The sequence below is a fragment of the Nelumbo lutea genome, chromosome 3 (genome assembly GCF_056320005.1).
Source record: "Nelumbo lutea isolate HS-2025 chromosome 3, American lotus-T2T, whole genome shotgun sequence".
Taxonomy (NCBI): Eukaryota; Viridiplantae; Streptophyta; class Magnoliopsida; order Proteales; family Nelumbonaceae; genus Nelumbo; species Nelumbo lutea.
The window spans coordinates 79358649-79430737 of NC_142686.1; the positions used below are offsets into that span (position 1 = coordinate 79358649).

Sequence of the window (72089 nt, forward strand, 5' to 3'; positions counted from 1 at the left end):
TCTAGAGGGAGAGAGAACAAAGGGGAAGAAGATGGGGGGAGAGAGAGAGAGGGGGGGGGGACCGGTGTTGTGTTGCCTTTGAAACTAGTACAGGCATAGGGTAGCCCTCCATTGAGTCTTGAACACCACTGCTGATGCTGCACAATCTGGGCACTCCTAGCTGGCTGAGAGTTGGCTCCTAGCTGTGATGGACGGCACCTGAGAGGAAGAAGAAGGTGAAGGGTTCCTAGGAAGCTCTCCTGGAGGGAACACTTCGATGGCTAAGTTAGAACTCTGAGGAAAATTCAAAGAAGATACAGAGAGTTAAGAGTGCTGAAAGTGCTAACTTCAATACCTTTTGCTTCGTGAGGGTTAGGGTTCTTTTATATCGAAGCTCGGTCACATCTGGCATAACCGCCACTGCCCTAGCCGTTACTGCCAAGGCAGGTGTGGTAGGCGCAGGTTGCTGCTATGGGCTGCCATTGCAAGGTACGGACTCAACAGGCATGCCATGCTTTTCAGAGACGGCAAACGGAATGACGCCTGTCAAGCAGAACGCCGCCTGGCAAGGGATCTGAGCCCTGCCTCCGGATCCGGTAGGTACGGATGTCAGGCAGACACGGATGTCAGGCAGATTTCCCTTCTGCCTACTGAGCCATTTTACACCGAATCACCTGGGGTAGGTTTGCCTTACACCAAGGTGCCGAGGTACGCCGAAGTGCCCGTACTGTAGGCGGGCCTTATTCGAATTCGAATAGGAGTCTCGACGGTGCTGCCCTGTGGTGTTCCTCCCTCGGGACACTTAACAAAAAATTGGGGTGCTCTCTCCTTAGGAAGGGAGAGCTCGGGGCCCCTTAGGAGGAGTTCGGAATCTCCCACACTTGGTGGGAGTCAAGGTTGGTCGGGCGTTAGTCCCCGGTGAGTTGCTTAACCCGCCGAGTGGCCAATGTTGGACTCGGCGGGTCCCTCCCGTTGAGTTACGATTGTGCTGTTAGGTTGAGCTATTCATCAAGCCAGGTCACGCACACGCGTCCCTGTGCCACGAGGTCGGGCCAAATCACCCTCCATCAATTGCCCCCACTCCCCGTGCTGGGGGTGTTGACCCAGTGCGGGGAGTTCACGGTAAGCTGGGTGGATTTGGCTCAGCACTTATGCCATCCCGTCAGGCAACCAGTTGACTAGACCGGTTTGGCGCTCGGTTCACTCGGAAGGAAAAAACCCGGGCCACGTACAATTCACGCGCGGACGTCACGCGATCTAGATGTCATGAACGTCCAAAAACGCGCTAAACCGATTTCACCTTGAGAGCCTCACAACCGATTTTCTTGAGAACAGTTAAATTGCTTCAATCTTGGCCGTTAGCGCCTAGGCCTAAAGGCTATAAATAGTGGGGGACCTTGGTTGTTTTCTTCCGTCACTGAGTATCCTTCATCTAGCTTGAGCTCGCGTCTGGGGTCTTCAGCTCGGGTCTTCTAACTCATCCAGTTCTAGCTCGGTTGCATTTTTCCTTGGTGAGTCCCCGGGACTCCCTTTCTCTTTTTTTAGCTCATTTTATTCAATGTTTAGCGAGGGTAGTCTCTTAGACGAGCCCGAGGTGGGTACCTCAGGTTAGGGTGACCCTACTACTGCCCAACCTCCCCATAAGGCACGGGTGACCTCGGGCAGACTGGCGTCCACCTCCCACCAAGGTCGGGTGCCAGATCAATTCGGTCCATCCATTATGACGCTGGAGAGACTTCAGCACCTCATCCAGCACTTCAACCTACCTCAGGAATATACATACAGTATCCCTACTGGCAACTTCCCTTGGGAGCACAATCTGGATGAGATCGTGATCTTTAGGGAGCAACTCGTCGGCGGGCTTCATCTCCCTCTCCACCCCCTTATCCCGAGGTGTTGAGATGCTTTAACGTCACGCTGGACCAGCTCCACCCAAACTCTATTCAAAACTTGGTCGGGACTATCTCCCTCTGTTTCGAATACAACTTTCCCTTGGATATAGATGTCCTTTGTTCTCTCTTGTCAATAAAGAAGAGCGCCTCGTGCGTTCTCCCCGAGCACAGGCAGACCTACTATCTGTCCCCTCGTCCAGGCTTCAAACTATTGCACAAATTCCCCATCAAGGTCCCAGCCTGGAAGCGGAACTACTTTGTATTCTGGAGCAGCACGGGGTGGCCCTTTCTTACTAGCTGGAGGGTGGCTATTCAAGACCCCAACATCATTCTCGACCGGAAGACGAGGAAAGCATTCCACTCATGGGCTCAGGTCGGGCTCGATCACAAAGATTATATTGCCAAAGAGAAGCTCATTCAGGCCGGTTTGAGCCCGGGTAGGCCTATTTTTACCTTAGCATCTTGCTTAATCAGCTGTGTTTTTAAGCTTACTGACACCGAGCTCTATTGCAAGTCCCATGGAGGAAGAGAGGATTACTAGTTAGAGGCTCCTTCTTCAAATGAAGAAGAGGAAGAAGTGAGCTGCCAAGAAGGCGCGTGTAGAGCCCCGAAATACCCCCACCCCCATGCCCGACCTTCCACAGGCTGCTTCTTCGGGGCCTGGGCTCCCATGGGTTCCTATCTCAGAGTCCGAGCTCCCCAATGCCCCTCCAGTGATAGATTTGGAGGGGGACTTACAACCTTAGGAGCCTAAGGTGGCGGCAAAGCCGGTTGCCGAGCCAACTGAGGCTGCTGTCGAAGTTCCTCATCCCGCTAAGGCTTCCGAAGAATCGGCCCACCATGCTGCTGAGGCGGCGGTGTCCAGCTCGGGGAGCTAGGAGGAGGAGGAGAGCATACTGACCCCCTAGTATAGCCTTGAAAAAAGTAAATGGGCTGTCTACCCCGTGGAGGTTACAGACTGGGCCGATCTCACCCCTGGTTAGCTCGGGGCCCACGCTACAACCCACACTATGGTGGTGAGTTCACACTTCCAAGAATCATCATTTTCCCATTCTTTCATTCTTCTCTTTGGTACTAACCGACCTCTTTTTGCCAGGTGAACACCGTCGTGCACTCGTTGACTCTTCAGTTTGACAAACATCTGAAGCGGGCTTTGGCTGCTGAGGAGTCATCTCGCGCAACTCATACTGATCTGAGGGCAGCTCGGTGTAGGATCCACCAGTTGGAAGGTGACGCTACAGCTCGGAAGAGCTTTATTGAAGTCCTGCTATCAGAGAAGGAGGAGCTAGCCCATGAGAGGGACACGTTGAAGGCTGAGGTGAACGGGCTCAAAGTAGGCCAGGAGGCCTTAATGCTCGATGTTGAGAACCTCAAGGCGGGACAGGAGGCTTCGTAGCTCAAGGTGTGGGAATTTAAGGAAGCCAAGGGGGCCCTGGAGCACGAGGTGGAGTACCTCAAAGCCGATATTAAGGAGAATATCGAGATCTTCGATCAAGCTCTCAAGGAGACGGAGGTCCAGGCCGTCATCGACTACGTCAAATCATCTAGGTTTGACGACGTGATGTCGTAGGCCTACCGTAGGGCGTTCAAGCCCAACAAGTGGTTGATAAGGCATGCATACCCCAACCTCGACACAAGCGCCATCACCACCTGGAGGATTACAGACAACATGGCCCGCCAGGCCATAGATGATCCAAACTCCGAAGAGGAGGGCAACGATGAGGAGGCTAGTGCTACCGACCTGGCTAACACCCCCGAAGAGGCTCTGAGTGAAGTTGACAAGCCTCCAAAGTAGTTGTGTGCTCCTTGTATTCTAGGCCTGCAAAGTGTTTGTTAAGTGTAATAAAAGCGCATATTATGCTAAGTGTTTGTGTAATTCTCTTCTGCCAAAGTGTTCATCTTATCCTGAGCTATCGAGCTAGCGACTTTAGTTATGAAGTGGGCGTCCCATTACCACTGCCACCCCGAATTGTTTCCCTATACTTAGTAGGGGTGACCATAAGATCTTACAATGTACGCCGAGGTGGACATAGTAGGGCGCATGCCCGACCTATCTACTTGGCTACTTGGGATGGTGTTTACCCTTACCAACGTATACCAAGGTAGGCTAAGCATCAGAGAGTCCGTACCTGGCATACCAAGCCTATGCTGGTGAGATGGTTAAGTCATGCATAGCACTGAGGTTTTTAGTTAGCTCGGTGCATTGGCCCTTAGGCTAGGGGGAGCGACTCGTGGTCTGTTTTCCTAAAGTCTGCCCCTACCGAGGGGGTGATTGGGTCTCGTGTTTTCGAGGTCATCGCTAGCTCGGCGAATTGGCCCTTAGGCTCTAGGAGCGATTCGTGGTCTACACAATTCAGTGATTTATGGGTAGTATAGGTGGCTAGGTTGTTATGCCGGAGTCTGTTAGTTCGTCATCTTGACCCTTGAGTCCTGATAGACTCGTGGTCTGCTCTCGGAGTTTTGTTGCACTGAGGTTTTTGTTAGCTTGACACTTTGGCCCTTAAGCCTTGAGAGTGACTCGTGGTCTACTCAGTTACTTATAGGTAATACTACCTTAGGTTGACAATATTCCATGCCTGAGGTACTTGTTCCATTTCTAGGGTTTCAAGCTCGTATATTCCTTCCCTGAGTACTCGCTTTACTCAGTAGGGTCCTTCCCAGTTTGGACCGAGCTTGCCAACACCGGGCTCAGGCACCATAACCTTATGGAGAACCAAGTCGCCAACGCGGAGAGTCCGCTTTTTGACCCTGGCGTTATAGTACCGAGCTACCCTTTGTTGGTAGGTCGCGGTCCTGATGTATGCGAGGTCCCGTATTTCTTCAAGCAAGTCGAGGTTGGTGCGTAGCTCATCTTTGTTCACCTTGTCATCATGCACTTTTACTCTCAGTGAGGAAACTTTGATCTCGGTTGGAATGACTGCTTCGGTGTCGTAGGTGAGGTTGAAGGGGGTTTCTCCTATGGCGGTCTTTTTTGTGGTATGATAGGTCCCTAATACATTGGGCAGCTCGTCTGCTCATAGCCCATTAGCTCGGTCTAGTCGCGCCTTTAGTCCATAGAGAATGGCTCTGTTCGTGACTTCTCTCTGGCCATTTGCCTAAGGGTGCGTCACTGAGGTGAAGTTTTGCTGAATTCCCATGTCTCGGCACCAGTTTTGGAATTTGATGTCTTTGAACTACTTACCATTGTCTGAGATCAGCGCCCGAGGTAATCCGAAATGACACTATGTTCTTCCAAAAGAAGTTTTGCACATTCTAAGCTGTGATTGTTGCGAGAGGTTCAGCTTCGACCCACTTTGTGAAATAGTCAACTGCCACCACTAGGAACCTCCTTTGTCCTGTAGCCGGTGGGAATGATCCGAGTAAGTCAATCCCCCATTGTACAAATGGCCACGGGCTAGTGAGGTACTTTAGGTCGGCGGCTGGTCGGTGGTGGATGTTGGCGTGCTTCTGACACTTGTCGCATTTTTTAACAAGCTCAGTCGCATCTGTCTTCATCGTTGGCCAGTAATACCCTTATCATAGTGCTTTCTGAGTGAGGGCTCTACCCCCAGGTGTCCACCGCATAGGCCCTCATGAGTATCGCGGAGGATGAGTTCGGCTTCAGAGGGCCGCAGGCAGGGCAGGTAGGGGAGTGTGTAAGATCTTTGGTACAACCGTCCGTCTATCATGACATATTTGACTGCCTGGCGCTCTACCCTCCTAGCGGCATTACAATCTATAGGGAGGGCCCCGTGTAGTAGAATGCTCGTAAGCGAGTCAATCCAGCTCGGCTCAACTTGAACAACGGGAACGACCTCCTCTGCCCCCCTGAGAATGCTAGGCCGAGGTAAATTTTTATGTACACCGTCCTCGTGGTGTTGTCTCCCGTGTTGGATAACCGTGATAGGGAATTGGCCTCAACGTTCTTTGACCTCGGGATTTGCTGGATGAAGTGTGACTGGAAGTTGAGCAGAGCCCCTCTTACTTTGGCTAAGTATGCTACAATGGTTGGCTCGCGAGCTTCGTACTCACCTAGGACCTGATTGACCACGAGTTGGGAGTCATTACAGACAACGATGTACTTGGCTTTCACTTCCTTTGCCAGATCCTACCCAGCTAGCAGCGCCTCGTACTCTGCTTTGTTGTTGGATGTCGTGAACTCAAAGCGTAGTGCATACTCCAGTTTCACACCGCTTGGCCCGTACAGAACAACCCCAACTCTACTTCCCTGCCGATTTGATGAGCCATCTACATGAAGGATCTAGGGCTCTTCATCCCAGTTCGGGCTTGGCCTAACTAGGAGAGATGCTGCTCTGGTTGCTACTTCACGGCGCTCGAGTTCAACCAGCCTAGGAACTCCGGGCTCTCCCGTATTGGGGGCCTCGTGTTCCTCCGGCCTAGGGACTTTAGAGCCAAAGGTGCATTCTGCAATGAAATCTGCCAAGGCTTGGGCCTTGATAGCAGTTTGCGGTTTATATTGGAGTTCATACTCGCTGAGGTTGATGGCCCACTTTGTCAACATTCTCGAGACCTTGAGCTTGAGAAAAACTTGCCTCAGAGGTTGGTTGGTAAGGACAACAATGGTGTGAGCTTGGAAGTATGGGCGGAGCTTTCAGGCTGCTATAACCAGTGCATAGGATAACTTTTCTATCTCTGGGTACCTTGTCTCTGCTCCCTGCAACACTTTACTAACATAATAGATGGTTGTTGGACCCGATCTACTTCTCTTATTAGTACCGAGCTAAGCACCTTGTCACTTGCCGATTGGTATAGCTCTTAAACATCACCCACTTCTGGTCGGGTTAAGACTGGAATGCTGGCAAGGTGTCTTTTGAGCTCGTCGAACGCGACTTGGACAAAAAGCGACTCCAGGTGGGTAACCGACCATTCAGCTTCTGAACCTCCTTTAATTTCCGGGGTGGTTTCATTTCTAGGATGGCTTTGATTTTGTCCAGGTTGGCCTCAATGCCTCACCGATTGACGATGTATCCTAAGAATTTACCCGAGGTGACACCGAAGACACACTTGTTTGCATTTAACTTCATATTAAATTTACATAGAATTTCAAAAACTGAATGTAAATCTTGCACTAATTCATGTAAAAATTGGATCTTGATGACCATATCGTCTACATAACACTCTACTTTCTTGCCAACTAGTGGTTCAAACAGCTTATTTACAAGTCTTTGAAAAGTGGCCCCAGCGTTTTTCAACCCGAAGGGCATGACCTTGTAACAGTACAGGCCGAACTCAGTTCTGAAGGCAGTTTTCTCCTCATCAGCTAGGTTCATCATGATCTGATTATAGCCCAAATAGGCATCCAAGAAGCTCAGCAACTCGTATCCCGAGGTCGCATCCACTAGACGTTCGATCTTGGGAAGTGGGAAGCAGTCCTTTGGGCAAGCTCGATGTAGTCGACGCACATGCACCATTTACCGTTGGCCTTTTTCACCAGAACTGGGTTGGCCACCCAACTCGGGTAATGAACCTCCCTGAGAAAATTGGCTGCAAGGAGTTTCCTGACCTCCTCGTCGACTGCCCTCCACCACTCTAGGGCTAAGTTGCATTTCTTCTCTCTAACGGGCCTAACTACAGGATCAGTGTTGAGCCTATGAGTTATAATGTTGGGATCTATGCCGAGCATTTCTGCCGCTGACCATGCAAAAACATCTAAATTTTTTAGTAAGAAACTTACTAGTTGAGACTGCAGGGGCTCCTCAATAGAAGCACCAATCTGAAGTACCCAAGCTAGATCCTCTGTCGAAGCCGGGATGGGAACGGTCTCTTCGGTGGCGTGGCTCGCTCCGCGAACTGCTCCACAGGCCGTTCTAGCTCGAGGTCGTCTGCTACCTTGGCCTTTCCTTTGAGGGCGACTATGTAGCACTTGTGGGACTCGAGTTGATCGCCTCGCGTGACCTCGACTCCAAAGTCTGTAGGGAACTTCATCACCATGTAGTAGGTGGAGACTACTGCTCGTAGGGCATGTGTAATGGGCTGACCTACTTTTGCGTTGTACGGGGAGGGGGTCGCAACCATTAGGAACTCGTGGTTGAGTCTTACCATATTGGGCCAGGTGCCGACCTCCATAGGTACATTGACTCTTCCTAAAGGCCTGACTTCCTCACCGTTGAATCCCACGAGTGGAGTGTTTGTAGACTTCAGGTCGCTTTCTTGGAGCTGAAGTTGATCAAAGGCTGCCTTGAAGAGGATATCCGCCGAGCAACCCGAGTCGACTAGGATGCACCTGACTTCGAAGTCGTTGATCTTAATCTTTATGATGAGCGCGTCATCATGGGGATAATGGACCCCTCATGCATCGTCCTCAGTGAAGATTGGTTCCTCCATCCTTGGCCGCTTTGGGGGGTTAAGCTCTTCCCTGGTAGCCTCGCAGGCTGATGATCGAGTTGCTGCCGAAGTGTAGCCCGCGATGATTGACCCTCCGACAATGACATGTATGGTCCCCCGAACTGGTCTCTCGTCGAGAGGTTGCCTCTGCAGTTGTTCTGCTTGTCTTCTGGACTCGGGAGCTTCTTTACCTTGCTCCCCATGCTTACCTGCTTTATTATTATTATTATGTTGTATAAAATTTCTCAGATATCTGCGATCTCTATGGAAATTACAATACAAGTTTTTATTCCTAACATTGGGATCAACCTTAACCCGAGGTGGCCACTTCACATATGGGGCGTCCTTGATTGCCATGAGGATCTCGGACCATTTTGTATTGAGGGGCGTGTAATCCCTTTCTGCTGCTAGAACTCGGAAAGGCTGAATTGGCTTTGCCCCATGAGCTAGGTCCTTCTTCTTCTTGCTATCACTTGGAGCTGGGGGCTCCAGTTCTCTCTTTCCTTTTTCAAGGGCCTGCTCGCCCTTCTGGTTGGTCTCCTCTTCTGTCCCTATGAACCGATCTGCCAGTTCGAGGAACTCAGTCACGGTCTTGGGTTAGTTGACCACCACGTGCCATCTTAACTCCTTGTGGGTAATGACCCACTTGGCCGCAGTGAGCCAAACTGCAGGGTCTATGTCGGGTATCTGCAAGCAAGCGTCATTAAACCGCTTGATGTAGTTCCGAATGGACTCTCCTTCCCTCTGGACTATGCTGAGGAGGCTTTCTTGGGTCCTTGGGCACCTCTTACTAGTGACGAAGTGGGAGGTGAAGATCGTCATGAACTGCGCCCAACTCCTTATTGAGCACAATGCGAGGTTTCGATACCAGTTGCGGGCTACTCCTTTGAAAGTAGTAGAGAATGCCATGCACATGCAAGACTCACTCGCCCTGGCCATATGCATTTGGGACTAGAAGGCGTCGACGTGATCGTTGGGATCAAAGGATCCATCGTACTTGTCCAGTGGGGGGAGCTTGAAGTCCCTTGGCATGGGGACAACGAGGAGCTCTAGGGATAGAGGGGAAGGGATTGAAAGAAGCGGCATAGTGCTTCTTGGTTGGCTCGGTGTTAGTGTTGCTGGCCTCGGTGCTACTGAGCTCGATGGGCCTAGGGAGAGGCAAGGATGGCTGTCGGTAGCTGCAAACAGAGGGACCTTGTTCCAGGTCATCGGCTAGCACTTCGAACCAGTTCTCTGCAAGTAGAGGCTTGAGCTGCGAATGCTAAGGTGGCACCCGCCTAATCGGCTGGGAAGCCCCCGACCTAACTGCAAGCTGTGAGGTGGGGGTAGGGAGCCTTTCCTTCCTTCCATGAGATGATGCTAAGGTCTCTCCTCGGCGGGAAGGGAGTTCACTGCGACGGTGAGGCTTGGTTGGCTGCGCAGCTGGGTGTCAGGGAGGGAGTGAAGGAAATTGTTGCTGATACTGATACTAGGACACTTGGTGCAACACTTGCTACTGGTGGAACTGAAGTTGCTGGAACTGTTGCATTTGGGCCTGCATGGCTTGCATACATTGCATCAGGTCTTCGAACTGACCTTGGCTGGCCACCGGAGGGAGGATAGTAGGTTCAGTGAAGGTTGTTCCAATGGTAGAGGGTAATGGAACGGTTATGGGTGCCACCATGAGGGACACATTCAGGCTAGGTACTCCATTCACGGAGAGGGGAACGGTGAACTGCCCGATGCAGATGGTGGGTAGCTGGAGTTGTTCCTCTGGGGTGTTCTAGCGTCCGGAATTGCTGGAGGAAGCCATGGTGATAACGAGTTCTTTTAGGGGAGTTTCACAGAAGTTAAAGGAAGGCCTTTTGAAGTGTTTCCCACAGACGGCGCCAAATGATGTTGCACAATCTAGGCACTCCTAACTGGCTGAGAGTTGGCTCCTAGCTATGATGGATGACACATGAGAGGAAGAAGAAGGTGAAGGGTTCCCGGAAGCTCTCCCAGAGGGAACACTTCGATGGCTAAGTTAGAACTCTGAGGAAAACTCAAAGAAGATACAGAGAGTTAAGAGTGCTGAAAGTGCTAACTTCAATACCTTTTGCTTTGTGAGGGTTAAGGTTCTTTTATATCGGAGCTCGTTCACATATGGCATAACCGCCATTGCCCTAGCCATTACTGCCAGGGCAAGTGTGACAGGCGTAGGTTGTTGCTATGGGCTGCCATTGCAAGGTATGGACTCGACAGGCGTGCCATGCTTTTCAGAGACGGCAAACTGAATGCCGCCTGAAAAGCAGAACGCTGCCTGGCAAGGGATCTGAGCCCTGCCTCCGGATTCGGTAGGTACGGATGTCAGGCAGATTTCCCTACAGCCTACCGAGCCATTGTACACCGAACCGCCTGGGGCAGGTTTGCTTTACACGAAGGTGCCGAGGTACGCCGAGGTGCCCGTATTGTAGGCGGGCCTTAATCAAGTTCGAATAGGAGTCTCGACGGTGCTGCCCCGAGGTGTTCCTCTCTCGGGACACTTAACCAAAAATAGGGGTGCTCTCTCCTTCGGAAGGGAGAGCTCGGGCCCTGAAAGGAGTTCGGCACCTCCCACACTTGGTGGGAGTCAAGGTTGGCCGGGCGTTAGTCCCCGGCGAGTCGCTTAACCCGCCGAGTGGCCAATGTTGTGCTCGGCAGCTCCCTCCCGTAGAGTTACGATTGTGCTGTTAGGTTGAGCTATTCGTCGAGTCAGGTCAGCCACACGAGTCCCTGTGCTACGAGGATGGGCCAAATCACCCTCCATTAACTGCCAAGGAAGAATCATCTTCCTATGCAAACCCTACTATCAACGAAGGTCTTGAGCAGCTGAAGCAAAACCAACGTTAGATTAGGAATCCTACCTTCATCTCATATCTAGAAAAATGAATTTGCCTTCCAAAAGCAAATTGCTTTGTGAAATTGCAAAATCATTGCCAACACACCTTCTATAACCATTGAGAAGGTCCTAGAAGAGACAAGAGTTAGGATTATGACGAAAGACAACGAAGAGGTTCTAAAACTCTCGTATGGCTACCCATCTACTATTGTAGCCCAATGACAAGCATGGCCTGTATGTAGGGAAAAATGTTTTTTGATGTGATGAAGCGATGAAGTTTTTTAATATAATTGTTGGAGTGGTAACGGAAGACCACATTGTAGAAGATGACTCCTATTAATTAATAAAGAACTGAAGCAGAATGTAATGTGTTTAGAGACTTCTAAGCCATTTATGGGAGGACTTCTGAATGCCTAAAAACAAATCTGGTCTAAACTCACCAGAAAATGTTTTGGGACCGATTCAATGTGCTTTAGACCGGTTCTTGACTGGTTCAATGGGAATTTAGTTTATCAACACCTATTTAATATTTTTTGACCTTTTATTCTAAATTAATTTGCTTTTCTACACTTTTTTTGGCAATGAAATACCCGGTTCAGCTTTAAATAATTTAATTGGATGAAAAATTATTATAAGGGTGAATATCATTTACCTTTTTAAATGATCATGCATAGACATTATTACTATCAACCATATTATGTTCTCTAATTATATAGAAACTAAGGAATATGCAATATATAATGATCGACTATTCATTTGTTCTTAAGATCAATTTGAGGACCAGAATCCAAAGCATTTGGGGCTCAAATTGGTATCAAATACTTTGTGATTTTGCCATTAGTTGACCATTCCATTGAACTCGTGAATGATTAACCCAAAGGTAACGTTATTTATCGTAGTTTAATTGGAGTGATCAAGGGAATTTCATGTGTGTACATTTATTATTAATTACTTGAACCCAAAGGCTTAAATGATTAATGGTCAATATATACATATGTGATTTGCCTTGTAGTGTGATTAAACTCACTTGGTTATTATGAAATCATTCTTGAACCCAAAGGAGAGAGGGTAATTTCATATATAACTTTGTCATTTGTAGTTTAGTTATTTCACTCTCAATGTGTAAATTTGGTATTTATATTTGCATGGAAGCCTTGAACACTCAAAACCTATTTGCTCAATTTTAATCATTCTTTGTTGAACTCTTGACTAGAACCAACTACAAGAGATGGAGAAGTCAGATGGACACAGTCTTAGGAGCTTGTGGATATGATATATTGACATTTGCCTTACACAACCCGAACCTTTACAGCGTCCAACAAATGCAAGTAGCCAAGCTCACACTAGATATAACAGTTGGCAATAAGCCAATAAAATGGCTCTTCTCATTATTCAAAGTTGAATTTTTGAACCATTGAAGGCTGGAATTCCCATTTCTGATACTGCTAGGGAACCCTTGATACTATCAAGAGTTAGTTTATAGGCTCCACAAAGGCCATGATCATGAGATTGCTTTCCCAGCTCTTTGTTGCAAAATTTGAACAACCTGGGAATATTAGAGAATTCATCAATAAAGTATCTGGGATTGTTTATCAACTACGCGATTTGAAGATGAACTTGGGAATATTAGAGAATTTATCAGTGTTATCTACTTTGCCTAAGTCGTTTGAAACCTTTTGGTTAATTACAAAACTAGTACTCACAAATGGAGTGTGAATGAGTTGATAAACCAATGTGTTCTAGAGGAGGAGAGACAGAAGAAAGGCAGAATTAAATCTACACATGTTGCTACTCTAGAACCAAAGAAGAAACAATTTAAGGAGAACGAAAAAAGGAAAAACCATAAGTATAACCCTAAGCCTTAGTGTGCTCATAATTGTTGGAATTATCTGCAATTATTGCAAAAAAAACCAGGACACTACAAGTCTGATTGTTGGAAGTTAAAGAAGAAGGAGAGCAAGCAAGGTAACTCCTTAGTCTTAGTGTGCTCATAATTGAATTTTGTGGATATACCCTTAAATACACGATGGATTGATTTTGGGTGCACTTTTCACATTTCAAATACCTTACAGGGGTTCTTGAACGTAAGGAAGGTTGATTTGGAGAGCATCTACATCTACATGGGGAATGCAGAGCATGTCAGAGTCTTAGGAGTTGGCACACATAGACTTATCTTAGAATCTGGATTCACACTAGATCTTCTTGACACTTATGATGTGCCTTATATTAGAAGAAACATAATTTCAGTTTCAAAGTTAGATACTTGTGGGTATTCATTTTATTTTTCTAGAGGAAGTCTTACTATCAGTTATGGTTTGAATAATATTGGCTTTGCAAGTTGTTTAGATGGGCTTTATAAGTTAAATCTTGATCAATCATATGCAAAATCATTGTTTCTTTTGAATGTTGAATCTTGTCATGTTGACAGCTTGCCAGTTAAAAGAAAAGAGATGGAACCTTCATCTATGCTTTGGCATCGAAGGTTAGGCACATATTCAAAGATTGTCTTAATAGAATAGTAAGAGAAAGAATATTACCAAGGGTAAATTTTGACGACCTTAGTGATTGTGTAGATTGCTTTAAGGGTAAATTGACTAGAAAACCGTTCCCCAAGAGTACTAGGTGTATTGAGCTCCTCCAGATCATTCACGCTGATGTTTGTGGTCCTTTTAAAGTTCCTGCTCAATGCGGACATAGATACTTTATTACATTTGTTGATGATTGTTATAGATTTGGTTATCTATATTTAATTGAGAAAAAAATCAAATGCCTTACAAACATTCAAGGTTTACAAAGCTGGGGTGGAAAATCAACTAGATAAAAGAATCAAAACTGTAAGGTCTGATAGAGGTGGTAAGTTTGAGATTTTTTATGACTTTCTACAAGAGCATGGGATTATTCATCAAACCTCAATAGCTCGTACGCCTTAACAAAATGGCATTGCTAAAAGAAGAAATAGGACATTAATGGATATGGTGCGTAGTATGATGAGCAATACCATCCATCTTTCAGGGGAGAACCTATTAAAATGGCAGTTTACATCTTGAATAGAGTGCCTTCTAAATCAGTGCCCAAAAAACACCATTTGTGATATGGACTTGAAAGAAGCTAAGTGTGAATCACCTACACGTATGGGGTTGTGTTGCTGAAGCTAAGATTCTATCTCCAGGATTACCTAAAACTTCATCTAGATTCATTAGTTGCTACTTTGTGGGGTATCCAAAAAGATCAAAGGGATATAGGTATGACCCGTCAAACCCTAACTCTAACATCATCGAATCTAGGGATGTGAAGTTTTTTGAAACTAGTAATAATAGTTTTGAAGGGGTAAAACTCAAATGGAAGACTTGATTGATTCCATGCATTAATGGCATTGTTAGCTCACTATGACTATGATTTTTTTCAAATGGATGTAAAAACTACTTTTCTCAATGGAGAATTGGAAAATGTTATTTATATGCTTCAACTTGAAGGTTTTGTCATGGAAGAAAAAGAACAAAAAGTTTGTAGATTAAAAAAATCCATTTGTGGACTTAAACAAGCTTCGAGATAGTGGTACATCAAATTCCATACTATCATAACAATGTTTGGATTCAAAGAGAACGTTTCAGACAATTGTATCTATGTGAAGTTTAGTGGAAGTAGAGTTGTTTTTTTTAATATTATATGTTGATGATATTCTCTTAGTAGGAAATGATTGGTCAATGTTGTTAGAAACTAAACAATTCTTATCTACCTCATTTGACATGAAAGATCTTGGTGAAGCATCCTATGTTTTGGGAATTAAAATATGCCAAAATAGGAAGTTGAGACTTTTTGTTCTTTCACAAGAAACTTACATAAAGAGAATGTTGAAAAAATTTGGCATGGACTCTTGTTCTTTTGCAGAGTCTGCATTTGTTAAAGGGGACACTTTAAGTTTTGATTCAATGTCTTAAGAATGATTTGGAGCAGCAAAAAATAAAGAACATCCCTTATGTGTCTGTAGTTGGAAGCCTAATGTATGCCATGATTTGTACTAGACTTGACTTGAGTTTTGCGGTAGGAATGCTGGGGAGATATCAAAGCAATCCAGGATGGAAACATTGGTAAATAGCTAAAGTGGTAATGAGATACCTTCAACGAACTAAGCATTATATGCTCGTATATGGCCAAGATGAAAATCTGGAGGTGACTGGATATGCTAACTCTGATTATAAGGGATGTCCAAATTTTAGAAAATCTACATTTGGGTATGTTTTTATGATGGATGGAAGAGCCATTTCTAGGAGGAGTCCAAAACAATACATGGCTCTATCTACCATGGAGGTAGAATACATCTCTTATTGTGAGGCTACAAGGCATGTCATATGGTTGAGAACCTTTCTAAGAGGATTGCTTGTCGTTGACTCTGTATCCAGACCCTTACAACTTTATTTGATAATTTCGCTGCAATTGCACGTTTGAAGGATGCGCAATATCACTCAAGAGCTAAACATATCAGTGTCTAGTATCATTTTGTTCATGAAAAGATGCATGATGGGTCAATAAATATATATTATGTTGTCTCATAAAGCAATTTAGTAGATCCTATAACTAAAGGACTTCTAATTAACATATTCAAACAACATGTTAGTGATATGGGAGTCCATGATGTAAATGAATTTATTTAATTAGTGGGAGCTTGTTTTGTATTTCAGGTATTTGTTATTATGTGCACATTTGAATCGGGTAGTTGATCAATACCAGTTATACTTTGTCATCTTGATATCTAGGTGACATACACCATTATGGTTTGTTGATCATTACTAAGGTTGTGAGCTTATTCTATTATGCCCAATTTGGTAACTTTCTAACTTGGGGGTGGTGATTATGTAAGTACTTTGACATGAAAATGGATTTTGCTTGCATTAAATTGACAGAAATCATCAAAATCAAAGTTGTTAACATCCTTGCCTCAATTCTTTAAAAATTCCAATCTTAAATAAATAAATTAATTAAAAACCAACAATAGACCAAGTGGGGGATTGTTGGAGTGGTCACGTTGATTGTTGGAGTGGTAACAGAAGACCACATTGTAGGAGATCAATAGACTCCTATTAATTAATAAAGAATTGAAGTAGAATGTAACATGTTCAGAGACTTCAAAGTCCTTGATGGGAGGACTTTCTGAATGCCTCAAGAACACCTATAAATAGAGGCGGTCACCACTCGGCAAGGCATCCTCTTGGTCACTTTTATCCCATCGTTGGAAGCCTAGAGTCGAGGGGAGAGTGTCTCAGGCCAGCAAGCTGAGTTAAAGTTTTCTTCAAGTCCCGAGTAGACAAATGGAAGGTATGCGCCTATTTGATTCTCTCATTAATTTAAAAATGCTCAGAGGTGAATGCTATGCAGATTTCCAACATTTTTTTTCAATAATGAGATTCTTCAAGGCTGCATTGGAAGAAATGGTTGTAGACTTGATACAGTAAGGAAGGAGTGAAGAAGATAGCCAGCAAATGGCTGCTCCAGGCTCCAACCATAGAGGGTACAATAGTGATAGCTCTATATTTGGTTATGTGTTGAGAGGTTTGGCCGTAAGTCCGATCAATTTTGCATGATGATAGGGGAGCTAAAATGTCCAGTAATGTATAATAATCAACGACATAAAATTAGTAACTTGAAACTCCTAACCAATTGATACGGTACAACCCATCTCTTGATTTTTTTGCCGATGAGCAATTGAATAAGGAGTATACATTAAAACCTTGATATTGTTGAAAGGGAGAAGATGATAGATTGTGGTTTAGAAGTTGTCTAATTCTACCACTTCTAGTTGCAGCAAAGAACTTTGCTCCTACTGAAAGGAAGAAGAGGGTGAAGAATACTAGAATAGGAATGGCAACAGGGTGGGCATGGGGCGGGGCACCCCCTCTCCATCCTCGCTTCATGGATAAAATCCCCTAACCAATCCCTGGTATCAGGGTATGGATTCAACTCCAATCCCTGGCCCTATTGGGTATGGGGAATCCTCAACACATCCCTACCCTACAACCAGCCAAGTTTTGTTAAAACTTAAAGTCCCATGTTATATGGATATTGAAATAGTTGAAATGCCAGGTTATCATCTGTTCATTTATTCAGTGGCCTAAATGAGCTAATGTACAAAGTATTTTTAGAGTAACAAAATGGATACTCAAAAATAAAAAGTTTAGATGAAAGAAAAGAATCAGAAAATTAATTGCATTTTCAAATGAGCATGAAAGATCATGTTAACTGATTACAACCCATAAACATAATAAACACTTCCAAGCATAGCTAACTTTAGAAAACTTAGGAGGCAAAGGTGAACAACTACTCACAAAAACATAGATGACTAATTGACTGCACATACACAATGCTGCTACTTGTAAAGGATTCATGAATGGAAGGGATTAAAGGGAAGAAGACCAAGCCACAAGTACATGCATTATAATAAATTAAAACTATAGGTACATGTTGACCACCACAATCATTATAACATAGAAGGTGCTAAACCAATGCCACAAAGGTACCCATGACGAGTTCAAGATTCGACACAAACTTGCAATAAGCTCTGAGTCTGCACAAGCTTACAATAAACTCAGAGCCTAAAATGAGCTTGCGAGAGCTCAAGGCAACCATAGGCCGGCAATAAATCCAAATCCATAATACCAAAGACAATTATAGAGTCATCACAAACCTGTGATGAGCATAAAGCCATTGTGAGGCTGCGATGAGCTTAGATTCGTTGCATATGCATGATGAGCATGAGCCACCGCAAGTTTGCAATGAACTTAGATCCATCAAAAGCATGCAATGAGCTCAAGTCCATTGCAGACCAAAGGCAAACAAAGAAATGCATGCTTCACCGGCATCGCACGTGACAAAATGCCCAATAGGATTAGAAAATTCATGTGAGATTAGTATCGATGTCATCTGTGCCACGTCAATCTATTAGATTTGCAAAAGGAAGTAGCATATTTGTATTATGAGAATCCTCAAATGAAAGGAAACCTCGTCCTTGTGATATCTCATATGTCATGTGGCAAAACCCTAGCGGTGCTCTCTGACAATTGACACCGAATCAAAGATTCCCTTCCCAAATGGGAATCAAACACTTTTACCTCCCTCCTTTCAGGACCTCAGGATCTCTCCCTATAAATAGACATCTGACCCATACCAAGAACATCATTCTACCACCCTGTCACTCAGAGCCTTTAAGCCTACCCTTTACCCCTTATTCGTCTTTCGTCTTTCAAGGAGACCCCCGTGCATAACCTTACTACCACACTCACAAAAACATCATTATATTACCTAATTGCACTGACCTAATTCTTCTTGCATACCAAGAATACCAAAAAGAAGATTGGAAGAAGAAAAGAGCTTTTAGATTTTAGGATAAGACTAATACAAATGCATGAAAGTAAAAACATAAGAATGCAAATGTTCTTTGTTGCTACGACAAATTGAGAAAGGGAGGAGAATGGACACATTAGTCTATACTCCACTGCCAGTGTTCTTCTTGTTGGTTGATTTATGGGATTGTAATCTAGTTTTTGGCAAGAGTTAGATTAGGGGGAAGTTGTATTGCCGATTGCACTCTACAAAGAGGAGGAGGAGAACTGGAGAAGAGTAAACAATGAAGTGAAGAGAAGTCTAGAAGTGAGAAACCCAAAATACAAAACCTAACTCACATATATAAGGGGTATTATTGTAATTTACAACTAAGGTTAGGTCAGGTTCGGGGATTTATATGCAGACCCCATCCCCACCCCATCCTTGATTCGGGGTAAAAGAAAAATCTCCAAACCTGATTCGTCCTCGTTTAAGGTCGGGTAAAATTCTCCTAGTTCGGGGTGGGGTGGATTAGGGACCCAATTTTGTGGGGAAAATTGCCATCCCTAGTGAAGAAGAAGAAGAGGGAAAGGGATGAAGGGTAAAATGGGTTTAAAAAAAATTATATGCCAAGTATGACCTATGACGAAATATTAATGGATGCTAACTGTAAGGGTAGAGCTAGTCAATTGTCAAAAACAATAAAGGTAGCATTAGACAATAGTCAGACAATAGGGGCATGTTTAGTTAAGGCCATAAGAGTAGTTTAAGATTCTACTTAGATGGTTTACATTGTTAAGTTCACTTTTGAATGGTGTGGATGAATGATTCAAGGGTCTAGTGTGGTCTCGAAAGCAGGGGTGGCCACGAGCCAAGCTCTCGGTTCGTGAAAAGCTCGATTTGGCTTGGTTTAAACTATACTTTGAGCCTAGCTTGAGCTCGGGCCCAATAAATCTTGTCTCATGAGGCTCATGAGCCTAATCAAGCTTTTACATATATACATGTTTCTATGTATACATGTATATATACATATACATACATATATACATATATATGTATATATGTATATGTATACATTATAGAGATAACAAATAATAAATATAAAAAATATTATACATATAAAAATATATATTAAATTTCAATTTCAATGAAAATAAAAAATTAATTTTTTCTAAACTACATTTATGGTTTAGCTAATTGACTAACTCTTTACCTTTAATGTTTATATAGTCTTAAAGTATCCCTACTGTTTTTAACAATTGACATCATCATTAAACACTGACGGAAAAAAAAAACAATGTCGAATTTACCCTCCATTATTCCTCAAATTTACAAAATAAAACTCAATTAATGAAAAAAATCAGAAACCTTCCTGAGTTCTCCAGGTTGTGCATTTATCATATCTCGCTACCACCATCATCATCCCCACCGATTTGCCCTTTGTTATTTTAAGAAGCAGGAGATTCCTGGGGTGGGTCCGGAATAGCTATTCCCTCAAATGAGGGATTGCCATTCTGCCCAAAAGGGGAATCAGATTCCAATTCTGCCCAACCAGATGTCTGAAATCATTCTGATTTCGATTCCGGACGCCTATTCCTGCAAACCAAACAGGGCCTTACTCTATTACACTTCGTACGAATTTCCATTTTGCGTTTTATTCCGAGTAAAAATATATATATGTTTCGAAAAAAAAAGTCAAAACAACAATATCATTTTGGATTCTGATTGCATCCATGGCTTCAAATTTCTTTTTTCCCCGTCAAGAAAGTGGAGATTGAAGGAGTTCCAAGGTCTCAGATGGATTCTAAAGTCGGCCGATTCTCATGGGATGGAATTTGAATATCTTCATCTTCACACGTGGAGTAGTTTGAAGCTTTTTATTTATTTATTTATTTATTTATTTTGAGTTGATTTTGGTGAATGCATTTGTACGGCAGTGCACAACTGTATAGAATTAATACCGTTTATTAAGAAGGCAAAAAGCGATTGTACATTTGTACTGATATGAATGCAAATTTGTTCAAATAAGAGTACACGAATATCAAGGCAGGAACCTACTTAATTTCACATTGACCAACTTTGAAGATAAGTTGCTTTTTATTTTAAATGTAAAAACGGTCGAACAGGGAAATTTACTTGCATTTTCAATAGAAAAACATATTCTTACCAAATGCATGTAAAACTAAACAAGAATGCAAACACAGTACAACTTAAAATTCATTGGAGCTTAAATACATAGAATTCAGTACGGCAAAAGGAAAGGAAAGGTAGAGAAACCAGGTAAATGATTGTTAAAAGGCATGTCATAATGATCATAATGTGAGCGCCATCTTATTGGCAATTGTGAATGATGATCTTCTTAAGCTGTGTTTGGTTTGAAGGAAAAAAAGTAGGAAAAGGAAAGGTAGGAAAACCCACACAAAGTTTGTAAAGGTTTCCTTACTTTTCCCTTCCTTTTCCTACTTTTTCCTTTAAACCAAACATAACCTTAGGGATACATTTCAATAAATCCCCTCCCCTAGGGGAGGGAGAGGGTTAAACAGATTTTGGTCTACCAAGTCGGCATTGAAAAATATGTCTACATTTCTTGACTCAACATTACAGTCGGCACTAAAAATTATATTCAATTGGCGAGCCTTGTCCCAACCATATGGGATCGGCTAAAAAATAATCTTGCCATCTAATGCACTAAATAAGGCAATGATAAATAAAAATGTGAACCTTAATGGACTGAAATTATATAACTTGTAAGTAGAAACTGGACTTTTATGTAAGCGTAGATATACAGATGCAATTACAGTTACAAAAAAGTTTATCATAATAATCAGTGCATTTCAACTTCTAAGTTTGTTATCTCCAAAATCAAGTAAAAAATAAGGCAATAAAGCCTTCAGTCTACGGTGAAATGGCAACAGGATGTGTGATGGCAATGAAGCCTTTAGTCTACAGTGAAGAAATTGACCGTCAAAAATTCATTTACCCCGGAATAGGAAGCATCATGGGTAGGGTAAAATGGCAACCTTTGGTAATGGAATGAACCATACTTGGGTTCATGTCTGCCAACGTACCACCAAAACTCTCCTGCTTGAAATGCACTGCAATACAGGAGTTCAGGGCTAGACATTGGATATTTTAAGCACCATAGAGTTATTATCAGTGTCACTATCAAGAGGTTGTGATGGGCCTAGTCTGGTTTGAACACATGCAAGAGCAGTCTAGCTCAGACAAGGCTCTATGCACAAGGCGTTTGTCACGATTGATCATCAATCTGATCATAGGAAGCTTCAAAGAGACTTGGCGCCAGATCTCGTTCACTGTTCCATTTGGATCCTCATATTCAAAATACCGTTTCACCTGAATCATGTAATGCAACCTCAGTACAATGACTTTAGCCAACTGTTCAGGGAATAACATCCTAAATCAAGAAATAAAATGTAGACTTTAATTTTAAGAAACTTCACTCATCTGAAATCAATTTTCTTCATTGTCTAATTTACAACCGAACCCTATTCAGCACCCAATTGCTGAATATTATAGGAGCTTCTCCTTTCCCTCTTACAGAAGCTTGGTATCAGAACGTGGGGAAAGATGCCTAATGGCAACATTTCTTAGGTAAACAATAAACTTAAGAACCTAACTTAACCAATGAATACCGAGAGATCAACTTGAGGCCCAAGTTCATTCAGTATAACCAAGGGTATTTTTCTTTAGGGATAAAAATTGACAATTTTTAAACCTTTTATAAGTAATATACAAGCTACTCAACAATATAATAGTAAAAAATCCCCATTAAAGCCTGCAATTTTGGGGTCAAAATTCATTATTAAAGCCCTTGAAAACCAGTGAAAGTTGGACTATCTCAACGCTATATTGATAACAATGAACATGCAATGCAGTCACTTCCTCTTTATAGTAGATCTAATAAAATTCAAATAAGCCGCAACACCATCCTGCTAAAATTTAAAATCCTAATGCATCAGTTTAAGGAATTAAAAAATCCAAGGGCTTTAACAAAGCTCCATTCCAGTTCAAGCATATTCCCCATTGGAGTTGCCACTGGCAGGGTTTAGATTCCCATCCATCCTTTTTTGGGAATTTGAGGCGATGGGGCCACCAGGAATCATAATCCTGAACTCATTTTAATTTTGGTGTTTCCTAATATGTCCAATGGAGGTCTGAACCAGTACTGGGTAAGCTTTGAATTGAGAATGGGGAAGGGATTAGGCATCATCCCTTTTCTCAAACCTAATTAGGGCCTGAAATGGGCATGTTTATAGAAGGCACTGGAGTTGGTTGATTGTCTCATCCTTTTAAGTTATTTATTCTAATTGTTTGTGGTCCATATCTGAGGGAGAGCCTTGGCGCTATGGTTGGGTTGCTCCATTGCGACCTGAAACAACCTCTCTGTCTGTGCAGGGCTAAGACAGCATACATGTCCCTCCCCAGACCTCCCATTGGCGGGAGCCTCATGCACTGGGCTGCCCTTTGTGGTCCATATCTAGTTGTGTCTTTATTTAGTATTTAGATACTTTGTTGATGATTATTCTGGAATGACTTGATTATATTTAATGCAAAAAATACTGAATTATTTTCTTTCTTTAGATCCTTTTTGTTGTGGAAATCAAAACTTAGTTTGCTTTAATATATTTGGATTTCAATCTGCTAATGCAAAAGATCTTTATTTTCATTTATTGCGTTCTTTGATGAGCATGGTTTAAGACATCAAACTTCTTTAGAAAAACCATCACCTTTTTCAAGTGGCTAGGGCCCTTCGTATTTAGATGCAGTCCCTATTGGAATGATGCTGCCCTTACTGCATGCTAGCTATCTCAGACAAAATTTTGCCTCGTATTCTGGGTGGTGAGACTCTTCATTATATTGTTTTTCCTTATATCTCATTATTCCCTCTTCTACCACATGTTTTGGATGTAACTGCTTTGCTCACATATTTAATCAAATCTGGATAAACTTAATCTGAGGGTTGTAAAGTGTTTCTTTCTGGGATACTCAAAGAATCTAAAAAGGTCACAGAGTGTTATAATCCTACTCTCATCATTTTACTAGTCCAGATGTCACCTTTACTACTCCACCCCTACTTTTCTAGTACAACTCCATCTTTTCTACTTGATCTACGCCCACCGGCTCTCCCAATCCTTTTTTTTATCAGAAACGATAACTTTCATTAGAGATAAATTAACCTGAAATACAGAATTCAACCCTTATTAGAAAAGGTTGACCCAATAAACATCAAACATTACAGCACTGCCCAAAAAAGACTCTCCTTTGCAGTCCCTTGTTTTGCTAGGGCGTCAGCAAAACCATTTGCTGATCTCCTTACCCACTTGAACCAAACACCCACCTCCCTTGTTATGCTAAGAATTTCCCTTATCAGCCGTCTATATTGCCAAATTCCCAGCTGCCCTGATTGCATCCACCTAATTACCAACTTGGAGTCTCCCTCTATCTCAATCTGCTGTAGCCCCAACTGTTTGGCCAGTTTTACACCTTGATGTAGTGCCAAGATTTCCGCTCTTAAGGAATCTCCAACTCCTATTGGACCTGAAAACAAAGCCATTATCTTGCCTTCATTATCTCTGAAAACACCTCCTATACCAGATGGGCCTGGATTACCTATAGAGCTTCCATCAAAGTTCAGTTTCACCCTTTGTTGTGCCGGTGGGGACCAAACTTCCTGTATCATAGCTTTGGAAGTAGTAGTAGATGCCACAATACCCCAACTTTTATAAATATCTTCAACTGAGAAATCCTTGAAAAGATCACAGGATTTCAACCAATGGATAACCTTAGTAGTTATTCCTTCCACAACCTCTTCCTTAGATCTACATCTGCCTTTAAAGATCCTATTGTTTCTTTCCTCCCACACTGACCACAATACAGCAGCTCTAGTGGCTCTCCACATAATCCTTCCACGAAACATTGGTTGCCTATAAAAAGTTGGATCAAAGAGGTTCACCACGCTTGAGGAGGGAGTCCACCTGTAGCCAAAGAGAGAAGAGAGCCAAGACCAAATAAAGAACACAAAGGGACATGAGATTAGTAAATGTGAATTGTCTCACCAGAAACCAAACAGAGGCAACAAACATGGGGGGAGAGGCACATACTTGGCCTCTTTTTCTGCAATAAATCCAAGGTGTTGATTTTTTGGAGTACCACTTCCCAACAAAAGGCCTGAACATTAGGGGGTACAGGGCTACCCCACACCTCCTTTGAAGGAAAGCTCCCTACAAGGTTAGAGGTCTGAAGAAAAATGTTATAGAAAGAAGAGCAATTGAAAAAACCAGATGGGGAAGGTTTCCAAATTCTGCCATCTCTACAGGACTGATCAAGAATGACTTCCCCTAACTGAGTGATCAAATCATCAACCATCCCCATTTCAGAATCCCTTAGACCTCTTCTCAAGCCCAAATTCCAAGAGTTATCAACAAACACTGAAGAGATCACTTTTCTTTTGTTTTCAGACAAGGATAAATAGAAGGAAATCTATCTCTAAGAGAGTTTTCACCAACCCAAACATCTTCCCAAAACAAGACTTTATTTCTAGCGCAGACATCATATTTGAAATAAGGAAGCATAAGAGGCAAAATTCCTTGAATAGCTTTCCAAGGAGAACACTAAGAAGCCCCGGGGTTGAGTCCTGCATCCCAGCCGTTATCTGCTAATCCATGAATACTAACAATCACTCTAGACCAAAGTCTGTCTTGTTCCATCGGAGTCTCTAAATCCATTTCCCTAGCAAAGCCATGTTTCTTAATCTTATATTTTCTAACCCAAGGCCTCCATCTTCCCTACTCCTAGAAACCGCCTCCCACTTCACTAAGTGATCCTTCTTAGTATCCCCTGATTCCCATAAGAAATCCCTCATTATCTTCTCTAACTGGTTAGCTACTTTCATTGGTACTCTAAAGGTAGACAGGAAATAAACTGGCAGGTTGGCTAAGGATGACTTGATTAAGGTTATCCTACCCCCTAAAGAGATGTAATTCATCTTCCAATTTGCTAACCTCTTGGAGAATCTTTCAATTACAAGGTACCAAAAACTCTCAACCATTGGGTTCCCTCCCAGTGGTAGCCCTAAATATTGTAAAGGCCAGCCCCCCACTTCACACCCGAAAATCCTAGCTAGGGAATCCACCTCCTCTCCGCCTAGATTGAGCCCTGCCACAACTTTTTCCCCAATTCACTTTAAGATTGGATTTCCTTTCAAATTGAAGCACTAGACTCTTTAAGTTCCGTAATTCCCCTTCCTCCCTGTCACAAAACAAGATGATGTCATCTACAAATTGTAAGTGTGTGACCACCACCTCCTCCCTACCAATCCTCCAACCTCTTATCAAATTGTTAGCATCGGCCCTCGAAATCATGGCACTCAACACATCAGCTACTAGGGTAAAGAGGAATGGGGACAATGGATCTCCTTGCCTAATACCCCTCTTTGCAGGAAAGAAACCCTTAGCTACACCATTCACCAATATTGAGAAATGACATGAAGAAATGCATCCCTTTACCCAACTGCACCATCTCTCCCCAAACCCTCTCCGCTTGAGAACCTCTAGTAAAAAATCCCAATCCACCATGTCATATGCCTTTTCAAGATCCAATTTGCAAACCAACCCCTTTTCCTCTCTCCTCCTCTTCACCTCAACACATTCGTTGGCAATAAGTATTTGATCTACAATTTGTCTTCCTTCTACAAAGGCCCCTTGATACGGTGAAATTAGAGATGGAAGGATCTTTTTTAATCTTAGCGCTAGGACCTTAGAGATGATCTTATACATGCTTCCTACTAGGCTTATAAGTCTGAAATCCTATGGTTGGAGAGCGTCCTTCTTCTTAGGAACCAAGGCAATAAAAGTCGCATTTGCTCCCGAGTTAAATTTGCCTCTCTCATAGAACTCTTCAAAAACCTCCAACAAATCTTCTAATTATCTCCCAACAATCTTGATAGAAGGCCATCGAAAAACTATCAGGCCTAGGAGCTTTAGCTCGATCCATGGAGAAGATTGCATTTCTCACTTCTTGGGCCTCAAATCTTCTTTCCAAAGATTCCAATAAGACACTATCTTCCACCCTCCCAATCCTTGATGATCCATTTTTGACTTATGCTCTCCAAATCGTTTGAAGACTCCCTATGCCCAAGTTGCTGACAATTGCAATTACAAATGACATTCCAGAGGATGTTTTAGATGAGAAGATAATATCTACTACTATAGGAGGATATCAAAAATTCCTTGTCAAGTGGAACGGCAAGCCTATAACAGAAATAAGGGTTCAGCCCTATGTTTTTTAAAATTTCTTTTCTTTCTTCTTTTTTTTCTCATGAATATGTTGGAATATGTTGATTTTCTATACTTTAACATGAAGTTTATACTTTTTTCATGAAAATTATGGATAATTGTTAAAGAAATATGATTATAGAACCTAGGGAACCACCCTAGGATACATATTTTTACTTGAAAAAATTCATCGCCTAGGCGACGCCTAGGTGCCCGCCTAGTCGACTAGGCAACAGGGCACCCCTTGTCGCCTAGCCTCGCCTTGGCACCTTGAAAACTGTGTGCCAAACTGGCAGTTCGATTTGAGTGCTATTAGGATTCTTATGAGTCTAGAGTCTATAAATATGTATGAACGTTTTACACAAAGATCAATGAAATTTATTGACTTTTCTTGATCTTATGCTAATTATGGTGAGTAATTTCCATACCCTAGAGTGATTTTAGGTACCCTATGAGTGATTCTAGGTATTCTATTTCTTTTTTCTCTCTCTATTTTTTTCCCATTCCTTCAAGAAGCCTTTACAGTCATTGACAACCACAAACTTTTAATCAAGGGAAGATCATTCAACGTTCTCAAAGGACTGGTGAGTTGAGCTCACCCTACATCACAAGATCAAGCACTAAAGCTGAGTTCTGAGTTATGGCTTGTGAAGGTTAGGGATTGGGAATGTGGACAAGAAGAATATGGTGTTTGGAAAATGGCTGTGGAGGCTGCCATTGGAAAAGGATAAATGGTGGCATAAGGTGGTGGTGATCATTCATAGGTCCATTGGCTGAATGAAAAATGGATAGAACTTTGGCCTTTCAACTAGAGCTACTCTTGCCTCTTCGTGGAAATCTATTCTTGGCATACCCCTCCCTGTGTTCTCTAACTTTTTAAGTTATGATGATTATTCTGATAATAAAGTTAAATTCTGCAAAGATTTGTGGGTAGGGGAGTCATCTTTGAAGGATCTTTTCCCTTCTTTGTTCTCTTTGTCATCTCTAAAAGGTAAGCTTATTGTTGATTTTAATTGTGCCTTCAAATTCACCAAATGTTGGATTGGAATCTGGGCTTGAGAAGGAACTTTTTTTTTTTAACTGTAATCTATTTCATTAATAGAGGCTCACCATCCTCGGCATTAACCTTGTGATTTTGCTCAATGGGAGTATCAAAAGGCTTAGCTCCTAGTTTTCCTATCTCTTCCAAGAGATCAAGAACATACTTCATCTGGGAAATAAAAATGCCATGCTTGGACCTTGCCACTTCTAACGCAAGGAAATACCTCAACTCGCCCAGGTCCTTTACTTCAAATTCTTGATTCAGTAGCTGCTTAAGAGAGTTAATCTCATCAATATCACTTCCTGTCACCACAATGCCATCCACATACACAGTTAGGAGAGCCAAAGAAGATTCTTTCTCCTTAAAGAATAGAGTGTGGTCAGATTTGGATCGAACATAGCCAGATCTTCCCAAAGCAAGTCTGAATCTATCAAACCATGCCCTTGAAGATTGTTTTAGACCATACAAAGCTTTCTTCAACTTGCAAACTTTCTTACCAGCCTCTGCACCATAGAAACCAGGAGGTAACTCCATATACACCTCCTCCTGCAAGTCACCATTTAGAAATGCATTCTTAACATCCATCTGAAACAGAGGCCAAGAGAAGTTAGCAACAAGAGATAGTAAAACCCTGATGGTATTCATTTTTGCAACTGGTGCAAAGGTCTCCAAGTAGTCAATACCATAAGTTTGAGTGTATCCCTTAGCTACCAATCTAGCTTTATACCTTTCAACTGTACCATCAACATTATACTTCACTATGAATATCCACCTACACACAACAAGCTTCTTCTCTCTTGGTTGATCAACCAGTTCCCAAGTATCATTCTTTATAAGGGCATCCATCTTAGCCTTCATTGCATCTTTCCACTCAGGGACAATAAGGGCCTCTTTGAACTGTTCTAGGAATGGGAATGGCATCAATGGAGGCTAAAAATGACTTGTATGCTAATGAAATGTGATCATAAGAAAAGAAATGAGAGATACAATGGACGGAAGATGAGGTGCATTGACGTTTCCCCTTACGTACTGCAATCAGAAGATCAAGGTCATCTGATGATGGCAGAGGTACAGTGGTGGAAGAGGGGATGTCATCAATAGTAGGAATGGTTATGGCATCAATAGGAGGAGGTAAGGAGAAAGCAATACCTGAATCTGGTGCTGTAGAAGAGATAGGAACTAGCCTGGACTGATCATTACTAGAATCAACTTGCCGCCACCATCTTCTGTGAAACACCCTTAATTCTTTACACTTTTGACAACTCCCTTCAAAACATTCCTCACCACTTGCAGGAATGGGCAAAGGAACATCTCGAGAAAACACACCCTTCTCACCACTCTCTCCCCGAGGTGAAACCCTAAGGTAATAAGGAACATTTTCAGAGAAGGTGAAATCCATGGATACAAATCTGGTTCTTGAAACCAAGTCATAGCAACAATAGCCCTTTTGATTTTGAGCATACCCCTAGGAAAATACATTTGGCAGCCTTAGGATCAAATTTTGAACAAGTAAGCCCAAGGATTTGGACAAAACAAGTGCAACCAAAGGTTTTTGGAAGACCCGTGAAGGAATCCTAAAGGAATCCTGTTAATTAGATAAGCATCAGTAAAAATGGCATCCCCCCAAAAACGAATAGGAACATTAGTATTCATCATGATACTTCTTGCAATTTCAAGGATGTGTCTGTTTTTTCTCTTAGCTACACCATTCTACTGTGGTGTATGAGGACAAGTGCTCTGATGAATCACTCTATGTTCAAGGAGATAAGAGAATAGGGGTTTTGCAAAATATTCTTCGGCATTATCAGATCTGAGATTTTTTATTTTAACCCCAAAATGAGTTAGGATCATTTGATGAAAAATGCGGGTCAAAGTAGGAACCTCATCCCGAGAGCGCATGAGGTACACCCATGAAAACCGAGAGTGGTCATCAACAAACAATAGAAAGTATTTGTACCCACCCATAGCAGGAATATGATAAGGCCCCCAAACATCGGTATGCACAATTTCAAAAAGAGCAGAACTTCTTTTATTACTTTGTGAATAAGTTGATCTACAATGCTTTGTCAACTCACAACACTCACACTTCAGACTAGACACTTGGATGACTCAAACAAATTAGGAAAAAGACTCCTTAAAGACCCAAAAGAAAGATGACCCAATCGATTATGCCAAAGCATAATCTAACTCATAGATTGTCACACAAAAAACTTCCCACCTTCTTTCCTCTTCCCAGGTGGATGTTCAAGCAAGTAGATCCCATTCGTCTCACGACCAGTCCCAATCACCTTCCTTGTAGCCAGATCCAGAGAAAAAGGTTACCAAACAATTCTGGTGTTTAGTGATACTACTGACAGAAAGCATATTAGTGCTTAGTTTAGGAACATGCAGAACTGAGGATAAGGAAATAACATTAAAGACATTGATGTCTCCCTTGCTTGAAATAGGGATAAGAGAGCTATCAGCAATAGACACTTTGTCCCTGCTAGAGGACAAGCAATAGGTGTGAAATAATGAAGATAAATCAGTCATATGATCAGATGCACCTTAATCAATAATCCAAAAATGGCTAGTGTTACCTGGGGTTAGACCTGTTCATGGGTCGGGCTCGAATTGGGCTTTCACTCTACTGATAGATTTTTCTAAAGCCCGAGCCCGAGCCCGAGCCCGGCCCTTATAAAAAGTTCGAAGCCCAAGCCTGGGCCCGAGCCCGAAATTTAGCCCATGCTGTTAGCCTATTACTACTGCTGAAGCGGTTGAATAGAGAGAGAGAGTGAGAGAGAAATTATAAAGAAAAAAATAAAAAATGTATATATTAAATTATAAATATATATATATATCAATAAATATTATATCATTTATATATTTTATATAATATATAAAATATATAATGTTGAGTCAAGTCGGGCCGAGATCGGGCCGAGCTTTTTTGACAAATCCCGAGCCCGGCCCGAAGCACAATCGGGCTTACTGTGTTAGGCCCGAGGTCAGGCCCGCGGGCCTAATTACATGACCAAGCCCGACCGAGGTGCGGGTCGGGCCAGGTCGGGCCATCATGCTACCCGGCCCATGAATTTTATAAAATATATAATGTTGAGTCAAGTCGGGCCGAGCTCGGGCCGAGCTTTTTTGACAAATCCCGAGCCCGGCCCGAAGCACAGTCGGGCTTACTGTGTTAGGCCCGAGGTCAGGCCCGCGGGCCTAATTACATGACCAAGCCCGACCGAGGTGCGGGTCGGGCCAGGTCGGGCCATCATGCTACCCGGCCCATGAACAGGTCTACCTGGGGTAGAGGGATGATAGATAGAGGCCCTAGTACCTGATTGGGCAAAAGCAGAGGTGGAAGTAGTATAAGACTATCCAGAGCCACCAACTTCACTCTCCGGCTAAGATAATGCAGCCCTAACAACAACCAATACATCAAGAGAACTGGATCTAGTGTTGGGAGTGGAAGGAGCTCCTGTGGTCACAACTGTGGATGAAGCTCCAATGGTTATAGCTACATTAGCATTTCCCTTCTTGTTCCTAAGTCTTTCTGGGATTAGCTGAGGATGAAGCTTCCAACAAGTGTCCTTAGTATGTTTTGGCTTCTTACAGCAATCACAAAACACATCTCTCTTTCCATCATTCTTTACCTCCCTCTCCTTATCACCTCCAGTCTTTGGTTTTGTAGCTGCTAAAGCTGATTCCACAGATGGGATCTGCAACATAACTTTCCTTCAACTCTCCTCATTGTGTACCAGAGAGTAGGCTTGAGATAAAGAGCCACAGTCTCTAGTGAGAAGATGTTGTCTTACAATGTCATAGTTAGAGTTCAGCCCTGCCAGGAATTCAAACACACTATTTTTCTCATCCAATTTTCTGTATGTAGCAACATCCTTTTGGCTCTCCCATTCAATAGTCTCAAGATGATCAATCTCATACCACAATGATTTCCAGGTGGAGAAATAGACTGACACAGGTTTCTCCCCCTGTTTAAGGTTCTTCACCTCCATTTTCAGTTCATAGGTTCTAGCACTATTAAGGTGTTGAGAATAGGTTTCCTTCATATTGACCCAAATCTCCTTAGTTGTCTTTTCCCAAAAATAGTTTCTACTGATATGAGATTGCATGGAATTGCATAACCAAGTCATAACCATATAGTTTTCTTGAACCCATTTAGTAAGGGAAGGGTCCTCCTGTGCTGGTTTCTCTATGTCTCCTGTCACATATCCTAGTTTTCCCCTCCCTCCAAATAGTTTGATCCATCAAACTTGATTGTAGTAATCTGAAATGAACTGTTACCAGTAGAGTTTACAACTCCAACAAATCCATCTCCATTTGGTTTGTTCTCATTTCCAGCCATTTCCATGTTGAAGTGGTCCAAAAATGAATACTGAATGAGGGATACAGCACTGCCCAAACTCCTCTTCTAAGCAGAAATTCCAGGTACTAACCAAACAATACAAAAAAAAAAACAGAGAACAGTCCGTACTGGTGAAGTGACCTTTTTACAAACACAAAGTGGGCAGTAGAAGAGACCACACTGTCAAAAATAAAAACAGCCCAAAGAACAGTCTGTACAGGTGCCCAAAAACAATTCAAGGGAAACAATAACCAGCAGTACTGATTCCAGAGGTATTTCAGCCACTTGACAGTCCAGAAAAATATTAAACCAACCCAGAAATTTCTGGGCTAAACCAGACTAAAAGAACAGCCGAATAGCTGTACTATTTCCAAAGAAACTTTGGACACTTCAACAGTCCAGAACAGTAAAAGCAACCCAGAAACTACTGGGCACAACTTTCAATCTCTGATTTAAGCTCTAAATCAGAAACCAACCTGTTTTCTCCGATTCTTCCTGGTCACTGGACCACTCTCCAAGAGATTTGAATCTTGGGCACCTTCTACGATCTCCAATGACCTCCAAGAACCAGGCGACTCAATCTGAAACTTCCAGCCCTAGCACAGCTCTCATGTAGTCAGCTGGTCAACACCTACATGAGAGCTCAAGGCAGGTTCAGGCCTGCTTTGATACCAAGTTGTCTGAAACAAGAAGATTCAGACCTGTCTAGTAAAGAAAAATAAATCAGAAAATGAAGAGGAGAAAGGGAAGAGAAGAGAAGAGAAGAGAAGAGAAGAGAAGAGAAGAAGAGGAAGAGAGAATAGAAGAGAAAGTGAAGGTTCGGCTAGCTTGTTCTGCCGCCCCAAATGATGTTTGAAATATAAGGTTTTCACATTAAGTGTACAATGACAGGCCCCTGTCACTAGAAACAACAGAAAAAAAGATTCTAACAGTCTTCTAACAGCACTATAGACAAGAAAACATATGAGCAAGTGGGGACCACAAGCTGGCCAACCATTTTCGATACAGTTTGTTTCCTCTTATCTCTTATCTCTTAAAGTGCAATCATACAACTTTTTGTTTTCCAATGATACCACCAAAAAAACAAACAAAAACTCTTACATATGGGGTCAAAATGGATATTTGATAATTTACAGAATTCAGAATTCAGAACAACATTCTCTGCATTCAGAAAGAAAAGTTCACCAATATCAACATATCTCTTAATGTAATTATTGTACTTTCAGATGTCAGACTTCGGAACAAATGCCCTCATTCAATACTTCTATCCACTTTATCAAATCTTTCAAGGAAAGAGGAGACCAAAAACTCAGAATCCCCAAATTTACTAGATATGGGGGTTTCACACTAAGAACTAGCTAATGGGACCCACCATCCATATCGTAACTCCTAAAGCATTCAAGATGAGTTTCTTTTCTTTAATCTAGGACCCACACCAATGGAATGTCTTGAAAGAGTTTGTGCTTGATTTTTTTCTTGTTTTAGGAAACTAAATCAGATATATTTGTAGTTCTTTTTATGAATAAACATAAAGAAGTATATTTGTAGTTAAACATATAACTTTCTAATTTGAATCAAAAAATAACAAAACTTTGGAGATAGAGTGGGACCCAAGCCACTATACATGTATTTTTAATTTTAAGAAAAAAAATGTTTAGCCCTTTTTCCAACTGGAAGACCTACTCACATGTTTAAAGAAGAAGCCCTCCTGTTTTAGTAGTCTGCATCAGAGTTCATGTCCACTCTATATAGAACTAGTGTATGAGAATACGGCCCAAAAAGTTTTACAGGCAGAAAGAGGAGAAGATCCAGTAGTACATACCTCTTTAAGCTCCCGTTGATATTCCACGATCTTTTCTGTACTAATTGCCCTCAGCATTTTAGTTAAATATCCAGGCTTAACAGCTGAAATCGAGTCTACAAATATAGCAATTTTTCTGTAGTCTATAACATCCTCAAAAGGTAACTCAATATAGTCACTGACTATTACTGGAACACACAAGCTCACTATAGCATCAAAGAGTCTACAAGCCGATGGTGTATCACCAGCAGGGTGCAAACAGAATTTGGACGAATGCATCCCTTGTGTTGCCATGCGTCGACTCTCTCTAGATTGTGTGCCATGTTTTATTATGACATCTTCTTGACTTTCGAGTACTTGGAAAAGCTGGTCACGAATTTTTCCTCCCTAAAATAAAGTACTGGTCTGTAAGTACATTGTGTGTGACAAGTTCACAGATAATATATCTTTTATAGTAAAAATCAAAATTCTTTAGAGATAAAAGAGTATACAAGGCATAGGTGAGCAATGCAGCCCAAGCAGAGAAATCAAAAGGGCAACGAGTGGAAGCAAAAACAAACCACACCCTGCCCACTCCTAATTCTTGACAAGGCCCATGCTATATACATATATATAAACAAGTCCACAAATATCATAAGCATAGAGGAAATCACTTCCTTGTCACCAGCAACACCAAGAAAAAACAAGAGTCTGGATGTGCTACCCATAAGACACGACAGCTGCACATCAGTAACATCTCAGTTGTCAATGATGGGGAGATGTTCCTGATGTGGAGCTGTAGTGTATTGAGGGTGTGTGGGTAGCAACCTTGTGGGTGGCAGATCTGACCTCAATGGAGTACAAGAATGATTATGGATTAAAGAAGCATTCAAAAACTTTAAGTATCATAAGAAAACTTTACCCTATTGTCAAGCATATGCAGTGCTGCAACATATCAATAAAATTTTCAACAGATCTAATGGCATCTATAAAAGAGATCCTCCATTTGTTTGTCATCGCACCACAACCATGACTTCTAAAATAAGAATAGATAGATCAAGTGAATAACACACTCTGACACTCTAGTTTGATTCATAATATCTGCATCCTAGAGAGAACACAAACTTCTAGGGTTCTGTTCTACTGCAGGAGAGAAGAAAAAGAGCAATGACATTTGTATATGGGTGTTCTAGAGGATCATAGACCTCAAACCTGTTGTAATACCATGCAATAATTCCTGGTTCTTTATGCAACAAATAGAAAAGAGAGAAGGAAGAGTGGAAAGATGAGAAAATAAGAGAGAAACAAATGATGAAAGAGCAAATGAACTCTCACCAACCAGCTGATACTTGTAGGCTTCTAATTATCAACTACAGTGATTGTTCTGCTCCCCATAGTCAAAAGCAAGGGGACAGAACTTAAAAAATACAGCCTTAATTACCAAAAAATAAAAAACATAATGTTGCACAAAACCCAGAAATACATATTCGAATGGCACCCAAAAATAAAAGAAAAACAGAGGTAAGGAAAAGCAAGCAAAGAGGACACACAACAAATTTACGTGGTTCGGCTTATAGCCTACGTCCACGGGCAAAAGAGGAATAGAAATCCACTATGTAATCTGTAATGGAGATGAATACAGAGCTGTACACTGCACTCACAACCTCACTCACAGAAAACCCTAAACCCCAAATACACCCAAAGTTTCACACTTCTCTCACAAGACAAAAGACCAAGTATACAACAGAGAAAACCCCTGAAATACATAACTCTTCATACTCAGTTCAGACCCATAAGTTGAATATGAATCGGGTCCATACCGCCACGCTTCCACCACAAACCACTATGAATTTGTTTATTGATCAATAACAACAATTTCGTTAATCAATCAACCTGAGCAAAAAGACACAAGAAAGGAGAGCTAAACTTTCTTAACTCCCCCTACTGAGGCTAAAGCCCCCATAAAAACTAAAGCTGCAACTGACCCAGAAAATATATTCCCCAACCACCCCTTGCTTAGCTAACCCATCGGCAAAGGAGTTAGCGGATCTCTTTACCCAGTTGAGTTTGATGTCCGTGTTCTTAACCATCCACCTGTACTTTTTCCTTTCAGTGCTGAGAGTTTTGTTCATATGTTCTGCAAATTCATTCTACTTTGGTGTTTTGACAATAGTACGACAGTATAATGCCTTCATTTTTGTAGAACTCATTAAATTCATTTCACAAAACTCTAAACCATTATCTGTTCTCAACCACTTGACCTGCTTTCTTGTTTGCTTTTCAAGCAATGTTTTTCACTATTTAAAAGTCACAAATACATCTATCTTATGCTTCAGAAAATAAGCCCATACCTTCCTGGAATAGTCATCAATGATGGTAAGGAGATATTGAGCACCACCCTTTAATGGAACTTGTGAAGGTGCCCATAAGTCCGAGTGAACATAATCCAAAGTGCCCTTCGTCCTATTAATGGTTGTACTGAAGCTGGTTATTTTCTGCTTTCTGAAAATACAATGTTCACAAAAGTCAAGCTTTCCTATACTTTGGCCACAAAGAAGACCTCTCCTACTTAATACAGCCAATCCCCTTTCACTCATATATCCTAGCCTCATGTGCCATAACTTGGTGGTGTCAAACTCAAATAAGGATGATGTAGAAATTGCAACTGAACTTGTGATGGTACTACACCCATTAGCATCTAAAGTGCCAAGAGAGATGAGATTTTTCTGGTACATGCTGTACATTTGTCAATCTTCTCACAACGACATTATGCATTCTATAATTCGAATTGTTCCCTTTCCTATAGTTTTACAAAAGACACTATTACCCATTAATACAACACCATTAACAGATTCGTAGGTGGAGAACTAGTTCCTATTGGGACACACGTAGGAACAACCCAAATCCAGAATCCATTCATCCTTGGATCTGGTCTCGTCATTTATCACTAAGAGAACATTAGCATTCCATCCTTAACCAAACCAGCCTCTATAGAGTTATTCTTTTTCTCTTCATTCTGGTTTTGTTTTTCAACTTAAAACATTCTAACTTAATGTGCCCTTTCTTGTGACAATAGTTGTAGGTCAAGTTCTTATGTCTAGACCTCCCTTTTGCAAGCAACCCAGAATCCTAACTATCACCCCTATTTGTAGTCAGGTCTTTATCAATCACCTCTTTAGAAAGAAATGATGTTTTAACATCCTCTATAATAATAGTGTTTCTTCCATAGAGAAGAAACTCTCTGAAAGACTTATATGAGGGTGAGGGTGGTAAGAAACAAAGTAACAAAAGGGCTTGGTCTTCATTTTCAACCTTAACATCAATATTTTGCAAAACCATGATAATAAAATTAAATTCATCAATATGATATTTGATAGGTGTACCTTCAACCATACGAAACAGGAATAGCCATTGCTTCAAGTAGAGCTCACTGGCAAGGGATTTTGACATGTATAGAGACTCCAACTTCTGCCAAAAACCCATAGCAGTCTTCTCATGAACAACTTCGCACAGAACTTCATTTGATAACAGTAGTTGAATCGCGATTAGGGCTTTAAAGTCTAAATCCTTCCATTCTTCAAAACTCATAGTTATAGGTTTCTTCTACTTCTCGTACAAAGCTTTGTGTAGTCTGCCTTGTCCCAAAATGGCATGCATCTTGACTTGCCAAATACTAAAACTGATGCTGCCATCGAACTTCATTTGATGACATTGCAGTGCCAAACGAAAAATAGGGCTCTAATACCAGTTTGTTGCACAAAACCCAGAAATATAGATAACAGATTCGAATGGCACCCAAAATCGAAAGAAAAACGGAGATAAAGAAAGCAAGCAAAGAGGACACACAAATTTACGTGGTTCGGCTTATAGCCTACGTCCACAAGTGAAGGAGGAGCAGAAATCCACTATGTAATTTATAATGGAGAGGAATACAGAGTTGTGTACTGCACTCGCAACCTCACTCACAGAAAACTTACTCCAAATACACCCAAAGTCTCACACTTCTTTCACAAGACAAAAGGCTAAGTATACAAGAGAAAAAACCCCCAAAATACATAACTCTTCGTATTCGGTTCGGACCCATAAACTGAATATGGATTAGGTCTATACAGCCACGCTTCCACCACAAACCACTATGAAAATTTTCCTTTGGGTTTTCTCAACTTAATTTGAAGTGGGTTCATAAAGCGGGTCGCAACAAAAAATTCAAGGAACAACCATAACACATAGCTTAGACATAACTTAAAGAGAAATGACACAATTACCCCTATAAGACACATCTACACCCTTAGCAAGGACAATTCTCAGCATATCATCAGCAGAGATCTAATCATTTCACTAGAAACTTGTCTTCTGCTGAAAAAAAGAAAAAAAGCATTTCACTAGACATGTGAGTTTATTAGCATCCAGCTATATTGACACCTCAAAACTAATGAATCAAAATATGGGGACACAACGTTTTGCACAAAACATATTTTAACATATCAGCAATGTCGTAAACCTATAAAAAACAATGGCACTTGGTCCTCGAGATGTAATACTGTAATGAGAAAAAAAAAAACAAAATGACACTAAAATCTTCAATTTTCCAAGTTGTTAGAACCTTATTCCTACTCCATTTTGAAAATATAAGTACTTGCATATCTAGAGGCAAATCTTTTGATTCAAAATTCCGCAACTCCCTCACTAATAACCAGTAGCCTTTTACCCATAAATGGAAACATTAATGAAGAGGAAAAAAATATATATACAAAACAAGGATGGAGGCAGCAAGCACAAAGCAAAAGTGATTGAATGATTGATCAATTTTTGGGTTTTTCGTTCTAAGTAGAATAGTGCATTCCACTAGATCAATGACCTGGTATTCTCTTCATCTTCTAGAGCCTTCAACTTGAACAAAATGCAATGAAATGATTGATCTAAGGTGCATATAACCAAGCCATCTCATGCAACTTTCCTTGTCATATCAACTACTTCTCTCCATGTAAAAGAATGTATCAATTTCTAACTTAAAACATTCCTAACATGCGACTTTCCCATGACAAATCTCTTGTTGTGTGAACTCCAGCTAACGGGAAAAGTTTTCTTGGTAAAAGTAAATGCATACTCACATGCAGGCTCATCGTATGGCTACACAAGTGCAATAAGTGCATTTTATTTAGGACTTGTTCAACAAGCATATATCTTGGGCTTATAAATGGAGTACTGAAGCACATGCAAAAACTTAACACGATTCATACTAAGAAATCCAAAAACTCAATCAGAGATGAAATAGAAACAAAAGACTAAAAAACCATAGGAGGAAAGGCAAGGCATAGAAGAGGGAAAGAGAAACTACAAAAAAGAATGACTATATGTTGTATCAGAGTTTGAAGAGCAACAAAGGAATATTAGTGTCTAAGATTCAGATTGAACGTAAAATCAGGAAGCTGAGTAAATAACTGGTTTACCAGTTTAACCACCAATTTAATTGTGCGGCCCATAAAAATAAGCAAAGAACTGGGGCCAAAAAAAGCTTAATGGGTCACTGATTCACCAAGTAAAAGTTTACCATTTTAATCAGTGGCTTAATTGTTAAGCCCATAAAAGTTCTCATAGAACCAGGATTCAGAAAGCCCATTAGGTTATTGAAGTAAACTTCCAAATGTTATCTAGAAGTTCCACTAGTGATATAGGTCTCTTAAAACTGAGCATTGACCTAAATGTGTTAATTGAGTGCTAATTGCTAATTCAAAGGTGGCATGCTCTTTTCTAGTTTAATCTCTAAACATTAACAATGCATACAAAAATCTCCTGAGACATGATTTCTATTTCTGATTACAATCTATATATATAATAGAAAGAGGAAAGAAGGAAGGTGAGGGGTCCTCTCACCACAGAGCTCATGCATACCTTCCTCCTCTCCTTTCTCACACATGTGCATATTTATTTTTAAATTAAATCATTAAAAATATAACAAGTCTAAATTAAAGCCAACATGGGTCTTCATTGTCTCTCATAAAATCCATATTTACTCTCTAATTGTCACCTCATTGTCTCTCATTGTCTCCCTCTCTTCCCTTTTGGCTCTATCTTAAGTAGGGGTGTAAATTAGATAAACTGGTTGGGTTAGGTTAATGGCCAACCTAAATATGAACCCTAGCTTGGACCCAAACTAATGTCAAAACCCAAATTTGTCCACCAACGCATGGGGTAAAGCAATTTTCTTCTTATACAAAAGTCTAATGAAACCATTGTGTTGAAGGCCCGAGAATAGGATCTCGTCACAGGGCGGTCCACGGGGAAAACCTCCTGTTTTCCCTTGTTTCTTCCTTCTCTTGATGAACCTATCTTGGCACCTTAGTGATTTGTTCAAGAGATCACCAACTCTCCTAACTCACTTCTTTAACTAAATATCCAATATCTCATTCAATAATGGTGTCTCCTTAAATAGGAGAGAGATTACAAGAGTCCTAATCTTAGGGAGTCTCTTTGCTGAATAGGGAGACTTCCCAGTTCTATCTTGCTAAGGATAAGATAAGTTAATCCTAATTTGATAATCAACTAATAAGATAAGATAAGAGCAATAGAATAAGATAAGAACAAGCAAGATGATCTAATCTAATCTACTGTTGCCGAACTGGGGAAGACGAGGATCATTGAATCACTGTTGTTGTTGGCGGTGGGTCAGGTTCCTATTGCTGCCAACGGCGATGATACTTTTTCTCGAGGAATGCGTCCATAACATTACTCCCTTCTTGGCCTAAGAGCTTGTCCTCAAGCTTGAACTCTGGATACGTGGCTTGGAACACTGCCAATGGGATCCAAGTGGCTTCGGCCGATGGTAAGCTACCCCATTCCACAAAGACTTCAAGAATTCCTCGATTGAAATGAGAGCGGGTGAGAGCCTTAGGCTGGGGAACAAGTTTTCCATCTTTCAAGGGCGGCAAGGAGGGGACTTGGTCCGGAGGATCACCCATAAATGGTTTCAGCAAGGAGATGTGGAAAACATCATGAATCTGGTTGTTCTCCAGTAATTCCAGCTAGTAGGCCACACTACCAATCCGTCGTAGAACCTTGAAGGGTCCATAGAACTTAGGGGCTAGTTTTGGGGCAGCCCTGTGGCACAAGGAGCGTTGCTGGTAGGGCTGGAGTTTTAACCAAACAAATTGTCCTGGTTTGAACGACAGTTCTCGGTGGTGCTTGTCATAATTAAGCTTCATGCGGAGCTGGGCCTGCTGTAAGCGAAGGTAGACGTCGGCTAGGAGGGCGTCGCGTTCTTGTAAGGAGTGATCAATTTCTTCCAAACGAGTAGAACCGGGCTCATAGGACAGCAAGCGAGGAGGGTCCCGGCCATAAACAACGCGAAAGGGAGTCATGCCGAGGGAAGAATGGTAGGCCGTGTTGTAATAGTACTCGGCCCAAGGAAGCCAATCCACCCACCGTCGCAATTGATCCCCTATGAAGCAACGGAGATACATCTCGATCGTGCGGTTGACCACCTCCATCTGACTGTCGGTCTGTGGATGATAAGCTGAGGAGAAGGCCAGGGTGGTGTCGTGCAGTCTGAATAACTCCTTCCAAAAGGCATTAGTGAAAACTGGATCCCTATCGCTGACGTTGGATTCTGGTAACCCATGTAAGCGGAAAAAATGTGTAAAGAAGGTGAGGGCAATTGAAGTGGCACTGTACGGATGTGATAGAGGGATGAAGTGGGTATACTTAGAGAAGCGATCTACTACCACAAAGAGGATCGATTTGCCACCTACCTTGGGTAGTCCCTCAATGAAGTCCATGGAAATGTCGACCCAGATCTGTGTCGAGATTGAAAGGGGCTGAAGGAGGCCTGCCGGGTGTAGGTTTTCCCATTTATGTTCTTGACACATGGAGCAATTCTGGACAAAATCCTGAATAGAAGTCTTCATACCCCACCAATGGAAATCAGCCCGGACGCGGTGTAGCGTCTTCTGAACGCTTTCATGGGTGGAGTTATGGACGCTGGTGAGACTTACCTTATCCCGATCATCTGTCCGCTGATTCCGAAAAATTGCTCGCACCGCCAGCCCAAGGGGTGCCCGTTGCCGTTGTACGACGGGAATTCCAACTGTTGTACTTGCGGATGATTGCGGCTCCTTGCCTAACGGACTGCTGTTCGTCGGAAGACTTCGGCAGATCTGGTCGGCAGCCGCTAGTGGTTGTCCCTCCTTTAGTGTTCCTTTCCTTGTTAGAAAGGAACAACTCCATTAGACGTGGTAGCTCCCTTACCTCGTCTTTGATCTCACGTACTTCTAAACTGGTCTCCACGAGTTGGTGCTCGAGGTCGTGGACCCTGGATGGCAGCTGCTCTAGATCTCCCATGACACCTTGCTCTGATAGCAAGTTGTTGAGGGCCCGAGAAAAGGATATCGTCATGGGTTGGTCCACGAGGAAAACCTCCTGTTTTCCCTTGTTCCTTCCTGCTCTTGATGAACCTATCTTGGCACCTTGGTGATTTGTTCAAGAGATCACCAACTCTCCTAACTCACTTCTTTAACTGAATATTCGATATCTCATTCAATAATGGTGTCTCCTTAAATAGGAGATTACAAGAGTCCTAATCTTAGGGAGTCTCTTTGCTAAATAGGGAGACTTCCTAGTTCTATCTTGCTAAGGATAAGATAAGTTAATCCTAATATGATAATCCACTAATAAGATAAGATAAGAGCAATGGAATAAGATAAGAACAATAAGATAAGAACAAGCAAGATGATCTAATCTAATATGTTGTTGCCGAACTGGGTAGGACGAGGATCATTGAATCACTGTTGCTGCTGGCAGTGGGTCAGGTTCTTGTTGCTGCCGGCGGCGATGATACTTTTTCCCGAGGAATGCGTCCATAACACATTGCTCCTTTCCATGGGCTATCGGGTTTTTCTCTTTTCTTTTTATTAATTTAATGTAGATTTATTTCATAGACCGTTTTGGTTCAACAATAAAATGTAGTAAGAAAGCACCTAATGTGAGCCTTTGGTTAGCTTTGTCTATTCAATTTTGTGACTTTTTTCTAACATGGTTATTGATCTCTTGCTAAGCATATTTTTTGGCTTTATAGGGCTACACCAGTGGGGGGGGGGGGAGCCCATACCCCAACCTTAGCCACCCTCAGTTGGTTCTCATGCTAAGCGGTTGGTTTATGTACTCATACTCATAATATATAAGCTATATATAAAAGGAATAAGTTAGAATCTCAATAATTTAAAAAGGAAAGAAAATTATTTTTTCTACTATTTTATATGTAAAGAACTAGAAATATATATAAAAGCTTTCATGAATCACTGTTACTTGATTTTTCCCTTGCCCATGCGTCGCACGAATCACCGCTAGTTATACTTTAAAGGGCAATTGCCTTCAGATCTCCAAAGAAGCATGTAGGTGAACAGTTATGGGAACTTTGCAGATACTGAGTACAAATACCACAGGTTTAAGTAGCTGAAAACAAATATAAATAGTTCAATACAACTTGGGCGCCGATGTCATGCATATAATGAAACACCTTGTCATTTCTTCATAAAAGAATGAAGTTTAAGGAATCAAATAGGAAAAAATTCAACATATTATCAAAGAATAAAAACATTGGTTGCCCTCGATGTTTTGACACCACCCCACCCGCAATTGAAATGTTTAGATGGTTATATTGGATGATTAATTTGTAAATAGACAGTTCATATGCATTTGGTTTGTTTCAATTTTTCTTCCTTCGATTTCTTGACATAATTAACCAGATCAAAATTTTCAGTAATTGAAAGTTATTAACAGCAATAATTCTACAATAAAAATGTAAACAAGTTTTGGCCCACAAATAAAAATAAAATAAAATAAAAAAGCCCAAGAAGAAAATAAAAAACAAAAAGAAAGAAAAAATAAGGCAGAAACGATTACCTCTTTCCGGTACCGATTTCCCATGAAGAATAGTAACCATTTCCTGCCTTCAATTCCAACATCTCCATTAAATGAATTAATCCTATGTGAATACGGCAATATAACATCCTTCACCAAAGACGCTTGGTCTGCCCTCAACCTTCCAAAATCCGAAACAAGCAGAACTCCATTTTTCACCTGATCAATCACCTTATAAAGTGCATTCGGATCCTGACATATAAAGACATGATCCCGCCCGGAATTCCTCTTCCAAAATACCTGCTCTTCTAACCACTCGATCAAACTCTCCTGCATCTCTTCATCGTTGTAAATTGCCGCAGCCCCAACTACAACACCGGGTCGAATTGGATTCGCTACCAAGCTCAACGACGAGAAAAAAGGAACATAAAACAAATCCGCCTCTTCAGGATCAGAAACCCTGACGACTGGCGACCCGAACCTATCCTCCCTAATCAAATCCGAGAACAACCACCATTCTGCAGAATGCTGATGCCCGGGGTACTTCAACGTGGACACATCCTCAACCGGTGATTTCAGCGACTCACGAGCCATCAAGTAGCTCTCGATCACACCATACGTGAATTTCCTGGGCAAATCGTACATATAAACCTTCGCCGGCGACGAATTCTCCATAGACTTCCGAGAATTATAGAATTCTGATTTCGACAGAGAGAGTGATTTGGCTGAATCGAAAGGAAAGCTCGAATCGAGCTTGGCAGGAGTGGGGTTTATTGGGGAGAGGAAGGTGTTGAAGAAAGCATAGAAGGCCATGATGGCCAGGATGGTAGCGAGGGTGGGCTTGAGGAGAGATTTTCGGGCCATCATTGCAGCTTTTGATTGCAGAATTGAGGTCAGGATTAGGGTTTCGCCATTGAAGCGGAGAAGGGAAGAATGAGAAGTGGAGTGTGGTTTGGGTTTCCTAGTTTTGGTTAGATCTGTCATGCTTAGTTTAGTGCCGGAAAGCGCACTTGAATAACATGCGCAGAGATGACATGGTTGCCGACTTGCTATCGCCGGACTCGGGAGGTCTGCAGGAGCAGTAATTATAGTTGAAGTTGATACGAATCGTGTCAACCGCCAATTGGAATAAAAAGCAATGTTGATTCGGACCAAATGCTATCCGTTTGTCCGGTTTCGAATTTGAACCAGATCCGATCTGTATCCACCCCTAATCCCGACCTGAATTCGACGATCTTGTGATAATAATAAGTTGGATCAAATCGGCATCCACCCCCAATCCGATATGGGATAATATTTAAATAAGTGGTAAAATGTTTATAAGAAATGCTTAAACCTCCCCCCGAAGTTTAGGCCATCTGTGGTTCATTGTTCTGCGACTCATTCTCTTAATTTTTGTTCATTCTAGTTAAAAATTGGCAAGAACGTGTTTGGATACAAAATTCTTGCTAAGGGCTACATTCTTTTAGAATGAAAAATAATTATGCCCCATTTTGCTCATTTCATTATTTGAGAAAATTCTACCTATAAAATTGTTGTCATAGATGTTTACTTTTGCGAAAATACTTTTACATGAAAGCAATTTTACAAAAGTACTTTTACATGAAAGCACTTTTACATAAAAGCACTTTTACGAAAGTACTTTTATGGAAGTACTGTTATGAAAGCACTTTTATAAAAGCACTTTTATGAAAGCACTTTTACAAAAACACTTTTATGGAAGTGCTTTTATGAAAGCACTTTTTACGAAAGTACTTTTATAAAAGCACTTTTACAGAAGTACTTTTGCGAAAGCATTGTTATAAAAGTACATTACTAAAGCACTTTTACGAAATTACTTTTATAAAAGCACTTTTACGAAAGTACTTTTATAAAAGCACTTTTATGGAAGCACTTTTACGAAAGTACTTTTACGGAAATACTTTTATGGAATTACTTTTATGAAAGCACTTTTGCAGAAGTACTTTTATAATAGCATTTTTATGAAAATACTTTTATAAAAGCATTTTACGAAAGTACTTTTACAAAACATCTATGTCAATTGGTAAACATTGACTAGTGGAGACATAGCCTGGCAATTTGTGAATACCGACAATTTTTTTTTAAGAATGAAAATGAGTAACATAGGACACTTGTTAGTCTGAAAAGAATTCATTTTTAGGAAAAAAAGTGTTTGGTTCATAATAATATTTTCTCATTCTGCCTATTTTTACCCATTCTTTTCCATTTTAGAATTTTATCTAAGGTAAGAATGAGAAAGAATGAGAATTGAACCAAACATGACCTTAACCTCTCCAAATAAAACCTCCCCATTTGGGATAAATTATACTCATCGACCCCTTCTGTTAAAGTGTTAAATTATGAATTTACCATTGGTAAGAAAAGGAGCGGACACAAAGGAAGCAAGAAAGAGATCTAGAGTAGAGATGCGAGGTGAAGACTCCATCTTTTTCTATTGTCACCAAGAGGGGTGGCTGAGTTGATACCTTACCTGATTTTATAGTGAAGACTGGATTCAATTCCTACAACCACCGATTTTGGGGAAGGGTTTACTGCGCTATTCAAACAACTCAAGCATTTCCCTAAAACTACCCCTATGAGATCAATTGTTACACAATCAATATCCCATCAGTATTACTAGCGGGGACCTGTGCGATGATTGGGATTTATTAAGCGAAAGCTAAATAATAGAAAGAATCATTTACTAAAATACCCCTTATAGTTTAATAGATTTACTAAAATCTACCATATAGTTATCATTTTACTAAAACACCACTTATAATTTGCAATGGATTTAATCAATCTTTCATTAGATGACAGTGTTGACCCTAATATTCATTTAAATAAATTTAATCAAAAGAGAAATGAAAATAAAAATACCATTTTTGCTCTTAATAAGACACGGACAACCACTCTATTGGCTATATCTAGTTAAACTTGTTTTTTGTATAAAAAAAGTGTTAAGGGTATTTTTGGAATAAAAAATTATGGGCTTAAGGGCAAAACAAGCACTCCTTAATGAAAGGTTGATTAAGTAAATAAGTTGTAAAATATATGGGGTGTTTTAGTAAAATAAAAACTATAAAGTAGGTTTGAGTAAATATGTAAAACTGTAAGGTGTGTTCTAGTAAATGACCCTAAGGCTGCATTTGGAATCAGTGTAAAATGTCACCAGTGTAAAAATACACTAATGACGTTTTACACTGGACCAGAAAGTGGTTGTTGCCTTTTTGAAAATAGTGATGGGTGGAAGAGTGTAAAACTTTAGAGGTGATGGGGGTTTACAATGTAAAACTACACTCCAAATGCACGCAAAACTGAACTAGAATGTAATTTTACGTCAATAATAATTACACCCTCTTTCCGAACGCATATAAAATTGAACCGATGTAAAATTTACATCGCATCCAAATGCAACCTAATAACAACATATAAGAGTATACAATTGTTTTATATTTTTCAACTTTTTAAATAATTAATAATTATTCATATTTTATATACTACTTTTAATAATTTTTTATAATACAAAAATAATAATAATTAATTTTAATTAGGTATATTCATTAAACTAATGAAACCGACCAACTCAATCAACTCGACCCGAGTTGATCAGTTTCACTTTGGCCATTTCAAAACCAACCAAAATCAAACGACCTAACCATGGATATATATTAATATTTATATTTTAAATATGATTTTTAATATGGAAAATTGCGAAATTTCCCATTTTTTAGTCTAAAATGTTTTATATCATAAATCTAATTTTTTAATTTAATTTTTAATAATTGCATTGTAATTTTTAAAATTAAATATAATTTTTAAGTTTAAATCTTTTGAACTAACTAATCAAACCAAAAAATCGATCTAAACCGATACAACTTGAATGGGTCAGTCAATTTCAACTAACCAACTCCCCAACTTGGCCGAGTCAATTTGGTTGGCCAAATAGCCCATGACCAAACTGGACCAACTCATGAACACATAATTTCATCTAAATTAATAGTCTCATTTCTAATAAATAACAGTAGTTTAATCTCCAATAATTATTGAAAATTTATAGTGAAAATACACAATTATTGAAAATATATTGGTAATGAAAAATTACAATAATAAAAAAAAATTCAATAAGTACTAAAAACATATTAACTTAGTCAATAAACAATATAATCTCAAATAATAGTTTAATATTTAATAAATATTAATCAATAAGTTATAACAAAAATACAATAAATACAATAAGTACAATAAATCAAATTTAAAAATTTCAATAATAGTAGTTCAATCTCCAATAATTATTAAAAGTTTTTTGTTAAATAACAAAATAAAATAAATTTATACATAAGCATTGAAAATACATTTATGACAAAAAATAATAAATAATTACTGAAATACAATAAACATTAATTTTAGTATATATAAGTATATAATAAATACAAATTAAGAGTTTAAAATTGTTATTAATAAATATTAGTTATTTTGAAAGTTAATTTCTCGAATTAGTACTTGAAATAAGTGAAATTAGTTATTTACAATATTATGTAAAGATATTAAATTATTATTAATTTCAATATTATGTCATAATTATTTTTCTACTTTTCAATTTTTTTAGATTATTACATAATTTCTTTATTTTATCTATTTAAAATATAGTTATGTTAAATATTTTGTAATTTAAAATATTTAGTTATATAAATACTTAAATAATATGTAAATTATGTAAATTTTAAAATATTAATTATTTATTGAATTTAATTATCCATAAAATCTTAATTTATACTATTATTACGTAATTTCATTATTATTTTTGTAATATATTAAATTACTATTAATTTGAATATTATGTTATAATTATTTTTCTACTTTGAAGAAACTTTTAAAATTTATTACATATTTTTTTATTTTAACTATTTAAAATATAGTTTTGATAAATATTTAAATAATCTATAAAATATTTAAAATTTTTTGTTATTTGAATTTTATTTATTTAAATCTATTACATATTATTAAATATTTAAAAAACATTTAAATTGATAATCCAGAAAAACATAATTTAAATTGTTGGTATATAATTTCTTGATATAATTTGTAAAAATATAAAATTAGTTTTTTTATGTTTTTAATAAATATTTTAAAGTTATTAGATAGTTTTGTTTGAATATTTAAATAATTCTTAAATTTTTTAATCCAAACTTTCTTTAGATAAATATAGATAAAACGTAGGGGAGATGATAAGTAGGAATTAGAGATAATTTAGGAGGGAAACACTCTACTAAATTAGAGACAATTTTGGAGATGAATAAGAATTAGAGATAACTTAGAAGATAAATAGGAATTAGAGATAATTTTAGAGAAAGTGGGGGAGGTCGTTTAGGAGAAATTTTAGAAGAGATTATTTAGGTTATTAGGAAAGTGCATCTCATTGGTTGTTTAAAAAATGACATGGAATAAAAAAATTGAAAAATTCAAAAAAATGAGAAAATTTCTTGACCGCTTTTTTTTAATACATATATATATATATATATATATATATAGAGAGAGAGAGAGAGAGAGAGAGAGAGAGAGAGAGAGAGAGAGAGAGACAAACATGCAGATAGATAGATAGATAGACAGACAGATAGATAGATAGATAGATAGATAGATAGATAGATAGATAGATAGAACTTTTAAAACCTTAAATTTTTTCATTCCCCTTTGTTTTCGCTCAAATTGCTTATTGGGTTTCTAATTTGATATGGGTCATTGTCTAGGAATTTTTATTTATTTTTCATCTTTCCAAGTTTGCAATTGGGTTTTCTTCCTATTACTACTTGTCTTTAATTTATGAGTTTATATTGTCATCCATTTTTATATTGGACTTTTTTACGAACAACTCCACCTCAGAAAACGAAAACTCGAATAGTCTGGTATGGCATTCAAAACCCCCATTGACCTCAATTAACTAAGCAATATTTATGGGCAACTCCACTCGCCTTGCACGTCAACAAAAAATTTTGGGGTTTTCCCATTATAACCCTGCACGCAAAAAGAAGAACAAAGAACTCCATTTTCCAGAGTTTTCAATCGTTTGAAGGATCCTCAATGCCCCCTTGTGTTCACCGTATTGGAGGGGTTTAGAATTCATCATATATATGGTGAAACCATGTTAGATGACTGGGTGAAATTTCAAAAAAAATATTCTAACCATTACGGAAACCGACTTTCCAATGAATTTGAAAGCTGAAATTTTCATATCGATCTTGCACTGAACCGGATTAGATTTGAAACCAAACAAAGAAGGAGATTTATACCTGATATGGATACGACAAATGCAGATCCCAAGGTAGAAGTTCATGCCCAAATCAGTCTTAAAATAGTCTCCAATGAAGATGGTGCAGTATTTAGGTGAAGCTGATTCAACAACATAGTTTTCAGCAAAACCGCAACCTAACTACATGGATCAAACTAGGGAAGGTGAGCCTAAAATTCCTCTAAATTATTCTTGCAAAAATTACAATAAAACTGATCTCTATCAGTCCTTGAAATCCTAGGTTGTGATAAGATTTCTTGGAAGACAAAAGAGAAGAAGAGAGAAGAAGAGAGAACAAGAGAAAGTGGTGTTTTAGTTTGGTTCATCCTTTTCTTCTTTTATCTCCTTATGAAGCACTTTTCTAATCAAATTAGAGATTATCCAAATCTAATTTGAATGTGTACTCTAATAAGAGATAAGCCTTATCCTCATAAGATGATGGGTGCTTCATACCCATTTCCAAACTCAAATTTGATCCAAAGTAAGTTGTCTGACAACTTACTTAATTTTATCATTATGGGCCTTAGGCCCATTTACTTAAAGGCTCATGACCTAAGATGTTGCATGGCCAACTTAGGCCTGATTTGTATGGCATAAGACCCCACAATGATCTCACATTAGTCTACATGGGTTTGGCCAAGCCTCGTTGAAAAGACTGGCCGATTTCACTACTAAACACTGAAGGGATGAGAGATCCATCATATGGATAGCCGAACCCTGAAGGTAGGTAGGGTGAAATTTCAAAAATTTCTCTCTCTCCCATCTGGGAATCACATTCCCTGTTTTAGAAAATATATATTTTTAACGATCAATCTTGAACCAAGAACCGAACCAGATCTGAAACCAAAGGGTAGGAGAGGGGGAGGTACCAGATACGAAGAAACAATATCTCCCAATGAAGGTATCCACGCGTGGGACCCAAACATTGATCTATACATTAGCCACATGGGTTCAGCCTAGCCTCTGTTACAAGGCCTGGCCGAATTCACTATTATGGATAGTGAACCCCTGAGCCCATCACCATGGGCTCTTAATGGGCCCAACACTTAGACTAAGTGGTCCCTGGGCCAAGCCACCTTATAAAAACCCAAGGCCTATGGACAGATGCAACATTAGCCCATCAGGTACTACCCTCAGTGGTCTTACACTTAACCTCTCAGCCCATAATGATCAAACACTGGTCGACAAGAGAGGACCTCTCCCTCAGCTGCAAGGAACTGTGTTGCATTCTCTACTCACATGGATCTCGGGAATTAAAACCTTTTGTAAACAATTTGAAACCATAATATATATGTATATCTCTATATAAATATATTTTGCAAAAACAAATTTCAGTGATTGAAATCAACTATCGGTAGTTTAGGTTTCCATCAGAGAGAGTGCATCCTCGATCATTGCCTTTGTCCAACAAAGGAACTGATCCCGTCACTATGATCACCCATTCAGATGAATTCTCGGATTGTCCCAACATACCCAGGTTTTGACCCCTTCTAAGGATCTCACTGATTGGCATATCAAAGACAGCCCAATCTGACATCTAGTGCAGTATCATAATCGAGTCTAGGGGTCAGGTGTAACATTCCAATTTTGCCCACTAATCACCAAGGTCCAGGGCAATACTGGAATTCTGGTCCAGTTTAGGGTTTCAAGTAAATCTACACTGCATGTACATCGGGTCTCACCTTGGCAGCTGAGATAGGCTAACCCAACCAACTTGGCGGCACATCAGTGCTAGCCTTAATAGGATAAATCTCCCTAGATCTATCCAACGGTGAACATTCTAAATTAACACGAGTCTCATAAGTGTCTATTTTAAGGGTATTACATAGAAACACACCATAATAACATTAATCAAATATGTACTTTATTCATTTACATTGAATGTCATAAGGTACATCATTCTGATTGGAGCTAAGGGCATACACTATCTAACAACTCCCACTTGCACTTAGGTCCAATCGGGTACAAGCCAAAGTCCCAGAATTTCCCCATGTTTCTCAAACACTTTCTGTGTTAGTGGCTTAGTTAATGGGTCTGCCACATTCTCCGTTGATGCTACATTTTAACATCAATCTCTCGTAGATCCATTGTTGTCACACAACAGTGGAATGGGTGATGTGCGGAATTCCAAATTCTAGAATGAACACCTTCATTCATAAGGCAGCCTCACTTATGACAATGTGTTCGGCTTAGGTTGTGGACTGTTATTCTTACTAATCAGGACCCTTGTTTTCAGCAAACAACACACAATCCTATCATGAAGATAAAACCAGATGTAGACATTCTACCATTTGGATCTAATTGGAATTCAGTATCAGTATACCCTTGGATTTGCAGTGAGCTACCATCAAATACTAGACATAACTCTTTTGTCCTTCGAAGGTATTTTAGTATATTTTTCACAACGGTCTAGTGCTCCTGCCCTGGGTTGGTCTGGAATCTGCTTACCACACTCATTGCCTAAGCAATGTGATGAGACTGAAAAGAACCCTATTTTTGTCCTCTAATTTTCATTTTTTTTCATTATTTTAACACTTAAATGCACTCATTACTCTTGTATTTCGATTCAGGGCAATAAAGAAGGCAATTGGAACGAAACATGCCAATTCGGGTGATTTTGCACAGTTTCAGCGATAGTCAGTGATCTGGGCCTAACTCACAATTCCGAACTCTGAATTGGGCAATTCAAGAAGAATTAAAAAGAAGAATGAAAGGCCCACAACTTTTATGTTTTGGGCATTGACTGGTTCGGTGCGTATCGAGTATGAAACTGGGCCCGAAGTCGGAGCAAATTCGTAGCCAGGCCCATTTAACAACTGAAGCCCAACTCGCAGAAGAACCTGGAAGCAGCCCAAGTAGCAAAGAAGCCCAACTCGAATACAAGAGTCTAGAGTCCTAATTCGAATGTAATCTCCCAAGAGGGAGAGAGTCTTATTAGATCTAAACTTTGAATGTAATCCTATAAGGATAAAAAGGTTAGGGATTAGATAAGAGATAGGATATGATTAGTTCAAAGAAGATCAAGACTCCCTAAAGATAAGATGATCTCCTAGAAGGAGTTGGAAAATAGCCCTCTCCTTTGGCTATATAAAGAGGGGGGCGAACCAGGTCTAGCATCACTCATTCCAAGATCCAAGAGATCATCAAGAGGCCAAGAAGCTCAAGAAGGTAGTTCGGCTATGGAGAAGAAAAGCATGGAGATTGCGCAGATCATGAATAGCTAAGTTTCTTTTTCTGGTTCAAGGGGGAGGATTCGATTGTGTCATTGTGAGGTTCTGTAGTTACTTTATTTTCTTGCTTTCTAATTCAAGTATTCATTGATTCTTGTGCATATTTTCATTGGACATTGATGTTAATTAGTTTGACAACTGAATTAATGTTGATTTTCTTATTGCTATCCATGATTTTGGTGATCCGTAATTGTCACGAATAATGGTACAAGTAGCAATTAGGTTGATATCTTTTTGGGTCAATTGTTCGTGACAGCCTTTGACCAACGTTTTATCATGGTTCAACCTAAAGGAATCGATAGAACAAAATTCAATAATTGCAGCTATCTCAATTATTGTTATTTTGGTTTAACTGTTTTCACAAATCTTAATGCATTCATTGTTTAACATGGAACGCTATCGTACCCAGTTGAGTGGTGATAAGTGTTGATCGAATGCTGGGTTTGGTCAACTGATTAGGAAAATACAAGGTTTATTATGGCTATCCTAGTAAATCTAAGGTTAAATGCTTGAATTGCAAGAATGCTGAATTGTACCTAGGATCGATGGCCAATCGATTCAACCCGAACCCTTGAACCAGAATTTGGTAAGACTGATTTTTCTCTTGTTTATTTAAGTGCTTTCTTATTCTTTTAATTCTAGTTATTAAATTTCCCCACTCAATTATAGTATCCATTCGGCTAAGAGGTTACTGATTTTTTCCCTGTGGGATTCGACCTAGTACCACTTTTACTGCAAATATCTTATTGTGGGACTAGTACTAATTTTGAGGGCTTCGACAAACCCGTCAAAATTGTGGCACCATTGCCGGGGAGCAACATTAATTTCTTAGCTATTACCTTCTTTTTTAATCTTCTTGTTTATGACTCGTGCTTCTCAACGAGGTGAACTTCAGTACAACCCCGAAATTGAGAGGACCACCCGTCGTTTAAGGAAGGAGGCGAAGCAAAGGAATGATCGCTCACCTAAAAGGGTGAACTCAGATATCGATCTACCCACTTGTGATTTTCCCATCTTCGAAGAAGTAGAAAGAATGGTTGACAGAGAGATGACATTAAGGGAGTTGGCTGCACCAATTATGAACCAACAACCCTTATGCATCACGTACCCCACTCTTGAGGTAGCCTTTGAATTCAAATCTGGTTTGATTCAATTATTACCTCTGTTTCATGGTTTCCTAGGTGAGGACCCTCACAAACATCTAAAGGAATTTCATGTCGTCTGTTCAAGCATGAAACCCCATGGTATGACCGAGGACCAGGTAAAACTCATAGCCTTTCCATTTACTTTAAGAGATAAAGCAAAGGATTGGTTGTATATTCTCCCTCCCGGTTTTGTACGCACATGGGATGAAATGAATAGGATATTTTTAGATAAATATTTTCTTGCATCCCGGGCTGCGAATATAAAAAAAGAAATATGTGGAGTTCGGCAGTTTGGTGGTGAGACATTATATGAATATTGGGAAAGGTTTAAGCAACTTGTTGCTAGTTGTCCCCACCACCAAATTCCTGAACAATTGTTAATCCAATACTTCTATGAAGGGCTTCAGCCCATGGATAGAAGTATGGTTGATGCAGCCAGTGGAGGAGCTCTAGTGAACAAGACACCTAAAGCGGCCAAGGAATTAATCTCCAATATGGCCGAAAATTCTCAGCAATTCGGTACAAGGACAGAAGGTACCATTAGAAGTGTTAACGAGGTAAGCCATGCAAAATTAGAAAACCAGATTTCTGATTTAACTGCTTTGGTTAAGCAGTTCGCAGCAGGACAGTTATAAATTGCCAGGGTGTGTGGTATCTGTTCGATCCCTAGACATCCTACGGGCATGTGTCCATCATTACAAGATGGCCCGATGCAGCAAGTCAATGCCATGGGAGGATTCCCGGGCCAGCCCCAACGAAAGTATGATCCTTACTCCAATCATTACAATCCGGGGTGGAGAGATCATCCAAACTTAAGCTACGGGACCCAAGGAGGACAACAGAAATATTAGCCCCAATTTTTCAATCGACAGCCCCAATTTTCAACACCCATCACAGCGCAAGGCCAACCCCCGAATTCAGGTATGTCTTTGGATGATATAGTTAAGGCTCTCGCTACTAATACTCAGCAATTTCAGTAGGAAACGAGAGATAGCATTCAGAATTTGGGGAACCAAATTAGCCAACTTGCCACTTCCATCAGCAAGTTGGAAGCGCAGAACTCTAGGAAACTACCCTCACAACGGTAGTTAATCCGAAAGAGAATGCAAATGCGGTGGTGTTGAGAAGCGGAAGAGAGTTGCAGTCCCAACCAAGTTCACCATCGAAGGCAGCCAAAGAAGAGGAAAGACAAGGGTCAAACAACAGCCCCATTGAGGTAAAATCAGACCCCCCTCTCCCTAAGGTTACTAATGTTGTACCACCTTTTCCTAGCAGATTGGCAAGTTCAAAGAAAGAGGAATATGAACAAGAAGTGTTAGAAACCTTCAGGAAGGTGGAGATCAACATTCCCTTGCTAGATGCAATAAAACAAATCCCTAAATATGCAAAATTTTTGAAAGAGTTATGCACTAACAAGAGGAGGCTGCGAATTGATGAAAAGGTAAGAGCAGGAGAGAATGTTTCAGCCGTGATCAAGAGGACCCTGTCAGAAAAGCGTGCTGATCCAGGTATGTTTACCCTACTCTGTGTGATTGGCAATAAACGAATCGAGCATGCCATGCTGGACTTAGGTGCATCTATTAATGTCATGCCATACTCGATTTACTATGCATTGAGACTAGGTCCGTTAAAAGAGACTAGAGTTTTTATTCAATTGGCCGATCATTCTAATGCATACCCAGAAGGATTGTTGAGGATGTATTAGTGCAGGTTAACGATTTGATCTTTCCAGCTGATTTTTACATCCTGAAGATGGAAGAAGACACAGCCACGAGTTCAGCCCCACTTCTATTAGGTCGGCCATTCATGAAAATGGCCAAGACCAAAATAGATGTGGACGAGGGTACCCTCTCCGTCGAGTTTGACGAAGAGATTGTAAAATTTAATATTTTTGATGCAATGAAATATCCTAGTGAGTGTCATTCGATCTGCTCTATTGATACTATCGATTCGATTGTGCAGGAAGTTTTTGGAGAGGAGGACATGGACGATGAGTTAGCATATAAGGCACAATGGGGCAGGGAGGAGGAGATCAATGCATCCTATGATACTCCGGAACCTGAATAGGAGGTAAGTACTTCTGATGTTCAATCAAAGGTTTCTCACACAAGGTTGCTGCCCTCTGTTTTGCAGGCTCCGAAGCTGGAACTAAAGACCCTACATAATCACTTAAAATATGCCTACTTGGGCGAAAAAGAGATACTACCTGTGATCATTGCAAAAGGGTTGACTGAGGAGCAAGAGGAGAGGCTCATCAAAGTCCTAAAGGACCATAAGGAGGCGATTGGCTAGACCCTAGCCGACATAAAAGGGGTCAGCCCCTCGATTTGCATGCATAGGATCCTTTTGGAAGATGATGCCAAACCGGTTAGAGAACCACAAAGGAAACTCAACCTGGTAATGAAAGAGGTAGTAATGAAAGAGGTGCTTAAACTGTTAGATGAAGGGATAATTTATCCAATTTCAGATAGCAAATGGGTAAGTCCTATTCATGTTGTGCCTAAGAAAACTGGGATGACTGTAGTAAAAAATAAAAATAATGAACTAATTCCCATGAGGGTACAAGGTGGCTGGCGAATGGTAATAAATTTTCGAAAGCTCAACTTGGCCACTCGAAAGGACTATTTTCCCCTACCCTTCATTGATTAGATGCTAGAGAGGCTACCAGGTAAGGCTTTCTTTTGTTTTCTCAATGGATTCTCTAGGTATTATCAGATTGTTATTGCGTGGGAGGACCAAGAGAAAATGGCATTCACTTGTCCATTTGGCACCTTCGCCTACAGACGAATGCCCTTTGGTTTGTGTAACGCTCCGGGCACTTTTCAAAGATGCATGATGAGCATATTTTCTGATTTTATTGAAAAATGCATTGAAGTGTTCATGGATGATTTTACTATTTATGGTGATTCGTTTGATGACTGCTTGAATAGTTTAAGTAAAATTCTGAATAGGTGTGTAGAAACAAATCTTGTCTTAAACTATGAAAAATGTCATTTTATGGTGAAGGAGGGTATTGTGTTGGGACATGTAGTTTCAGCCAGAGGAATAGAAGTTGACAAGGCAAAAATTGATATAATTGAGAGTTTACCCTACCCTACAAATGTTAGGGAGGTTCGTTCTTTTCTTGGACATGCAGGCTTTTATCGCAGGCTCATCAAAGATTTTTCAAAAATTGCCCTGCCATTGTCCAGTTTGCTGCAAAATGATGTGCCTTTCGATTTTGATGATGAGTGCAAGGAAGCATTTAACAAGCTTAAAAATTTATTAACCACTGCACCCATCATTCAACCACCCGATTGGAACTTGCCTTTTGAGATCATGACGGATGCAAGCAATTATGCAGTAGGGGCTGTTCTAGGGCAGCGAATAAATGGGAAGAGCCATGTCATTCACTATGCTTCCAAAATGTTGAATGCTGCACAGAGCAATTATACAACCACTGAAAAAGAGCTATTAGCTATTGTGTTTGCTTTAGACAAATTTAGGTCATATTTGCTTGGCTCTAAGGTGATTGTTTTTTCTGACCATACAACTTTGAGATACCTACTAGCAAAGAAGGAGTCGAAACCGAGGCTGATAAGGTGGATACTCTTGCTCTAAGAGTTCGATCTAGAAATCAAGGATCGAAGGGGAGCTGAAAATTCGGTGGCTGATCACCTAAGTAGGTTGGTGAAAGACGAGGACTCCTCTCCCATCTGTGAGTTGTTTCTTGATGAGCAGTTGTTCCACATGAGAGGTATGACTCCATTGTATGCTGACATTGTGAATTACTTGGTCACGGGAATTTTGCCTAATGACCGTAGTAGACCCATAAAGAATAAAATCAGGTATGAGGCGAAATATTATGTATTGGACGAACCCTACCTATGGAAATTTTGTTCTGACCAAATGATTAGGAGATGTGTCCCTGAAGAGGAGCAGATGTCGATTCTAAGATTTTGTCATAATTACGCTTGTGGGGGCCATTTTGGGCCAAAGAGGACTGCTCGAAAAGTCTTGGATAATGGGCTGTATTGGGCCACCCTATTTAGAGATGCCTAGTTGTTTTGTAAAAACTGTGAAAGATGTCAACAAACAGGTACACTATCTCGCAGGAATGAGATGCCCCAAACCCCCATTCTTATATGTGAAATATTTGATGTTTGGGGCATTGATTTCATGGGACCCTTTCCCCCCTCTTGTGGTTTTTCTTACATACTTTTGGCAGTCGATTATGTCTCAAAGTGGGTGGAAGCCAAAGAAACCAAAACTGATGATTCTAAATGTGTTGTAGGGTTTATAAAGTCTAACATCTTTAGTAGGTTTGGCATTCATCGAACCATCATAAGCGATCAAGGGACCCATTTTTACAATAGAACAGTTGAAGCCTTGTTGGGAAGATATGGGGTGCATCATCGAATTGCCACTACTTATCACCCCCAGACTAACGGGCAAGCTGAAATTTCCAATAGAGAGGTAAAGTCCATCTTGGAAAAGATGGTGAATCAAGGAAGGAAGGATTGGAACCTACATCTAGATGATGCTCTCTAGGCATATTGGACAACTTACAAGACCCCAATAGGTATGTCCCCTTACAGGTTAATTTTTGGCAAATCTTGCCACTTGCCGGTGGAAATTGAACATAGGGCCTATTGGGCAATCAAGCAATGCAACATGAATATGGAAGAAGCAGGGAAGGAAATGAAGCTCCAGTTGCAAGAGCTGGAAGAGTTGAGGTTTGAGGCATATGAGAATTCAAAAATCTACAAAGAAAAGACCAAATCGTTCCATGACAATGCACTCTTAAGAAAACAATTTAAAATTGAACAAAAGGTCTTATTGTATAATTCTCGACTTCAACTCATGCCAGGTAAGCTGTGTTCCAGGTGGATAGGTCTGTTTACTGTGACTAATGTTTTTCTCTATGGTGCAGTAGAGATCAAAAGTCTCGACACAGGTAAGATCTTCAAGGTGAATGGACATCGATTGAAGTTGTTCCACGAGGATGCAAATGTCCCCTCTACAGTAGACATCTCGTTGGACATTCCTCGGTATTCATTGGATTAAAGGAGCAAAAAGAGGACGTCGAGCATAACGACGTTAAACAATTGCGCTTGTGGGAGGCAACCCATTGTGTTTAGCTAATTTCATTATTTTGTTTGATTTTAATTTTTTTTTAGCAGGAACCCAACAAGACAAACAGGGAAGTACTCCCAAATCCTTCTACTTTATGCATAATCACATACATTGGGGACAATGTATAACTTAAGTGTGGGGGGATTAGGGAAATCTGATGCAAATTTGAGATACCTTACCTTCTTGAAAGTTCTGCTCCCTGGAAGCATATCCTTGAATGATTTCAACTTATCAAGAATCATGTGCTTAGGCTGAATAGATAAGATAGGATGCAAGCATGACTAACTGAATCTTTCTTGGCTGCATATGGTACCTTATGATTTTAATCGATCAATAGGCAAGATGCATAAGGGTTTGATTGATTTTCACATAATTATCTGTCAAACATGGGTTGATTATTCTAGAACTTGCTGTGTTAGGCATATAGAGACCACGATCAATGAATTCATGGATCAGGCAGTGAAACCCTGTGATTCTTGTGCAATAAAAGAAATGCACTCACATTTAGAAATGAAAGCAAGTGTGAGATGGAGCATAAAATGCACTCTCATCTAGAAATGAAAGCAAGTGTGAGATGGAGCATAAAATGCACTCACATCTTGAAAAGAAGGCAAGGGTGAGATGGAGCATAAAATGCACTCACCCTAGAATCCCAACCCCATTCTCACCTTCAGATCCTAGGAATTCACACCAAGTGGTGGAGATGTGATACATAGCAAGCTTATGGCAATAAACACACATTGTTTTGATTCAAGGGAAAGTAATTGCATCTGGCTGAATTGGTTTGTTAAAAGCAATGAGCACCCGTGCAGTCCAAGGAGTTTCAGCCCTGGAAGGCTTGTCTCCTTGACTATCGATTTAACTTGGGACCATGAGGAATGGTGATTTGCGGTCACTCTTGGACAAGAAAAAGGGGATAAAGAGATGAAAAGGGAAAGGTTACCAAGTCTGAACTAAAGCATGCAATGAACCAGGCCTCATGTAGAGAAAAAGAAATATTGAAAATCAGTAGTTGGTTTCTTTTGTGTTACTTGAGTTTTTGCCTTGCCCGAGGACGAGCAAAGTTTAAGTGTGGGGGGATTTGATGAGACTGAAAAGAACCCTATTTTTGTCCCTTAATTTTCATTTTTTTCATTATTTTAACACTTAAATGCACTCATTACTCTTGTATTTCGATTCAGGGCAATAAAGAAGGCAATTGGAACGAAACATGCCAATTCGGGTGATTTTGCACAGTTTCGGCGATAGTCAGTGATCTGGGCCTAACTCACAATTCCGGATTCCGAATTGGGAAATTCAAGAAGCATTAAAAAGAAGAATGAAAGGCCCACAACTTTTATGTTTTGGGCATTGACTGGTTCGGTGCGCATCGAGTATGAAACTGGGCCCGAAGTTGGAGCAAATTCGCAGCCATGCCCATTTAACAACTGAAGCCCAACTCGCAGAAGAACCTGGAAGCAGCCCAAGTAGCAGAGAAGCCCAACTCGGATACAAGAGTCTAGAGTCCTAAATCGAATGTAATCTCCCAAGAGGGAGAGAGTCTTATTAGATCTAAACTTTGAATGTAATCCTATAAGGATAAGAAGGTTGGGGATTAGATAAGAGATATGATAGGATTAGTTCAAAGAAGATCAAGACTCCCTAAAGATAAGATGATCTCCTAGAAGGAGTTGGAAAACAGACCTCTCCTTTGGCTATTTAAAGAGGGGGCGAACCAGCTCTAGCATCACTCATTCCAAGATCTAAGAGATTATCAAGAGGCCAAGAAGCTCAAGAAGGTAGTTTGGCTATGGAGAAGAAAAGCATGGAGATTATGCAGATCATGAGTAGCTAAGTTTCTTTTTTGGTTCAAGGGGGAGGATTCAATTGTGTCATTGTGAGGTTCTGTAGTTACTTTATTTTCTTGCTTTCTAATTCAAGTATTCATTGATTCTTGTGCATATTTTTATTGGACATTGATGTTAATTAGTTTGACAACTGAATTAATGTTGATTTTCTTATTGCTATCCTTGATTTCGGTGATCCGTAATTGTCATGAATAATGGTACAAGTAGCAATTATGTTGATATCTTTTTGGGTCAATTGTTCGTGACAACCTTTGATCAACATTTTATCATGGTTCAACCTAAAGGAATCGATGGAACAAAATTCAATAATTGCAGCTATCTCAATTATTGTTATTTTGGTTTAACTGTTTTCACAAATCTTAATGCATTCATTGTTTAACATGGAACGCTATCATACCCAGTTGAGTGGTGATAAGTGTTGATCGAATGCTGGGTTTGGTCAACTGAATTAGGAAAACACAAGGTTTATTATGGCTATCCTAGTAAATCTAAGGTTAAATGCTTGAATTGCAAGAATGCTGAATTGTACCTAGGATCGATGGCCAATCGATTCAACCCGAACCCTTGAACCAGAATTCGGTAAGACTGATTTTTCTCTTGTTTGTTTAAGTGCTTTTTATTCTTTTAATTCTAGTTATTAAATTTCCCCACTCAATTATAGTATCCATTCGGCTAAGAGGTTACTGATTTGCTCCCTGTGGGATTCGACCTAGTACCACTTTTACTGCAAATATCTTATTGTGGGACTAGTACTAATTTTGAGGGCTTCGACAAACCCGTCCCAATGTCAAGACGAGTGCACAACATGGAATACATAACGCTCCCTACGACTGAGGCATATGAAATGTCCTTCATGCCATCAATCTCCTCGAGAGTCTTGAGTGACATCCCCTTGAAGAAAGTGACTCCGTACCTGAAAGGAACATTTCCTTTGTTGGAGTTCTCCATGCTATATCTCTTGACTATTTTGTCAATGTAAGCAGATTGGGATAATCCTATTATCCTCTTCGATCTTTGTCTACAGAGTCGAAGACGTAGTATATAGAAGGCTTCTCCAAGATCTTTCATGGAGAATTGCTGTGAAAGCCATACTTTCACCGTAGTCAACATTCTTACATCGTTCCCAATGAGTAGAATGTCATCTACATACAGAACCAAGAACGTAACCTTATCCCCATTAGATTTCTTGTAAACATAGGGTTTATCCATATTTTGCTCAAAGTCAAACCTTTTGATAGTAGAGTCAAATTGGATGTTCCAACTTCTAGAAGCTTGCTTAAGTCCATATATGGATCTATTTAACTTACATACCATGTGTTCCTGACCCACAACTATGAAACCTTGCGGTTGCTGCATATAGATATTTTCAGTAAGATCTCCATTCAGGAATGCAGTTTTGACATCCATTTGCCAAATTTCGTAGTCATGGTATGCAGCTATAGCTAGTAGAATCCTAATGATTTAAGCATAGCCACCGATAAAAAGGTTTCCTCATAATCGATGCCCTCTTTCTGAGTATACCCCTTCGCCATCAGATGAGCCTTGTAGGTCTCAACCTTACCATCGGGGCCCTTCTTCTCTTATAGATCCATTTGCAACTAATTGCTTTTACCGCGAATGGTGGATTCACTAGAGTCCAGACTCCATTCGTCTCCATTGAGTCCATCTCAACTTTCATGGCATTTACTCACTTCAAGGAATCTATGTCCAACATAACTTCCATATAAGTCATGAGATCCTCCTCACAAGTCATAGTTTTCACTAGGTAACTATCCTGATCCTAGCCAAAATGGACTGGAGGCCTGGAAACCCGGGTAGATCTTCTAGGTTGGTCATTACCTGGAACTTGTGGGACATCTCCCAATAACCTTGAGCTCTCCTCATCAAGAACGACTTCCTGATGATGATTGTTCAGGATGTAATTTTCCTTCAAGAAATGGGCATTTCGGCTATAGAAAACCTTCTGTTCATCTGGGTCATAGAATAGGTAACCTACAGAGCCCTTGGGGTAGCCTACGAATAGGCAATGATTGGTCTTGGATTCCAATTTGTTTGCACTCATTTTTTTAATGTGCATTGGACAACCCCAAATCTTCAAGTGTTTTACATTTGTTTTTTTTTCCAGTCCAAAGCTCATAGGGAGTCTTCGAAACTGATTTGGTTGGAACCCGGTTCAACACGTATACCATAGTCTCCAATGCGTAACCCCAAAAGGATGTGGGTAACTCTGATTGCACGAGAAGTGACCGGACCATATCCAATAAGGTCTTATTCCTCCTCTTTGAAACACTGTTAAGCTGTGGTGTAGCAGGAGGAGCTAACTGTGGTACTATCCCAATGTCCTTTAAGTAGTCACAGAATTCGTCAGAGAGATACTTGCCACCTTGATCTGATCGAATGGTGTTAATTTCTCTCCCTAACTGTTTCTCGACCTCTTGTCTAAACTCCTTGAACTTTTTAAAGGATTCGGATTTGTGTCTCATCAGGTACATATAACCGTACCGAGAATAATTATCGGTGAATGTTATAAAATAAACGTGCTGGTTATGTGTCCTAACACTCAAGGGACCACATACATCAATATGTATAAGGTCAAGCATGCTTGTCCATCTTTCAGTCTTACCGTTAAATAGCCGTTTTGTCATCTTACCTTGAAGGCAAGGTTCACAAGTGGGAAGATCTTCTACAGTTAGAAAATCCAAAGGACCATCCTTTACCAACCTTGTGATACGATCAATGCTGATATGGCCAAGTCGGTAATGCCATAGGCACGTGGGATTAACTGTATCACGTGTTCTTTTCTTGGGAATATTACCCGATGTAGTTTCGGCGATGTTAGTTTCTAGAGAATGATGGAGAACATAGAGATCATTCTCAAGTTCTCCGTATGTGATGAATTTGTTATTTCTTTTGATAGTAATCGTATTACTAAAGAAAACAAAATATCCATCCACACACAATTTTGAAACAGAAATCAAGTTTCTTCTCAAATTTTGTACATAAGGACAATATTTCTGTACAACTATTCATTCTCTGAAAATTAATTCTACAGTTCCTATAATCGTAGTTGTAACATTTGCAAAAGTCCCCAAGTAAAGAATTACTTCTCCGTCACTCTGTCTTCTACTTATCCTGAACCCTTGTAGTGAGTTACACGCATGAGTCGAAGCCCCGGAGTCAATACACCAGGAAGCAGAAGTTACCAACAAATTGGTTTCTATGACACAGGATTCGAAATTACCTTTCTTGGATTCCAGGTATTGAGGACAATTACTCTTCTAGTGGCCAGTCTGTTTGTAGAAGTGACAAGCATCTGATGCTCTGTCCTTCTTTTGCTTCTTGGACTTGGTGGCCTTCTTCTGGGGCTTTCTCTTACCCTTCCTCTTTTTCTTGCCCGACTTGCTAGCTTTGACAAGCATAGAAAGAGGCTCATCATTGTTTATTAGTTCTTCAGCCCTCTGCAACATATTGCTGAATTCCTAAATGCTGGCATTCAGCTTGTTCATGTTATAGTTCATGATGAACGAATTGAAGGAAGGAGGCAAAGAATTCAGGATGGAGTCTACCTTCGTGACATCGTCAAGCCCGGACCCAAGAGCCTCAAGTGCATTGATATATCCCATCATCCGAAGACAATGGTCATGAACTTGCTAGTTCTTGGACATTTGTGCGGTCATGAACTGCTTCAAGACCTTTTGGTGAGTAGAACAATTCTGCTCTTCATACATTGTCTTTAGACTGTCCAATATGTCCTTGGCTAGCTCGATCTGATCAAACTACCTCTGTATCGAATTGTCTAGGGAGGCAATGATGTAACACCGGGCCAAGGAATTTTTGTCTTCCCATTCTTGGTAGTCCCTCCTACGGGCCTCAGAAGCCCTATCTCCCGAATGCTCTGGGGTAGAGTTTTAAGCCAAACTTTTCAGAAGTTAGGACCAACATAAGGTTATGGTACCAATCAGCATAGTTTGGTCCTTTCAGTTTGTTGTCATCCAACAGCTTTGCAAATTGTTCGTTTGCCATTTCTGGTAAAAAGAAAACATTAGTCCACAACCTAATTTGATTCATGTTATCTACATAGATATGACTTTTAATCTATGTTCCATTCTCATTTATTCATCTCTGAGATTTACTTCCTATCTCAGTGACAAAGACAACAACTTATGTCTCTAGAAATGTGAGAAATCACATAGGGTAAATGGAGCCAAATATTTCAGCTACATAACCCCACCAGATTTCTATGAAAGATCATATCCACTCATCGTATGAGCTTTCCCTTTGGCCTCTGTCAGACGAGGTTCATTGCCATTTTAGGTTAAACCTTTCTGTCCAGTGAGTGCTCACCCTTCATATTCGTGAATGCCAAGGTACCGTGAGAGAGTCTTCCATTTTAGGATACGCCCCTCCCACATCGGTTTATGACGCCCCTATCATCTTATGAAACATTCCAACAGATCCAGCAACAAATGAATTGTCCAATTTTATGGTGTGTTTCCTCATTACTGAACCCATCTTCATGCTAATGATGGAAGGCCTTTAGAGAGTTTATCATATGAACCTCCCTATCACATGCACTCATATTTCGGGAGGGAACAAAAGTTACGCCCTAGTTAAATTTAGGTCAGACCAAAGTGGCTCCCATTGACTTTCATAAAGCTAGATTTTGGTAGGCCCTAAATGGCTAGGGATCCGCACGGATCATCTTTAGGGAGGTGTGGGGCCCACCACAAAGGGAGATCATCCAATGATCTTTAGGGACACCATAGAAATGATGTGCATTCAGCCATGGTGTGCGCAAGACCACTATTGTATATGCATGGGCCAAGTGCTTATGGCCCATGAACGTTGCACATTACACATCCATACTTCACATGTAAGGATAGAATTGATCCAATCAATTAATATCTGTAAAGCCCATCAGCAAAGCCCAATTTAATCCATAATATTACTGACTAATATTATCTAGGTATATGGGCTGAATAGCATTAAACAGTTCGACCCATATATCTTTTTTACAGTTAGTGGGCTTAAGTAGTTTTAACATTTTAAAACTGGGCCTTATAGGTGTGGGCCGAATTAAGTCTTACAATTAAACATCAATCCCTTGACCCAAGAGTGGGAAATTAGGGATGAGATCAGCCCTCATCGAACCACAGATTCGGTCCAACCAGTTTGGTCCAATCTGGTTCGAATGGGTCTAGGGTTTGATTTTTAATTCAAGAAATAATTCAAGAATTGATCTGAAAAATTAAATTTTTGATTAAAGACAAACAAAAATCAGAACTATGGCTGTTCGTACATCTGCAACTTACAAAACAGATGTTAGATCACAGTTTATAGTTTCACAAACTGCAAATCGCAGATAGCGATTTCTCCATCTACGAAATCTCCTTGTCCTGCACATCCAACTCCGATTTTGAAATAAAATAAAATAAAATAGAAAACCCTAATTTTCTATTAATATTACATCAGATCGACTTCCTATACATTCAGTTTAGAAATTAAAAAAATTTAATTACAGACCAAAATCAAGATAATTATAAAGAACAATTCCAAATAAATATCAGATTTAAAAAGATTTAATTTCAGATCATTTTCCCTTAATCTCGGAACCAATTTCCCAGAAAAACAATTATCTGTGCAAATCAGGTAGAATGTCTTCTGCCCATTTGCACAGGTTCAGATTTGATCTATTTCGGTTCAAGATTTGAACCATGGCTCTGATACCATTGAAGGGATGAGAGATCCATCATATGGATAGCCGAAGCCTACAGGTAGGTAGGGCAAAATTTCATAAATTTCTCTCTCTCCTATGTGGGAATCACATTCCTTGTTTTAGAAAATCTGTATTTTCAAGGATCAATCTTGAACCAAGAACACAACCAGATTTGAAACCAAAGGGTAGGAGAGGGAGGTACCTGATACGAAGAAGCAATATATCCCAATGAAGGTGTTCATGCCCAAGGAAAGTCCAAAGACTGCTCCCACTAAAGATGATACAGTGCAGGATGGAGCAGAATCAGCAGGTGGTTCTTCCCAAGAACCAAATCCTTTAGCAAGAATTCGACGGAGGGTATGTGAGCATGGCTTCAGATCAGTTTTTCTTTTAAAACTGATATGAAGAACCCTTGATCGCTCCTACAGTGGAGATCGAATGGGCAATGGCGGCAGTAGGAGGAGGGCGCAAGAGCAGAAGATGGCGCAATCTTACTGTAGCTATCTTCTCTCTTTCTATGATTTGAGATCTGATTGTTGTATGTTCAATGGAGGTTCGACTTCCTCCTCCTTTTATAGCCTTAAAGAGAGTTCGTAATCTCATTAGGAGTTTCTTAATCCAAATTTGTATTTGGATCAAGACTTCTCTTTAAGAGTTAAGGATAAGCCTTTATCTTGTTTGTAGATTAGATTAGCCCTCCTAATCTTATTAGGAGTTTCCAAATCCAAATCCGTATTTGGATTTAGACTCTCTGATCCAAATCCCGGATCCACCCCCTTCTTTAACTAATCAAATTAGACCAGTTCGAATTGGGCTTTTGGTACATTAAGTCTATGTGCTCACTAACCTTCCAAACTGTTGCCCAGTTGGGTTTCCTTATATGCCATGGGACCCAAACATTGATCTACACATCAACCACGTGGGTTTATCCTAGCCTCTGTTAGAAGGCCTGGCCGGATTCACTGTTATGGACAATGAACCCCTGAGCCCATCACCATGGGCTCTTAATGGGCCCAACACTTACACTAAGTGGTCACTGGGCCAAGCCACCATATAAAAACCCAGGGACTGTGGGCAGATGCAAGATTAGCCCATCAGGTACTACCCTCAATGGTCTTACACTTAACCTCTTAGCCCATAATGATCAAACACTGCCCGACAAGAGAGGACATCTCCCTCGAGTCTAGGGGTCAGGTGTAACATTCCAGTTTTGCCCACTAATCACCAAGGTCCGGGGCAATAATGGAATTCTGGTCCAGTTCAGGGTTTCAAGTAAACCTACACTACATGTACCTCGGGTTTCACCCTAGCAATTGAGATAGGCTACCCCAACCAACTTGGCAGCACATCAGTGTCAGCCTTAGTAGGATAAATCTCCCTAAATCTATCCAATGGCTGTGAACATTCTAAACTAACACGAGTCTCATAAGTATCCAGTTTAAAGGTATTACACAGAAAACACCATAATAATATGGATCAAATATGTATTTTATTCATTTACATTAAATGTCATAAGGTACATCATTTTGATTGGAGCTAAGGGTTTACACTATCTAACAAACACAATGAACCCCTGAGCACATTACTATGGGCTCAATATGGACCCAACATTTACACTTAAATGATCATTGAATTCAACCATCCTATGAAGACCTAAGGATAATAAACTTAAGTAAGATAAAGCCCACTAGAGCTGCCACACTCTCCCTTCATTTGTAGCTAGGCCACTTACTCCAGATTGTGCAAACTAGAAAAATAAAAAGAATAAAATAAAAGAAAGGAGGAAAGAGGATATGGTCGAACGAAGCTATAGTCTTCCTTTCTCCTTTTAGCGATGCTCTGATACCATGTAAGAATAGTTCAATTGAATTAGTTTCAGAGATAGAGAAGAAGAAGAAGAAGAAGAAGAAGAAGAAGAAGAAGAAGAAGAAGAAGAGAGAGGAAAGAAGTGTCGAATTGAGAAGTCAAAAAGACTCTCCCAGCCGACCATATATTTATATATCAAAAGTAGTGTACAAAGTCAAGTATGCCCTTACTTAAGTATGGGACATGTAATTAACATAATACTTAAACGGAAAAGACTGAAATGCCCTTCCTTAGCCAACTCTAACACTCCCCCTCAAATCGGAGAATATATATCATATAGTCCCAACTTGTTACATATATAGCTGACTCTTCTCGAACTCAACCCTTTTGTGAACATATTTGCCCACTAATCACCTTTTCTCACATGCTCTGTACTTATGACACCATTAAGGACTTTTTCTCTTACAAATGGCAATTTACCTCTATGTACTTAGTTCTCTCCTGGAAAACTGGGTTGGATGTGATGTGAATTGTAGCTTGGTTGTCATAGTATAGTTTCATGGGTTTGCTTATTGAAAATCCAATTTCCTGCAAAAGATTTTTCAACCATATTAATTCACATGTAGTATGTGCCATGGCTCTATATTCTACTTTTGCACTATTCCTTGCTACAACAGTTTGTTTCTTGCTCTTCCATTTCACTAGATTTCCTCCAAGAAATGCGCAATAACCTATAGTGGATCTCTTGTCCAATACTGAGCCTTCCCAATCTATGTCTATATAACCAAATATTTCAAGACCACCTCTTGGCTTATATAGTAACCCACGGCTTGGAGCCCCTTTCAAATACCGCACAATTCTAAGAACTGCGCTCTAGTGAGGAATTCGAGGGCTTTGCATAAATTGACTTACCATACTGACAACAAATGAGATATCAAGTTTAGTGATAGGTAATTCAATTTTCCCATGCCTTCTATACCTTTCAGGATCATCAAATAATTCACCTATATCACTATCCAACTTCACATTTGATTCCATGGGAGTTTTAGTTGGTTTAGCATCTAATAGTCTTGTTTCTTTCAATAGGTCAAAAACATATTTCCTTTGATATAGGTTTATGCATTGCTTCGATCTAGCAACTTCTATACCCAAGAAATACTTCAACTTCCCAAGATCTTTTGTTTGAAAGTGATCTTGTAGAAAGACCTTCAGTCTATCAATCCCAAGTCGATCACTGCTAGTGATGACTATGTTGTCCAAATAAACTACTAGAAAGATCTTTCTGGCTTCAGAGTCATAGCTAAATACTGAGTGGTCAGCTTGATATTGTTTCATTCCGAACTCTTTCACTACTTCACTAAATTTGCCAAACCAAGCACAGGGAGACTATTTGAGCCCATAGATGCTTTCTTGTTCTTACACACCTTATCATCCTCCCCTTGAGCAACAAACCCTGGTGGTTGCTCCATGTACACTTCCTCTAGAAGATCACCATGGAGGAAGGCATTTTTAATATTGAGCTGAAACAGAGGCCAATCATTCATGACTACTAAGGAAATCAACGTGCGCACTAAGCCAATCTTAGCAACAAGGGAAAAGGTTTTCACATAATCTACACCATAAAGTTGAGAATACCCTTTGGCAACTAAATGGGCTTTCAACCATTCCACTCTCCCATTTGGTAGATATGTAACAGTATACACCCATTTACAACCAATAGCATGCTTACCTGGGGGAAGATTGGTGAGCTCTCACGTATGGTTGTGATTAAGGGCAGAGAGTTCCTCTTCCATAGCTTTACATTCCCTAGCAAGGTAAGATCCTCTTGAACATCCTTAGGTGTAGATATAGAAGATAATAGAAAAACAAACTCGTGATGGGAAGAAAAAATGTGAGATATAGAAACATAATTGGATATTGGGTGCAAAGTGTAACTACATTTATCTTTCCTCAATGCAATAGGAAGGTCAAGGTCAGAAGGCAACTCGAGTGTAGAAGAAATTGGATTTGCAGATGAAGTAGAAGGTGGAGGAGGTGCTGGTCTCTATTGATGACTATACACTTGATGAATTGGTGGCCTTTCAGTAATTTCCTACATTGGGGAAGGTGGAGACTCAGTCACAATGGGAATAATATGAATGTGATTATCAACTAGAAGAGGATGAGGAATCTCCTTAGGAGAAGGAGAAATATTAGGACCTGATAAGTATGATATAGACTTATAGAATGTAACACCAGGATAGACAAATGATTTTTGAGTCATGGAATTGTAGCATTTATACCCTTTTTGAGTCCTAGAGTAGTCAAGAAAGATACAATTATGGAGTCTGCATCTAACTTGTCTAGACTAAGACTAAGATTCTGAACAAAGCACACACACCCAAAGATCTTGGGAGTGGATGGATATGGAGACAAAGTGGGAAACAAGATAGAGAATGGAGAATGACCTTCAAGAATGAATGAGCGCATGTGATTAATGAGAAAACAAATAATAAGCACTACATCACTCCAAAAATGTTTAGGAACATTCATAAGATGAAGAAGATACTGACCTGTTTCAAGTAGATGATGGTTCTTCCTCTCAGCTACCCCATTTTGTTGAGCAGTGTTTGCACATGATGTCTGATGAATAATGCCATGTTCCAAATACTACTAAAATGAAGTAAGAAAATACTTTCTACCATTGTTTGAACACAGAATTTTAATTGAAACACCAAATCGTGTATACACATTAGCACGAAACTTTTGGAAAATAAAAAATAATTCATTCATTTCTTTCATTAAATAAATCCATGTCATTCTTGAACAATCATCAACAAAAATAAAAAAAAATACATGTAATCATTATAAGACTCAATTCTAAATGGACCTAAAATATCTAAATGAACCAAAGCAAAAGGACCTAACATGTGTCTATCAACTCTAGGACTGAAGGGTACCTGATGGTGTTTCCCATGATAACACGAGTCACATTGCAAGGAAGATAGACGACTCAATGACGGAACAAGTAGCTTGAGAGCTTTAAGAGATAGATGACCGAGTCTACAATGCCACTAGAGAGGAGTCAAAGAAGTTTGAAGTGCAACTGTAGAACCACCACCGTCAAGGTAATACAATCCACTAGCTTCATGCCCTTCACCAATCTTCCTCCCCATCTTGAGATCTTGAAAAACACAAGAAGAAGGGTAAAACATTATGGAACAATTGGGGGATTTGGTTAGTTTACTAATAGACATAAGATTAAAAAGAAACTTGGGTACATATAAAATAGATGACAAAG

General features: G+C 40.1%; 1 protein-coding gene across 2 annotated transcripts; it reads right to left on the reverse strand.

Annotated features, from left to right (window-relative positions):
- Positions 1–21064: 21064 nt before the first annotated feature.
- ARAD1 (Exostosin family protein) lies at positions 21065–44956 on the reverse strand. Of its 2 annotated transcripts, XM_088978730.1 has the most exons (4): positions 43707–44763; positions 33852–34217; positions 33717–33773; positions 21065–21702 (listed from the first exon to the last, which is right to left on the reverse strand). In XM_088978730.1, exons 1-3 carry the CDS (start codon positions 44646–44648, stop codon positions 33756–33758), a joined length of 1326 nt encoding a protein of 441 aa, XP_088834856.1. In that variant the 5' UTR covers positions 44649–44763; the 3' UTR covers positions 21065–21702; positions 33717–33755. The 2 variants fall into 2 exon arrangements, with proteins under 2 accessions (XP_088834856.1, XP_088834855.1); XM_088978729.1 differs by lacking the exon at positions 33717–33773 and having other exon boundaries at positions 43707–44956.
- Positions 44957–72089: the final 27133 nt, after the last annotated feature.

Bases quoted from the DNA above. Each gene is read 5' to 3' on its own strand.
- ARAD1 (XM_088978729.1), bottom strand. From the start codon at position 44,648: ATGACAGATCTAACCAAAACTAGGAAACCCAAACCACACTCCACTTCT. The intron at 34,218-43,706 runs GTAATCGTTTCT...ACTTTATTTTAG, and splicing joins GAAATCGGTACCGGAAAGAG to GGAGGAAAAATTCGTGACCA. The intron at 21,703-33,851 runs GTATGTACTACT...TACATGATTCAG, and splicing joins ATCAACGGGAGCTTAAAGAG to GTGAAACGGTATTTTGAATA.